Source organism: Indicator indicator, chromosome 5 (assembly GCF_027791375.1).
Source record: "Indicator indicator isolate 239-I01 chromosome 5, UM_Iind_1.1, whole genome shotgun sequence".
NCBI lineage: Eukaryota > Metazoa > Chordata > Aves > Piciformes > Indicatoridae > Indicator > Indicator indicator.
The window spans coordinates 33,027,691-33,098,317 of record NC_072014.1 but is presented as its reverse complement, the minus strand read 5'-3'; the positions used below and the strand labels follow the sequence as shown (position 1 = coordinate 33,098,317).

The following is a 70,627-nucleotide window of genomic DNA, read 5'->3' as shown; positions in this document are numbered from 1 at the left end:
CCAAGCTGTGAATCTCCACTGTGAAATTCCTGACCTGCTTTTCCACAGTCATGGAGCTTCACCAGCTCCCCCAGTAGCATGAACTGGAGGAGATGACACAGTGCTATGAATGTTCAGACCTGAGCTGCACCAAGACATCAATCATCACACAATGGGTGTAGCTGGAAAATGTGCAAGGAAATTCCTTGTGCTGTCTCCTGGTGTGTAGGTGGCCCAGGAGCTTTGCCTGGCTCAAAAGAAACTCTCAGTGCCCTGCTCTGCACTGGCATGAACAGAAGTCACTCTGCCTACTGCAGGGCCTGATCCTAACTCACAGGGGATTCAATGCAGCTCCTGCTTGTTTTGCCTGAGGGAGAGTCAGAGCCCAAGACCCATCACACAGATACAGCCAGGTCAATAACATGGAAATGGGGAGATCCTAAGGAAAAATTCAGCCTCATCTGGAGAACAACAAAAAAATACATTGATAATTTTTCCAATCCAATTGGAGGTCCTCAAATGTGGCAAGATCTATTCTTGTTTCTAACCAGAAGGCTGCCTCCTGGGGCCAGCTCTTAGGGCTATTTACAAGTACTCAAGTCTCATGCTCTGACCTTGGCTTGCAATTCCATGTCTTGGGAACAGCTTCCATGGCTGTCCCTGATTGAAAACCCCAGGGCTCTTATGGGTAGCACTATCATCTGATGGATGGAAAGCTGGAGTCAGGAGGCTTCAAAACTCTTTTCCTGCATGTTCTTCTAGGGAACCAAGAGCAACCCTCACATGAAGCCTCTCTTTTCCAGGCAAAGCACTGACTGTTGTCTCCCAGGGGCTGATGAGCAGCATGTGTTTGTCCCCAACCTGGCCTAATGGGAGAAACCTTCTCAGCTGGGGTTCAGTTTCTGCTGTGGTAACCCCACAGGAGAGCACTGCAGTATTCAGACTCGAACATAGAAAATTTCACCTCAACATGAGGAGAAACTTCTTTACAGTGAGGGTGACGGAGCACTGGAACAGGCTCCCCAGGGGGGTTGTGGAGTCTCCTTCTCTGGAGACTTTCCAAACCCACCTGGATGCATTCCTGTGTGGACTACCCTAAGTGATCCTGTGCTGGCAGGGGGGTTGGACTTGATGATCTCTTGAGGTCCCTTCCAACCTCTGATATACTGTGATACTATGATATTCAAGGTGCAACGCTTACACAGGCAGCATTTTAGGCAGCTGAAGCTGCCAAAAGAAAGGGCCACACTGACAGCCCTCTGTACCAAAAGTGTTGCTGGACTCAGTGGCCACTTCCTGAAGCCAAAGTGTATACACTATTTTTTTGTTTAAAAAAGGCTGTACCAAGGCATCAGGAAAACACCAAGCCCCATTAAAAAGCCAATTACTATTTTGTTTGGTATCCGAAAATCTAGTGCTGTCTCCAGTCTTGTCTTTTAGCAGCTAGCCTCCTTCACTATGGATTCATCTCCTTAAGAAGCTTAAATACTTGTACTTTTTCAAAAAAAGATCTTGCAAAGTACGTTCAAGGGTAGCTTATTTTAACATTCATCACGTTTAACAAGACTTTTACCAGAGCAGAGAGAACGCGTAACTAATTGTTGGGAGATCTGGTCAAGTTTATTGTAACGGGTAACTGTCGGGCAATTATGATTTATTTATTTATTCAGAGGGAGATAAGGCACACATTGTTCTCTGGAAGGGGTAGGGGGGTGTGGAAAGAAAAAAAAAAAAACCAGGACTGGTCTTAAAGTTATTATTTTCCATGCCTTCCTCAGCCTTTTCATAACTGAGGGGACCCACCAGAGAACAATTCTCATTGGCACCCTTTACTTCAAATTTTTGGGTTTAACCTTAACCTCTGCCCATCCTGAGTCCTAGGTCTGGCAAGGCCATGCAGGTGTGTATCCTCCTCCAGCTCTTTCTTAAGAGCTCTGTTGTCATGAGGGGACACCAGAGAGCACCAGTGCCCCGCAGGGTCCTTGAGCCCCACTCCTTGCCGGGGGAGGGCCTTGCGGCCGCTCGGGGCTGACAGGCAGGGTAAGAAGAGGGGTGACTTTTGAAACTGGTAATCAAAGAAAGAGAGAAGGAGAGATAAAAGTACCCCCGTTACTGCCGCCGTTTGCCGTTCCGTGCAGTGCTTTCTCCGGAAGCAGAGTCCCTTCGCAAATAGATGGGGCCAGGAACGGATGGGAAGCACGTCCGTCAGCACCGGGTGCGAAGGGAGGCTCGGCATGGCCCGGCACGACCCCATTGAGAGCATAGCCCTTTCCCACCATCGCACCCGCGCAAACAGATCCTGGGCTGGGCAGCCGCTGCACTACGGGTGGGAGGTGGCCGTGTCCTACCGATGACAAGGGGTGTCCAAAGCTTGTCATCTCTGGGGTGCCTTCTGCCCCCTTCTTCGTCCGTCCCTGTCCATCCCGCCCTCTTGCCAGGTGCTGTTCCCGAGTGCCCTCTACCAGGCGGGTCTGCCTGAACCTTGGGTCTGGGGCTTTGCTGGGAAGCGGCAAGGGCTCTCCCCGTCGAGCAGGGGGTTGCTCGGATGCAGGCGCCAAGAGGCAGCAGCCTCCGTGTTACCCCAGCGTCGGGATTGCCTTTACTTTTGGCGTGACCCCCCTGTTCCCTGAGCCCAGCAGCCCCGAGCAGCCCATCCGAGAATCGGAAAGGGAAGAAAACAAAACAAAACCCTACACGATCAGATGTTCCCCAGCCCGCCGATGCCTGTGCCCCCTCATCCCCCTGACGCGGCAGCTCCCGCCCGTGCCCCAGAAGAGCCTTGCGGCAGCATCTTGGGGTAGAGTGAGGCTGCGCCCAGTGTCCCCACCACGGAGCTCCCCACGACCGCACAGCCGGCACCGTCATCGCCTCGGTCACCGGCCTTGGCAGGCTCGGTTTGGAACCCCGGTGCCCCTTAACCTCCCCCTCCCGCTGACGGCTCTGCTCCCGTCGCAGCTCGAGAAGTTTTTATTCGCATCCTCCTTATCTCCAAACTAAGTGACTAAGAACGAACAAACAAACTCTTCTTAGTGTAAGGGTTGCTCACCTGGTGCAGTAACGATCAGACCTCAGAGCAAAGGGCTTCTACTTCCACCAAAGTCTGGATCCCCGACTTACTCAACCGGAAGAAGGAGCTCCATTAGCTGTTTTACATACACTCTTTTAAATCTCTTTCAAAGGCATTTGATGTAAAGCATAAAGATGCACCTTGCGCGCTGCTGTCAACAGCCAGCCCCAGGCTGCGGCTCAGGCGCTAAGTGTCCCCAACAGAGGGAAACTTAAGGATTTCTTTATTGTTTAAAAAAAGTTTAAATTCGTAACCCCTTTCCTCCAAATTCCAGCCTTTCTCCATTCAGCAAAGCTTTTTCCAAACAGTTTTAGATTTAAACGGAAACCGTTTGGGCTGTGTTTGGATTCAACCACCGCTCTACGTTTATTTGTTGTGGGACAAAATAAAAGTTAAATCGAGCCGGTTTTACCGACAAGAAGTCGGAGTCGGTTAGGGGTGCTCAGTGCCGTGCCCTCGTTGCTGGGACCCTCCCGGGGCGCGGCGGCAAGGAGTGAGCTCGCAACCGGGACCGCCCCTCCCCGCCATCTCCCCCCTCCCGGGACTCCACCGGTGGCTTCGGGGGTGGGGAAGGCGGCCCGTCCAAGGCTGGTCCCTACAGCCCTTCCAGCCGTGATCTGCTCCGGGCAGCGCCTCTTTGGCGAGCAGAGCTCCCACCTCCGCTTAGTCATTTGTTAGTGCTGGCTCGGACCTTACCCGATGGGGAGGGAGAGGTGCGGTGCTTGGTACTATTCACTGTGAACCACCGGGACAATCATTCGCTTAATTCCGCCGTGGCCTCGAGAACCGCTATGGGGGTACGGAAGGAGCCCGGGACCGGGCCCTCTAACCCTTCCCCACCGGTGCAGCCATCCGACTGCCAGTACCCTTCAGGAGGCGGACGCCGGTGCTCGGTGCCCGGGGGCAGCATACCTCCCTTCTGCCGGAGACGGGGAGAGAGCCCCCCGCATCCAAGGCCCTCCAAGTAGAGGGGAGGGAAGCGGAACCCTCTTGTGTAAAGCTCCCGGCTGTCGGAGCTCGCAAGATAAACATCATTAGAAATCATTGTAATTGGGATTGTGAAATATGACCTCTGACCCGCCGGGCTACGTGTCACAACCGTGTCTGCTTTGATTCCTCGAAAAGCGGCACAAAGGAACAAGCTCCGTGACAGGAGGCAGAGGGATCCGCGCCCCGGCCCGAGGGGACCGACAGGGGAGACCACGCGTGGCCTTCCCCTCCCCCTCCTCCCCCCCGGTCTCATTTGCATATGCAAAGTAGCAGGCCGCCGGGCCGCCCCCGGACAGGGGCTGGTCTTCAGGCTGGGGCCGAGGTCCTGGAAGCGGATGTGCCGGGCTCTTAGGGTGCTTTGTGAGCAGAAATGAGAGTCGGTGCGTCCTTCCACCAGTGCAGGGGAGAGAGGGGCGGGAGGACTCTGGTGTTGGCTGAGATTCACACCCCACAAACGCACTGCTACCTCCCGAAGGTCGGGGTGTGAGAGAGCCAAACCCCATTGAAGGGAGGGAGGGGGAGATACCGCTTTTCCTCCAGGCATTTACTGCCTGGTCTTGTGAATGCCCACTCCCGGGGCTTGGGCTCCCCGGTTCGTCTGCCCCGTTCAGCTCCCAGGTCCCCAGCCGGGGGCCCCGATGTCCTTCACCTCCTCCAGCTGCTTCGCTCACATCTGTTCCGTCTCCGACGGGGAGGATGTCACTGCTCCTGTTCTTACCTCTCCGCTCCTCGCAGCCCACCCGCGGGACTGGTGCTGAACCCCGGGAGGAGCCTCCCCCCTCGATTGCCGGCTGGAGACCACCGCCAGCGGGACTGGCACCCACGGTGGAGCCATGGAGGGCAGACCTGGCCCACATTGGCCAGTGCCAGTCTCCTCATATGCCCCTCTGCTCTCGCCGAGAAATCCTAAAAACATAATTACATTTAAAAGCCTGACTTGTTTAAATAATCCTCTTTAGGTTCCCCTTAATCTGCCCTCTGTTTTTTCCATCGTCTTTATTCCTGACTTGTTCAACTCATCTGAGCTTGGCCGGACACCCCGCTGCTGAGGAAACCCTTTCTTCAACCTCCTCCTCCGGGTGACCCCTTCTCTCAGGAGCCTGCCCCCGGCTGCAGGCAGACAGCGATTCCGGAGCTCTGTCGGCGTGGCGTGGGGTGACGAGCGTGGTCCTTGACAGCCCCGCTCGGCCCAGCTCAGGAAGACAGCCTTAGCATCACCCGTGTCCCGCGGGCGGGGAAATCAAAGCGAGTGTGTGCCCTGTGTCCTTGGCGGGTCAGTGCCGGAATCGGAGAGGAACGCTCTGGGGGAGGGTCATTACCCGATTTTTAAGAAGAAATTATATTTTTGCCTCTACAGCTATAGGGCGTTCCAAGACAGCAGGTATACGAGAAAGGTAGAGGACTGAACTGAGATTAGAGTGGAAGAATAAACCCCCTGCTAACCGCGGACAGCAGCAAGGAAAGGGGGACTGGGAGGAGTGTGTCTGAACGTGCCCCCTGAACCCTGCAAGTTGCCCCCATTGGGCTCTCAGCCACCGCTTTGAAGAACTGTTTATCTTCCTCGGTGCGGCAGATTTAGACTTCAGTCCCATCGTAAAGAGGGAAGGGAGAACTTTAGATGGCGCTGTACAACGTTTATTGAAGCCCTCCAAGCTCGTAGGCCTGCTGACAGGAGCAGAGCCTTCGGCGGGCAGAGAACTGCTGGGCTGAGCGAGGATGGGGTGGGATGGAGTAAAGGAGGGGGTCCTGGCTGGCCGGCAGTGGGTGCGGAGGACTGGGGCCTCTCGCCGAGCTGGGAAGCCCCGGCCTGTGCCTTCACTCCCGGTCAGTGATAGATAACTGCAGCGCAAAGCAGAAATAGTTAAAAAGCAAACAAAAAAAAAATCCTAATGGCAGAGGACCTTCAGCTGCCCTTTTGCTCCCCTTCTCCTCGAATAGACGAAATCTCCCTAATGTCTCCGACAAGGCGTGGGGGGAGGGTGGAGCAAGGGGCTACAGACTTGATAGGAGCTGCAGGCTGAGCTGGCCGGGTGCACTGCTGCTCGGTCACCTCCGCGCCCCAGCCCCTCAGGCGTCCGCGGGGGATGCAGGAGAGGCGCTCGGGTCTCACCCCGGCTCTAGCTCTGCTCGCCTCTCCCCTCCGCCGGCTGTGAGCCTCAGAGACGGATTCAGAGGAGCAGAGAGAAAGGAGAGGAAAAGCCGGCAGACAGCCTTGTCGGGGCACCCAGAGGCTCTCCACCCGCGCCCTAAGCTCGGTTTCTGCAGAGGCCTTGAATATGCCCACGGCTCCGCGGGGCCCCACGTAAGGCCTGCGTGGACTTCAGGCCCGGGCACATCGGGCCTCGACGGCCGTCAGACAAAGCCATGAGCACGGTCCGCTCCGGCTCGCCGGTGTTCCCGGTGAAGAGAGCCATCCTCGGGACAGGGCGCAGCCCGATTTAACCAGAATGGGTGATAAAACAGAGCGATGTCCACATATGGGAGTCCATCCACCACCCCACGCTTTCCATACACACGGGCAAACATGATCCCGAGCCCTGCGAGGGGGAGCAGAGAGCGGTGGCAGGGAGTGGGGAGCGCCGCCAGGAAGCGGCGGTGCAGCGCCTGGTGCCGAGCTGTGATCGCCCCGATGCTCTCCTCGCCGCGCTTCTGCCCTGCCTTGGCAGCTCTCGCTCCGCGCTGGAAACTCGGGGTGGGAGCAGACCCACTGGGAGGGAAGCAAGCAGCTGTCAAGCAAATCCCCTTTCAACACATCCCGGAGCTCTAAACGTCCAGACGTTTTCAGGCATTTTTCCTGCAGGAGCTAGCGATATATTATTACCATTATTACTTGGTGGTTTTATTTCTTGTTAAAAAGGGAGGTATGGAAGGTGAGGCACAACCATAACAGCTAAAGAGAATTTTTTTTTAAGAGGATAGAAAAATAAGAATTAAAAAATCAAAGGTCTCAGACAAGGTTTTAAACAAGGTATGAGCTGTTTAAAAATTGCTGCACTGATCCATTGAAAACAAAACCTAAATACACCAGCAAAATGGCACTATATACACAGCATATTGTGTATGTATATATATATTTATTTCTTATATTTATGTATATATATATATATATATATACAATCATCCATACACTAAAATAAATAATTACAGCCAGCCTGGGTCCTGAACACAGTCTACACTTTATTTCAGACTACAGATTTCTGAACATAATAAAATCTTTGGCTTGTAGCGGCGGGTTCAGCCTCGCAGTCTGTGGATCAGAATTATTTTTTTTTTCCTCGGGAAAAAAATAAAAGAGACACAACACACAGAAAAATTAAAGATTAAACAAAAGATCGGAAATATCAGACATTTACTGTAAAACAAGAGCAACGAACATCGAGAAAATTAGAAATTAAAAAAAAGCAAACAAAAACAAACGGACAAAAGATAGGGGAAGAGAGAAGAGGAGAAACTGTCCAGCAAATAGAGAGCGCTACACATATTTCTTACCTGAAATTAAATATATACAAGGTCATATGCTGTTTGGCTATATATAGATTTTTTTTTAAGTGTTCATATTTTTTTTTTCTTAATCGGAGTCCTTATACTATGGATAGACAATAGATCTGCTTTTAAATAGCACCTGTCCACTCCCCGGCCAGTGCCGCGGTGCAGAGCCAGGGTCCTCACCGCCTCACTCGCTCTCCTCTTTGTCCTGCACGGTGGTGGTGGAGTGGTTGTAGAGTCCCTGGGCCATGAGGTGCAGCGCCAGCCCGTTCTTGATGCCCGTCGCCTTCTTGATTTTGGCTCGTTTATTCTGGAACCAGATCTTGATCTGGGACTCGTTGAGACTGAGCTCCTGGGCCAGGCTCTGCCGCCGCTGCTCTGTGATGTACCGGTTCGCCTGGAACTCCGCCTTCAGCCGCTGCAGCTGCTCGGCCGTGAACGCCGTCCGTGGCCGCTTGTCCTCCTTCTCTGTTTTCTTCTTCTTCAGCTTCCTGGTGCGGGGGCCTGCGGGCAGGGCACACACACGCCGCTGGGCAGGGCCGCGCCGCCGACCGACGGACAGACCGACCGACAGTCCGACTGCCGCCCCCGCCCTTAGTCCCCGGAAAAATGGCCGACAGGACAATTTGTGCCTGACCCCTGTCGTCCCCCGACCTCCTTCTACCCCACAACTCTGCCACCGCCACCCCAGCACAGCGGAGGGAAAGATCGGAGAGGCCGTGGCCGGGTGTGCCGTGCCGCCCGAGCATTCCCCGCCACCTCGCCACGGCCCCAGCTCCGCCGAGGGGAGCGGAGCCACGCTCTCTCCCGCGACACACGTCGGGGCTCTTCGCGTGCCCGCTAGGATGAGCTGTGCACCCTTTACTCAGCCCGGGAGCAGGGCCCGCCGGCCGGGCAGCGGCTCCGCCGGGCAGTCCGCGGGGTCGAGGATGCCCGCGGCCCGTCACTGCGAGCCGCAGCCTCTCCCGGGGTTGCCCTGGTTTCTTTTAGGGGGGCAACAGCCCCATCCACAAAGCTGACCATTCCCATGGGGCCTTTCTTCACCACCACCCCGGAGCTCCACGGCCGCCCGGGTCCTCCGGGCTTTCTGGCGGCCGATCCTAGCCGGGAATCCCCAGCCCTGTCTCTAGCTCCCTCCAGGAACGCCAGCAGAAAGCAGTGCCCACCCTCCACCACTCCATTCCCAGACCTGGGTGAAGTGCCACAGAGCTCGCCGGGGAAGCAGCCCGGCCTTTGGGCACATCCCTGCTGCAGGACCTAGCCAGGAGGCTACCCCCGGGTCCTGTTCACGCCAGTCTGGCCCGGCTCTGGGGGGAGCGGAAAGGGGTGAGAGCATTGGAGAAAGTGATCTGTGAAAATCCCGCCGACAGCTGCCAGGCTCGGCGGGCGGCCTCGGACCCTCAGACCCCCATCAACAGCAGCCACAGCCGAAGCCGGCGAGGCCTCCCCGTCTCCGAGTAGGCCGAAAGCTCTTCTCCCGGTAAAGCCTTTCCGCCGAGCGGGGGCTCTCCCCACGGCTCGGCGGCGTCTGCCAGCGGGGAGAGGGCCAGGGCCAGGCAAGATGCTCCCGGGCTTGGTCGGTGGAGGGGCGGAGGGCGCGGGCAGTGAATGGCTTTGCCCCGGCACCTTGCAGCAGGATGCCGGCGCCTCCGAATGCCGCAGCCCGTTCGTCCCTCCCCAGAGCCGGTAGAAGCGGCCGAGGCGCGTGGGCAGCTTCAAGCAAAACAAAGAAGGCGGCCGTGCCGAACCAGCTTCCCATCACCCTTTTCCTCTCCGGGCTGGGGCGAGCAGCGAGCTGCAGGGAGGACATGCAGAAATAATCCTCTTCCCGAAGAAAGGGGGGAAAGGAAATAAAGGCGCAAGTGCAAAACGCCTGGCACACGGCGGCCCTGGGAATTGGTAGCAAAACACTCGTGGCCGGGCTGGCCGGGAGTAGGGGCCGCGCCGTCTGACAGCTCTATCACTCCATCAATCACTCGAGTCAATCAAAGTGGCTTTTCTGAGTTTCAAGTCGCTGGACGTGTCAATAACGCGGGGATGGAGATGGCTTAGCCGATATTGACCGCCAGCAGGGAGCAGCCAGGCCTGAGAACGCGGAGCGGGGCCGGGTAGCACCGCCTTCTCCGAGTCACGGAGCGGTCCCCGGGCAGCCGGCCCTGAGACCCCTGGTTCCCAACAGGGGAGCCCGCCCCGGCCCCGGCCCGCTCTGCCAGATCCCTGGCTGCTGGGGATCACAGGAGAGCCCCAGCTCGTCGGCCCCCGCTTCGTTTACAAAAAAAAAAGAAAAAAAAAGGAAACTAACGGTGATAAAGTAAGGGGCTGCCAGGGGCACCGGGGTAGTGTAAAGAGCAAAGAAAGCGACAGCAGAAGGGGCATGTGAGTCGGGAAGGCCAAGCACGCAGCTCCCACCGGGGCGGCCCGGGCAGAGACACGTCTCCTCGCCGAGAGCCGGGCCCCAAACCAGGGCTGGGAGCACCGGTTCCCGCGACAATGCGCGGCCTAAGGGCCTGCCTGTCTCTGCCTTGCTGCAGAAGCCCCCACAAGCAACCCCATCCGCCGGCTTCCTAAAAAAAACCCTTTCCTTCGCCTTCCGAGAAAGCATCTCCCCAGTAGGCACCTCCATACAGCAGCCGCTCAGTATGTAGCTCAGGTTCCCCACCTCCGACACCCCCGAAAGGCCACCAGCACACCGGGAGAAAAAAAAATAAAATAAGAGAAAAAGCCCCAGACGAAGGTTGCAGCGGAGCCCTCTGCCTTCCTTCGCAACGCTCCCAGCCCAGGCAGCCGCTCTGCGAAACATCCAGGGCTGCGGCAAGCCGGGGCGGGCAGGAGGCACGAGAAGGGGGTCGCTCGCCGCCGTCTCTCAGCATCGAAAGGCGGCCGAATCGGGGCCCTGCGTCCCATTCAAATTTGGGAGATTCGGAGGAAGAAGGGGGGATCAGGGTGGGGGGGACGCATTTCCTCTCGCCCCGGGTAACCCAGGACACCCCCCACCCCCCGCGCTTCCCCACGCGAGGTCCTCAGCAGGCCGGGAGCCAAAGCAAAGGAGGGAAGAGGGGAAAGGAAAGGGCGGGGGGGGGGAGGGGAAGGGGGGGAGAACCTTGTCACGATTTTAACAGCTCCCAGATGCGCCGCGGTTCCTTACCCGAGGACGGTCTGTCTGAATACCTAGTGCAGTAGACCCAGGCAGGCCACACCAGCGGCTGTTGCGAGTCGGGCTTTATAACAGGTCCTCCATTATTAGAGCCCATGAGGAGGATGGCGGGGCTGCCGTGCTCCCCATACTTCGCCGGGTGAGTCTCGCCCCCGTCGCCGGGGGACTTGGCCGCCCCCGACGCCGCCGCTACAGCCGCGGCGGGGCTGCCTTTGGCGGCGGCGGCGACGGGCGGCGGCGGCGGCGCGGAGCCGTCGGGACGGCAGTTCGAGTCCGGGCAGAGTAGGGAGGGCGGATTGGGCGGCCGGGCCAGCAGCGGGTTGACGTTTTCTCTACCTGAGCTCTGCCCCCGGTCTCCGTCCCGCTCCCGGCTGCCTCCTCCTCCGCCGCCGGCCGGCGCGGGTGGCTCCTTCTTGCAGCCGAAGTCCGGCCTCAGGATGTTGTCGATGAAAAAGTTGGTGGTGCGGTGGGGTGGCGGCGGCGGGGGCGGCGGCGGGGGCGGCGGGTGGCGGCGGCGGGGCAAGGGCAGGGGGCAGGGCGCAGCGGGGGAGGCGGGCGCGGGGCTGGGGGACACGGGGACGCTCTCGCCATCGCTGCCGCTGCCGCTGCTCGCCGGGCCAGGCGCCGCGTCTCGGTGGCTGTGCCCCTCCGGCGGCTCTTCCATGCTCAGCCCCCGCCACGGAGATCGCTGCCGCTTTTTCCCCCCACCCACCCACTTTACGTCCACCCCACTTTGCCGGTGGGTGGCGGGGTGGAAAAGGGGGGAGGAAAAATTAAAAAAAAAAAAAAAAAAAAGAAAAGGAAAAAAAAGACTTAAAGACTCCTAAAAAGATAAAAAATAATAAAATCCACTTGTTGGGCTAGAGCTGAGATTTTTTTTTTCTCCCCCTCGCATAGATGGATCCGAAACCGGGGAGACACTCTAGGGCTCCTTTGCCTCTTCTCCCGTTCAGCTTATATTTCCACCACAAAAAAAAAAAAAAAAAAAAAAAAAAAAAACGGAAAAAAAAAAAAAGAAAATCCAAACCCAAAAAGGTGTGCGGCAGCACTGCGGTCCCCCCCCCAAAAATCCCGCCCCCCCGAAAACACGTCAAAATCTGCCCATCTCCCGCTGCTGCCACCGCCGCCGCCGCCGCGGCGGCTCCGCGTTGCCCCGCTGTCACGCTGCGCTCTGCCCACGCCGCGGGCTGACGGAGCCCGTCCCCGCCAGCCTGGTGCTGTACGCCGGCCGGGCCCCTTTAGTATGATTATTTTTTTAATTCTTTTTTTTTCCTCCTTTTTTTTTTTTTGTCTCTTTTTTTTTTTCCTTAAAAAAAAATCAACACCAAACCCCAAAAAAAAAAAGGCCAAATCGGTGACAGCTCCGGTCCGTGCAACAAACTCTCCCTAAAAAATCCCTCAGCCACACTTTTTTCACTCGCACCGGAAGCACGTGAGGCGGCCCCGCGCCTGGGGGCGGCCAATGGCGCGCCGCCGCCGCCGCTGACGCCCCACGCCGCGTCCAATGGGCGCCCGCCGGGCCGCCGCCATAAATACCGCGTGGGGACGGGACGGCACCGGACGGGACGGGGAGGGCGGCGGCGGGAGTACCGTGACGGGGCGGGGGCACCGGCCTCTCCCGCACGGACACTCGTGTGCCAGGCCCTCCCACCTTTACCCCCTTCCTCCCCACCCCCTCCCCTTGACCAGCCCCGTAAACAACTTCTTGCAGCCGCTCCGCGTTCTGCATGGCTCGCCGTGGGTGATGGGGATCTGATCAGCGGCCGCTTTCCTAATGCCCTCCCACCAATAATAAATCCCCTCTCTGTAAAATACATGGGTGCTCTTCTTCCCTCCCTTCCCCCCCTCTTTTTTTTTTTTCTTTTTCCGTCTCTTTCCGATAGGCAGCGACGGGAGGTTGGCAAGCAGGATACAGGCTGCCCAAAATCGAAACTTTTTTTTTCTTTTAAGAAATTTAAAAATGAAAATAACATTAATAACAATAATAAATAATATTACAGGCAGGAGCCACCGCCGGGGAAAACTGGTTGCAGCCTTCTAGCTTGTTTGGTTCCTTTATTTCATTCCTTTATTGAGGAATTTTGTCGTGATACGAAGCAAATCAGCCGCCAGTTCACAGCTGAAGTAGTATCGTGTTTTCTCGTCTGCTTTTTGATATTTGTTTGGTTTGAGTTCAGTTTGTTGCTTGGTTTTCTCCTGGGTTTTGTTGGTTTGTTTTATTTGTTTGTTTGTTTGGGTGTTTTTCCGGCAAAGACCGAGCACTTCCAGTCGTGTGTGGAGGCAGGAGGAAAATTTAAGGTTAGGGAGAAAAAGGCACTTTTTCAGGACTGATGCATCTTTCTAGAAATTAATTTACAGGGAAATATATTTTAAAAAATAAAATAATTTTAAAAAAGCCTGACCCCAGTTTTGGGGTTGTTTGACTTCAAGGGCTGCAGCCCAGCTCCAGGGAAGGTTGGCTCTGCCTCCTCCAGTGTCTTCTCCTCGCGGCCACGAGTTGCTGCCCAGAGCGGAGGCCGAGCGCTCCGGGGAAGTGTCAGTGCTCACACCAAGGAACATAGGGAGCTGGGTGTCCCACGACACCTCACGTTTCGCAAGACAGTGCGGTCCGGGGGACTGGGTACCCGGAGCCGCGGCCACTCCCTGGCCGGCCGCAAGCACCTGCTCCGGGCTGTGGCCGTTCCCCGGGTCTGCGGGAAGAGCGATTCCCGTCTTTTTCTCTTCCAGACGCAACATAACCCAAGTTGCTTCCCCCAAAACGATGACTGAATGAGTGTCGGTGAGCCCGGGGAGGCCGTGGAGCCCCACGCATTTCTCCGAGGCTGGGCCGCGTCACGTGTCGCAGCCTATATATCCTATACATGCATGGCTGCGTGCTCAAAGTACACCTATGGGTATGTCTGAGTCTGTATCTCGCCGTTTCCGTGCGGGCTGAGCAGCGGGGCCGGCAACGGCGGGGCTCCCCTTTCTTCCTGGTGCTAGGTGCCTTTCCCTCCGAGGGAGCGAGCCGGGGGAAGCGGCCCGGGCTCTGCTGTCGGAGGCGACTGGCACCGGGAATTGTAGGAAAGAGGTCTGGGTGTCCGGCAAGTAGATCACCGGGTTCCCGGGCGGCGTGTGTGTGCTCACACCTCCCAAGCACACTCGGTTATTTTCCGTAACGGGAAACATTACCAAATTGTTACCTCCAGCCACACAATAATCCCCTAAAATAATAGCTGACAGAACACAATCAGCCCTGGAATCAAGAGCTTCACCCGCAATTAAATGAATGTTAACACACACACCCCACCCCACACCCCCCCCCCGCATTCACAATATCATATCATTTACTCGCACCGAAATTGGGTTTATTTATATTTAAGTTGGCAAAATTGAAATCTTTATCCCAAAAGCGAGCGTGGGTACTTAATTAAATTCTAATTAGGACACTATCAATATCCCATTTAGCCACGTAGCCTTTGTGAGCCGCAGTCCCTTTCAGAGCTGTAAATGGGGGCTCGCTGCCTTATCTCTCCTGCAAGAGACGCCTTGAGAAGGGCTGCAAAAGATAATTTATAGGTTTTAATTACTCTTCATTCCGCCTGATCAGCTTGGCGTTCATCACAGGACGGCGAATAAAACCTGGTCAAAAGCACTGTCACTATTCCCTGGCAAGACGCTTAATCAAAGTAAGCAGGGCCATATTACACGCTGCGAGCTTCTTCACGTAATTTCCCAGCTGCTGATAAAGCTAGTTGAATAATGCTGCAGTCCTTCGGAGACACCATTTACAGAAATGACTTTATTGACGGCTTAACGTCGGTAATTCATTTTACCTTTCATGTATTGGGAGCCCGGATTTGTTACAGTAATAGGATGATAAATGTCCTGGCGGTCCTATAGCTTTTATTATTGAATACAATACACACACCCATCCTTAAATGTTCCAAAATTGGGTAACAAAAGGGAGAGAGAGAGAAATCGAAGCCTTTAACTATTTAATTTGCCTTCCCGAGCGCGAAGGGGGGTGGAGGAAGTTGGGGGAGGGAGGCGAAGTCTGTGTATGTGCGTGCGTGTGTATGTGCGTGTGGGTGCATGTACGTATGTGTGTAGGGGGTGTGTGTGTGGGGGGGATTATTTCATCTGTAGTCCTCCCTTCTTCTAGAAACTGTTCTGGGGTTTAAAGGCTTCTCTATAAATTGAGTAGGTTTGTGTACGGAAGGGGTGGGGGATCGGCTGGATGAATGAGGAGGGGTTAAAGGAAAAGACGATGTATATTTCCAGGTTTGATATTTTTTCCTCTGCGACCCTTCCTATCTAAATAGATAAATATTACTCTCCAGCTAGCAGATAGTTACAGTAATCGAGGTAATATGTCTACACCGTGTCCTAAGGAAGGAAGATTTAAAAAAAAAAATCAATAATCACTTCTTAGGAAAAAAATCCCTCTGTAACTTGTGGGTGCCGCTGGATTTCGGGGAGCCCGTCGAGGTGGGGTGTCAGTTTTGCTGAGTCCCACGCCCGCTGCCGTCGGGGAATCCAGTTCCACGGAGCCTCCAATGCGTCCAGAGGGGCCGGGGCTCCCAACACTCCCTCGAAACGGCTCCGGTGACCGGGGCCGGACCGCATCTCTTCCTGCTCCTTGGAAGTGCCCCGGTGCGGTCTGAGTCTTTTGCAGGGTGATGTCCTCACCGGCACTGGAGCATGGGTCATCCATCCTGACGTGGGAAGGGAGAAAGTCAAATCTGGGAGTAGAGAGTAGCCGAGGGGTGGCGGAACTGGAGCACCAGGCTGGGACCCTGGGTGCCAACCGTCGAGCTGCGGGACATCGCTCCCGCCGCACGCATCAGCCTGCAGCTCCCGCAGTCTCCTCGGAAACCGGGAGAGGCAATTTTTTCCAATTCGTTGTGTTTCTTTTTCTTGTTTTGTTTTCTTTCCTTTTTTTTTTCCCCCTCCCCTACTCTTTTTGCTTCTTTTTGAGGAAGGATACCAAAGAGAGGGGCGTTTAATATTGAAAATTTAAAATAAAATTAAAATCGGACCAGAAATCTTTTTTTTTTTTTTTTTTTTTTCCCCTCAGCGGCCTTATAGGAAGGAGGAAGTATAGGAACGTGGTTAATATACGCTGTGGTAATCCTATTTCTAGGTCTAGATCAGATCTCTTTGGGGCCTTTGCTGAAGGACATAAATGAGTTGTTCTAATACAATAGATTTCATCCTTCCTACAGGGACTGGCTGACCAGAGGTTTTGTTAAAAGTGAATGCGAATAGATTTCTGCTACAAGTGCAGCATTATTATTATGAGCTGTAAGGTCAGACTATACATTCCGGGTCCCCAAAGCCTATAGACCCTGGGAAATGCGCGGGATATACCACGTCATTGTACCTGACAGTCTCTTCAATAGACTAATTCAATTATCGCTAGGGGATTCAGTCTTCATTGAAAGCAATAATAGCGGTGTAATTCGTTGGTAAATAGGTATTTAGAAGCAGCTCCGCTCGAAACTTTTTTCGGGGCACAGGTTTGTATCTCCGGGGTTCAGAATTTCTCCTGGTACAAGCGCGGGGAGCAGGGAGAGAGGAGGGAGAGTTTTTTACCGAAGAGGAGGGCCGGACTGGGAGAAACCCCGGAGGTGCCGGCCGGAGCAGCAGTCCGGCATCCCGGCCTCGCAGGCAGAGGGGCCGCCCGCTCCCGCGAGGAGCTCCCGGGGTGCCGGGGATTTTGAGCCGCGTTGTCTTTGTGCACGGTTATGAATCAATTACCTAGGGCCGCCTCCACCCAGCAATGTAGCCCGGCTTTCGAGTCACAGGGAGATGCATGGAAAAGGAAAGATTTAATTTTATTTTTGTCATCCTCTGTCCTTGCTTCTCAAGGGGAACGGAAACGAAAACATCCCACAGAAGTTTCTAGGAAGAAAATTTTCTTTCTTATTCTTAGAGGTATTGTTGTTTTGTTTCTTTTCCTGCAGGAAAAACTATATATAAATGAGAAAGAGAGAGAGAGAGAAAGAAAAAGTAAGGTAAAGAGAAAATGAAAAATAAAAAGGAAAAAGGAAAGGGAAAAGAAAAAAAAAAGGAAAGAAAAAGAAACCGGATGAAACGCAACAGGGAGAAAAAAGGAAAAGAAAGAGGGGGAAAAAAGAGAGGAGGCCTTTTAAAATTGATTTATTTTGAAAGAGAAAGATAAAAAGGGAAAGGACAGAAACCCAGAAAAGAAAGAAAAAGCGAGAAGCAGCATAGAAAACGGGAAAACAAAAATGAGAAAGAAGAAAAGAGAACCAGGAGAGGAAAGGGGATAGAAGGGAAGAAAAGTGAAGAAGGAAAAGAATAAAAGGAAGGAAAAGGGAAAGAAAATAAAAGGAAAGGAAAGAAAAGGGGGGAAGGAAAAAGAAAAGAAAAGAAAAGAAAAGAAAAGAAAAGAAAAGAAAAGAAAAGAAAAGAAAAGAAAAGAAAAGAAAAGAAAAGAAAAGAAAAGAAAAGAAAAGAAAAGAAAAAGAAAAGAAAAGAAAAGAAAGAAAAGAAAAGAAAAGAAAAGAAAAGAAAAGAAAAGAAAAGAAAAGAAAAGAAAAGAAAAGAAAAGAAAAGAAAAAAGAAAAGAGACGAGCTCGCTGCTTTGCAGTGGCCTGGCTGCAAACCCCTTTCTATCTGCATCCCGAGTCCACTCACACCTCCCACCCACATCTGCAGCCCTCCCTACCTCGCTGCGAGCAGCATAAGTCACCCGAATCGGCTGCCTTAAAACGCCCCAGCTCCCGGGATGGCTCTCGCTCGCTGGCCGGGGCAGGAGCACGTCCGAGGAGGGCAGCGGCATCTTCTCGGCAGGCGAGCAGTCCGAGCGGCTTCCTTCAGCCCCTCTGTCTGCCTGCAATCTGGTTTCAGTTACGGTGGATCTTCCTGAGAGCTGCTTTACCCCACTTCGGGGCAGATGCTCCTGTCCCCTTGCTCAATACGTTACGATCAGGGGCTGAAAGTTTTGTGTCAGGGTTTGGTTCCGCACCCGTTTCTGCTCCGCCGGGCTGGTCCCGGCGTGCGCCTCCTTTCCCCCCTCACTCGGGGTCGGGCTGGCTCCAACCCATTTACATTTTTAAATATGGTTTCAATTTCCTCCGTCTTTCCCTACCTATGTCTCGCCTTGCTTCTGTCTCTGCTAGGGCAGCCCAAGGAAGGGTCGGGGATACTCTCGCCGCCCGGCCCCACGGGGTGTCGGCAGGGCAGGGAACGGGAACGAGGCCGCTCCGTGGAGCTCTGGCGGGCGGGAAAGGCGGGGGGGGGGGGGGGGGGAGGGGGGGGGTTGTCACTGCTCGGGCAGGATTCCTGGGCTCTGCGTTGGGAATGGCCTCCCAAGGACTTTTTCCACCTCGAGTGGAATCAGGGTTCTCCGTGGCAGCAAAGCCTTGCCTTTCCCCGGTTTCTGGATTTTTGGGTGACAAAGGGGTGCACTAGACTGAGTGTAGGTGTAGGGGAGGTGCGTGCCCAGCCCCACACAGACCCGCCGCGTCTCACAACCCACTCGTGAGACGCTTCTGTACTCTCTGCGGGGTTATTTGTGTGCACTTCTGCGCCTGAACTTGGGTGCAGCGACGTGTAGGGGAATATACACGAGTGTGCAAATAGATGTAGCTGTCAGAGGGTGCACAATGACATGACCCCCCCCCCCCCTCCCTCCGTCTCCAGGTTACCCATCAGCCCGAGTAGCGCCCCGAGGGGCTCCTTCGGCAAACCCCACGCCTGTACCCCGTCTGTGAACAGTCGCCGTGGGAAGTTTTCTCAACTCTTATCATGGAAGGATGCTCCCCGGGGTGCTCTGCCCGGCTGTCAGGTGCACGCCTTTCACAGCCCGAAGAAAGTGCCTTACGGGATGGCTGGTGCTCTTCGGCAACGACTTCTGCAGGTCCAAACTCAAAATTTTTACCCCGAGGTTCAACCAGCAGCACCGGTGCCGGGGGACATGGATGCCGTCATTTCTCCCCTTCCAGTCTGCAGGCAGCTCAAGGCTTTGTCCCTACCAGTGGTTTGGAGGAGAGCTGATCTCCGTGTCCCTCACCACAGCGAGTCCCTTCTGTCATTTCAGACACCCCCATCACTAGGCTGTGGCTCCGGGACGAGCCATGGGTCCGGGAGGTGATGTCGGGGCGTGGACGGGGGTCCTGGCCTACACTGAGCCAGGGCTCAGGCACCGGGGAAGTTTGAGATGGAAAGGAGTGCGGAGGGGGAAGAGAAATCCTTTGTGTTTCTGTCTTCCTTTGTTCTGGAATTAACTTGACCAGTGGGGCAGGAACGCAACACGATTTGGATTTGAAAAAGCAGGGGAGAAGGGGACTCTTTTGATACAGTTCGGGGAAAAGGATGCTCAGAGGGGTAGCTGGAGGAGCTGGCAGCGGCGCTGGGGTCTCTCTGCCACGGCTCCCAGGAAAACTTCGTTGAAGGCAGTTTCTGCCTTGTCTCAGAACTTTCGGCGTTAATTAGCCGTGTTGCTCCTACGAGCCGGGCTTGCTTCTCTCTGCTCATCCGTTCCCACGGAGAGAAAACTGTGTGTGTAGGGCTAAAGCGCAGCAAGACAAAATAATCAGCTTTAAAAATACGTGTTGACTTCGGGGAGGGGGGGCAAAGGGGATGGAAGGAGGGGGAAGGGAAAGGGGCAGAGAGTAAAGCAAAATAAGCCTATTGCCTGGAGAAATGATGCAATGTTACTGCTGCCCAGTGGCAGTAACCGGAATTGGGTCATTTTAGGTACAAACGCCGGCAAAATTCAAGTCACGTCCACTTTTGATATAAGGATGTGTTCTCTTTAAAAATTGTTATGCAAAAGACTCTCGTACGTGATTTTCTTGTGATACAAGCAGAAAGCCAAATATTGGAGCCCCAGTCAATAATGTATGAACAGATTAAGCAACCTTTCTCCCAGGCAATTATTTCAGCAATTGAAAACCTCTCTCGCTCCAAAATTTCGAAAATAATAATATCAATAATAGCAAAAGTAAATAAAGCCCAGCGCAAGTGCTTTGGTCTCTTGCTCTTTGCCCCTTGCTCTGGAAGCGTTGGGAGAGTTTTGGTTTTATTTTCAGGCCGGGGAAAGTACCTGAGAAGGTGTTTAACACAGCAACAGCTTGAAAATCAACAATTCATAATAATCTATGGATCGCAGGAGTAAACAGGCATGTCGCGGGGACACCGGCCTGCCTGTATTTATTTGTCTTTAAAGCTCCGGGTAAATTAAGTTTCCGGCTGTGTAATTCTAACAAAAGGTGATAGAAAATGCACTGGGGGAGTAATAGATGATGGCACCAGGGATCAGAGGGGGGAATAGATTTGATGCTGATTTATGTGCCGAAGGCTGGGGCACGCTGCCTCCGCGGGAGTAACACAAGCGGATCCGCGAGTGCAGATTCTCCGAGGGAGTTCCGCGGGAGGGGTGGGGGGCATGGCCCGGAGCAGCCAGTTGTAGAGGAGCCGCTTCCGGGAGGTGGTTTGTCCCTGCACTCCATGGCAGGGAGTTCCCCACGTTCCTTCCCGGTTGAGACCATGTGGACATCACCGGGCAAAACGATACTAACTACAGGAGCGTGGGCAGGGGTCTGGCGGCAGGGATCTGGGTGCCTTTGACTTGCCAGCAAGGAGCAGGAGGCAGAGAGCTGGGATGGCATTCTGTGAGCCATCCTTGTGCCTGAAGTTGCTGAAAAGCTTTGAGAAAGAAAACCCTTTATCAGTCACTGCAGGATGCTGTTTCTCCTCCCATGTTCACTTTGTGCCCCTTGTCCTGATCTTGCTCTTGAATTTGGTTGAAGGTGCTGTGATAATAATCAGCCCTTCATTTCTGTTACAAAAACGGAGAGCAGATCCATAGGAAAAACCTCAGCTTTCTGGAGACATGATGGCAGGTCTACACCCTCCAGGAGAAACTGTGACCAGCTTTGAAGCAAGGGATGGAATTTTGGACCCATTTTGTGGCTATGTGAGAGGAAAATGAAAAATTATTTGTGAACAATTCCTCCTGATACATAAAATTGAGGAGGTCTTAAAAGAGCATAGAGATGTAGGAGCATCCAGCCCCACTGACCTGCTAGAGATGAGAGCCTTTTCCAAATCATGCCAGAGTACAATAGAATACTCACTAGCATGGCACTTCACCTGCACACCCAGCCCTGAAGCCAAATCCCACATCCCTCTCCAGACAGCAGCCTTACATTCCTGAGCTAGACAAATGATGAAAAAGTTCCAGTTACTGTCTAATGAAAGGCCTCCATCTCCCTTCCCCCAGAGGTTTCCGATGCACATATAATTAGCTCTCAATATTTCATGAATATGGGGTTTTACTAATTCCTTTTCACTCAAGAGATTTCACATTCACTGTTTTACCCTCTCTGTCATTTTGCACAATGCTGTGGCTCTGGGAAGGATGGTTATGAGTTGGGGTGGGTTCTTCTAGCTGGATGCACAACATCCCTCAGCCGCCTGAGGCCTCAGACCAGACATCTTGAGAGACACAGATCCCAAATGAAGGACCATAGCTATTATTTCATGCAGAAAATTAAATGTGCTGTGAGATTTTCATCCTTTGGGGCAAGCATTTCTTCGGATGGGTAGCAATTTAGGAAGTGGTCTGCTTATGAGTTACAGCACATGTGAAGGGAGATTGGTACTTTCAGACCAAAAAGAGTACTCATCTCAGACAAATAGGAAGGTAAAAATCAAGCCAAATGTTGTCAAGAAATGTCCCACTAAAATTTGGTGAACAGCTCCAAATTGTCTGATTACTACACAATTGTATTAGTAAGACTACTCAAGCTCCCCATCTGTGTCACAAAAGGAAGGGAATAGCTGCCCTGGAATTACTCTCATTCCTTTTTCCTTCCTTTTTTTTTTTTTTCTTTTTTATTTTTTTTTCCCACTTAATTCACTTGAAAGCAGTGAGGTAAAAGCTTCAGTGTTCATATTCTGCACGTAAAAAACATTAGGGAGTCTTACCTTCCATCCCCACCAACTGATCTGCAGCTGCTGGGAAGCTCAAGATGCAGATTCTGAGGATGCCCTTATTGTGCAGGCCTGGAGTATAGGCAGTTAGATCTGACATAGAGCCACCCTTTCCATTGTGATTACTTTGATAGAGCTGCTTGTGTGTTGCAGAGAGTCACCCACATGTCACTATGGCATCCAGCATCCTCTTGCCTCAGTCTGCAAAGAGTTGCAGTAGACAGAAATCTGCTGGGGGAAATCTGGGGGGAAAAAGTCTTTAAACTTGTACTTAAGAGGCCGAGAAGGACCTTTAGCTGATGTAGAGCAGCCTTTGCTGGGCTGGTTCTGCACCAATAGCCATCCTCCCTCTAATCATGCTATAAATATTGACTACATTTTTTTTTTTTTAAATCTTGTCCTTCTCCATCTGGTATGTGCCTCAAGTAGTGATGTAATGATACAATGACAGCTGAGTCCTGGTGGAATTTTCCTAAACACACTGCAAGAACAAAATTTGGCCCTTCACTTCAAGCATTTAGACTAATGGGCTTTTCACCACATTGCCTTAGTGCTAAACATTGTCATTTGGAAAGTGGTACATGAGTTTCTGTGAAGGCAACCCCCCAGATAGAAACAACTTGTTAAAAATCCCATTATGCTCGTAACTTGCTTATTATTTTTTTTTTTTTTAATGACAGTCTTATGATTCATATGACAGAACACAAATCCTAAAACAAACGCTACTTGGAATCACTGAACTTGGTGGGCAATGGATTTTGTTTGCCACACATTTTTAGTTGGATGTTGAAGAGATTTTACAGTAACTGCTGCTCTCTATGTGGTCCGTTGAAGGACAGCTTTGTTTTCTCCCAGTAAACTTCATGAGTCTCTAGTTACTGTGCTTTGCCTATTTCTTAATAACAACATTACACTAATACGGACTTTTCCCTCCCTACAATTCTCTAGTTGTTTACTAGGAAGCCAAGAGAAGCTGGTGAAAAGGAGTTCCTCAGTGATTGACAGATGCAGGATCAGGACCTGCAGGTATTCTTCTGATCTCTGAGTTACATTCCCTGTGTCAGGGATGAATAGTTTCTGTACTCATCAGTTTCCAGTAGTGAAACCCCACAGAAGCTGGCATGTTTGGAGATTATAAACCCAGGCCTGTGCTGCCTACAAGGAATATCTCAGAAGCTAAAAACCTCTCCTTTAGGTCTCTCGGAAGTGACCGGCAGCAGAAGCAGGACTCTAAGAAAGAAAGGGATTATCCTTCAAAGCTCTGTCTGAGACAGCCAGCACAGACCCCGACCAGCTGCAGGCACTGCTACACTGTGCCCTGCAGTGTCCACAGAATCCAAGGGATTTGAAGCACTGCAGACACTGCTCTGGTATGCAGGGAACATGTGGCAGAAGGGCTCCCAGAGTGAGGACTGTTCCTGTTTTTACTGTTTCCTGCTTCACTGTGAATATTCTTTAATCTGGTTTTTAATGTGCGCTCTTTGCTGTTTGTCCTGCAACTTCAGAAGTCAATATAGTTTTTAATACAATAGTGATTTACTGATGTGCAGTTCTTATCTGCTCAGTGAGGAAAAGCCACGAGTGCAACCTCATGGGCCAAATTCTCACCTGGAGTAAATGGTGGTGGAGAGGGAGCTTCAGCGGGAGCGGCTGTCCCAACTCCGGGTTGCACCAAGCACAGACTCACCGGAGAGCACATCTCCGTGGCTCTGTGCTCACTGCAGATGGAAACTGCTCGGCCCCTTTCCCGGGGTTATTTATGACTATTTTTTTGTCCAAATGCTGGTTTCCAGAGACATCTTGTGGCTCTCGCGAGGTATCACAGCTGAGCCGCTCCACATCCCAGCAGACTGTTTCTCCCGCAATGCTGGGTAGCCAAGCTGGTCACAAGCTGCTTGCTGTCTGCTTCCTGACGGATTTAGTTATTTATTTAAAAACAAAACAAACAAACCAACCCACAAAAAACCAAACCAAACCAAACCAAAACAAACCAAACCAAACCAAACCAAACCAAACCAAAACAAAACAAAACAAACCCCAACAACAAACCCTCCCCCCTTGATGTGTATTTTCAGCTTTGTAGGACTCTCCTCAGGCATTGGTCTTGCAGGAGAGAAGACCTCTGTAGAAGTGTCCCTTTGTGTGAGTACTCTTCCAGGATGGTGTCACCACAGTGACATCCGATGCAGAACTCGGTGCTGCTGCCCCAGCAGCTAATGCAGCACAGCGGTTTTTGCCTAGCTCGTTTGATGCTACTGTTACAAAGGTGAGGGGAGATTAAAGCAAAAGTACTTTTGCGAGAAGCAGAGGAAGGGCAGTGTTGGCACATGGACAGAAACTGCAGGCTGACCATACATCCCTGCTTGCTACAAACAGGAGGGTCATCTCCCGGCCTTTCAGCAAAGACTTCCAGAAGCAATTCACAGAAGGAGTGTGAGAGATGAACCCCACTGGTATGTGAAAGGTGATCGCTTTTTGGAAAGGGCATGGTAGGAAGCAAATAGTGGAGATAGGACCCCATGACCATGAACTTCCCATCCATCCATCCCCATGCTGGCTGCACAGGTGGTGGTGCAAAAGCAAAGTGCTGCCAGTCTGCAAAGAACAAGATACTGTTGGGCTTTTAGATCTTTTCAGAAGTAATAAATTAGCAGCAGTTATTCAGTAGATAAAGAAGGGACATTCAAACCACTCAATATCAACACATCTCTTCTTGTAAACCTCTTGTTTAGACAGCAAGCCCATCATTTCATCTGCCACTGTGGCTTGTACCAGCAAGCAGGGAGAGTCCTGCACCTTCTAGCACAAACAGTGCTGCCAGCAACTCCTTGCACGTAGCCACATGGCACAGGAGGGAGCTGCCGGGTTCAGGCAGGGAAAGGAAACCTTTTCCTCAAGACTTAGGCACCCCAAGAATCACCACAGGGCCATGCTGCACAGGATCTGTCTGTCCAACATCCAGTTAATCCTCCTAACTTTGGATGGCTATGGTGTCTGAGCCAGCAGATTGCTTGTCTCCAGCCAGCCAGGGATTCCCTTCCAATTGCACAAAGGAAGCTTCATAGATGAGGGGTGATTTTTAAAGTGTATCCCATAGCTGCACAGACTCTTGCTGGGTTCAAGCCATCTATGCAATCTACACTTTCCCACTGGTGTACAATTTTCTTGGCACTTTCCATGCAACAGGTGGGCTGCACTGTGAGGAAACGTAATGTGACTGCTTTACTCTTGACTAAAAGAGAGATTTACTGCAGAAGAGACACACTGCTTACAGTTTTATGGATATTTCTTATCTAAAGCCATGTAACACCCTATGGCGGGGGTCCACAACCTCCAGAAAGTCTCAGGACATCCAAACAAATGTTTTCAAGTAGGAAAGGAGCCAAGTTACCACAACATCAGGAAGCTGGGCTGGGAACTGTAGCTGAGATCACATTGCACTATAACCCCTTTTGGCCTGTCTGGGGTCCAAGGAACCTTACGTAATTCATCCAGCCCTGGAGGAGAGAAGATATCATGGATAAAAAATTACTTTCCAGGTGCCCTGGACAATGCACTGGCTGCACTGGCTCAAATAGCTTTCTGTGCTCTGTCCTGGAGATAATTGGTGTCTTCATTCAAGAGGTGGCCAACCCCATAACGTGGCGTTGGTAAAGGAACCAACAGACCTGATCACAGTGGTGGGTGAAGAGATCTGTCTCCTAGCCTCTTATGGATGTGAGGCACCACACAAAGGATAAGCATCCCAATAGAGACACAGATGGCCTGGTGTTCCTGTGTTATTAACTGAGGTGGTTTTCCTGCGAGGGGTTGTAGTTCGGTACAACGTCTGCAGTGAGAACTGACTCCTCATGACAGGCACTGATGCAACAGCAGCGCTGCAAAACAACAAGCACATTGTGAGTTACGACCACTAAACAGCAAGGCAACAATAATAAATCTTAATCTGAAGGCTGATAAACTGTAAAACACAACATAAAATATGATGCATGGGTTGGTGTTGAGACTGTGAGTCTCTGATCTGTTCCCACGGGGAAAAATTCTGGCTGATTTTTACTGACAGAGCTCAAAGTGGGCCAGCTGCAGTCACCCAGGCTAAAGCTGGCCTCATGGCTCTTATCTAAATAATTTCTAGTTATTAATAACTTTTATGGTTGATACGTGGGACTGAATGGTGTGTGCTTTTTCAGTGAGGATAAACCATTCAATCACGTAAAGCCTTGCCTAAGAGATGTTGCTAGATGAATCATTTAGGTCGATTGAGGGCTGTGTAAGTGATATATTAAAGATGTGCCAAGCAACATTCCTTGATGGGGAAAATTATGTGTTTTCTGGCAGATTCATAAGCTAAGGAATTCATCTGTGGGTTGTTAAGGAGATTATTGTCTGGTATGTGTGTATGTACATGGGAATGGGAATACCAGTCAGTCCAGTTTAATGGATATCCAAAATAATCTGGTTTTGCTGAATGAAACTGTCAGCCTGAGCTGATGATGGGTAAACCTTTGACTCATCAGATCAAACTGATTTTTTCTGTAACTCCTGTGCCAAGGAAGAATTTGGTCCTTGGGCTTCAGAGGCAGAAGCACAGTGGGGCATGACTAGTGGAGTTGACTCTGTGAACATAGTTCCCCTTTATGTTAAGAATAGTGCATGCTAGGACCACAGCTAGGTATTTCCACAACTATAGATAAGTTTAGGATCAAGTGAAAAGCACAAGAGTTATTCCTCTTTTTTTGAAATCCATACATTAAAATTTACCAACAACTCTCTTTCATTTAAGGTGTTTCAAACTGGGGATTGAAGTCAACCAATTCCAAGGAGGACAAAATTAGTTTTAACACCACAAGAAACTTCTGTTGCCTGTGATGCCATTCCAGGTCAAGAGCAAATGCCTCCAGCTTTTCCACCACTGTTGCAGGAAACTGTACATCCAGACTAGCAGGCTGAGGACAGCGTCCAGCTGGTGGTGATGTCTAACTTCACAGTGCCAACAAAACAGCAGCTTTCCAAAGGAAGCACAAGACACCTGAAGTGGTGGCAGTTTGGCATCCACCAATGCTCACATCTAGGTCAGCTAAAAGGACAAAAAGCATGATTAGAGAGTATATTTTGCAACATATATTTTTAAACACATAGAGAGTTGATTTATTGTATTGTGATCTGTTCTGTATAATTTCATAGTTTATTGTTCTTATTTTTCCATGTCTTCATATCATACAGTAATTTTATCATCCTCCAGTGAGGGATTTGTGTGATTTCTATCCTGTGTCCTCTATCCAAGGACACAGGGCACTCATGTGCAAGCCTCTTCTTGCCAGTTGCAGAGGGAGGGGAAACTTCATCTTGGCATGTTTCTCCCTAATATTTCATCTCCTTGTTTTACTCTGCTTCTACCCACTGTGCCCAGGCTGCAGCCAATGACCAGCAGAGTTCTCCTCTACTCTTGCTCAGAGACCACTGTTCTCTTTGGAGATGAGAGAGGTAATAATTAGTATTATTAACCGTGTCTCATGGACAAGTCCAGCTTAGGAAGAGCCTGGAGAATTTCCTCACATATGAGGAGCTTATGGTCACATCAATCAGCTGAGATTGAAGCAAATGAGAGAAGCAGGCTCTTATGCCCATTTACTCAGTGGCTCAGTACTCTCCAGTACTCAAGTAGTTTGACCATCTCTCTGTGTGTTTTAGAAGGTTATTGTGGCCGTTATACATCTCACATTCACACTACCCATTATGGCTTTGGGAGATGTTTAAAGTGAACTTCAAAGAAAGCTTAGAGTTGCTTAATGCTGTAGAGAATTTCATCCTCAGAGAAGCAGACTGTGTTTGGGTGCGACTCCCAGACCAGGCTGCAGACCCCTAGCCTTATGCTGCAGGGATTGGCATGGTTTAATATTTCACCAACAGGAAAACAAATCCTGGTATGGATGCAGCCGTGGCCACTGAAGGGGTATTTTTCTGACCATGAAGAGGACGCAAGGTGCAGATGACAAGGTTAGATCTGTCTGCACAGAGGGCTCTGTCAGAGGTGGACAAGCCTTGTGTGATAGCTGTTCCTTCATGGTGATAGAAGTATAAACATACTGATTAAAGCCTTTATGTTTGAAAGGTTGTAGCTAACTGAGTGGCCTCCCAAACAATACTCGGTGTTTTTCCAGCACCACAAGGGTGATGATGTTGAGAATCTCTCCCCACATCTTTTTTTTTCCCCAGTAGAACATAGCCCAAAGGACAATCCAACTCAATTAAACATATCAAGCAGCCCAGCATTTTCCTGGGCATAGAAACTGTTGCATGCTTTCAGCCAGTCTCCAAAAAGCTTCCGCTGATCTGAAGAGGCTGAAGTCCTCAGCTGGTGAACCAAGTAATATCTTTCAGCTACTTGTTGGGAGCACACATTCCTTGGGAAAGCTATGATAAACCTGGCACTTAACAAGGCTCGCAAACCAACTAAACAGCTGTGGGAGACATTTGGTGTGTTTGACAGTAAAGAGAGGAATGCTTTGAAGACTGAGCTTGTAAGGCAGAGCTCTGTCAACTAGCTCCGGAGCAACCCAGTGAGCGTCTGAGGCGTATGGAGCAAGCTCAGCCTTTATGACTCCACAGCCCTGTGAGTCCCCTCCAGGCCGGCGTGCCCATGATTTATCCACTCCACATCCTGGGCTGCTTTGCTGTTCTTGCTCTTGCGTTTTCCAAGGCTCTGTTTCGCATTAACTCATCAGCAGGTTGCAAAGTCGGCATGCCCAAGGAGAAGCTTTTTAAGAAAGACCCTGTAGATCATCGTCTCTGCCACAGACGGAAGCGGGAGGGAGGAGGTCATCTCCTGATCTGTCTAGCCAACGGCTTCTCCATTAAGGGGATCTGCATTAAGTGAAAGAAACATAAGAGGGCTAGTCAAAGTCACTGGTGGCTTTATGTTTATATAAATCCTTTCAGTTACTTGAAGAGTGCTGATGAGAACTGGAGAAAATGCAGCCCTGCAGTACCAGGCATCTCCCTGGATTTGTTATAGTCAGTATGTGCAGAAATACACTATTTCTATTTTTTTTTTCCACAAGATGCAATATTTTGACACCTTCCCCAGAAGAACAAGGACTGAAACTGTTTCATCTTAACCTAAGGCAGCAAGATGCAGGGTTCCCACCCACATTTCCACCTTGCCATGTTTCCCTCTCTGCTGCCGGGAGGTGCTGAGCATTCTCCTATGCCCATAGTCACAGGGCATGTGCTGGGGAGTGCATAGCATTTGACCTGGGAGAGAAGAGGCCAGGCTTAAGTCATCCTCCTGCTGATGCTCTCAGAGACTGAAGAACAGTCAAGTCTTTGAAAAAATATCTTTACTCTGAATTGTTCCTTCTAAAAGGAGATCTTACACTGTCACCTCATTACAGATAATGGATTATTTCACTGACCCCACTGGTAATCAGTGGGCTTCAGAAAGACTTGTTTTTTCAGAAGCCCAGTGTCTCCTCACAGCATGAACTGAGGAATCACAAATAACTATTTCTTTTTTCTTACAAAATACACCTTCAGTATAGTTCCCAGATGACCTCTGAGACTTTTCCATGCAAAAGCAACAAAGGAGAAGTTATGCAACACCTTTGAGAAATCTCTAGTGATATTTTGAATTTTTATGTTGCATATTTAGGTATCAGAACCACAAGCTTCATCTTTCCAGAATGAAAGATTTAAGCAACATTATATAAAATAATAAAAAAACAACAAAGCTTCCTTCACATATCCAGGACTTTTCCCATACCATTTTAGGGCTTGTCTAGAAGAGACACAGCATATGCTTGTATTTGTGTTTGCAATGAATGTCTAGTCCGGGCTTGAAGTGGGCTCACACTGAAGCCTGGTGGCCAGGTGTCCTCCAGTCCTCAGGGAGCGCAGAGGGGACACGGAGCTGGCAGCTCCAGGCGCTCCAGCGCCGCACCACAAGGTGGAGATGCTACAATGCTGAACGGCAGGGCAGTGTGGAGCTAATTCATCTCTGCATTCATCTCTGTGTGATAGAAGATTCTAATAGCAAAATCCAAACCATCACGTTGTCATTTATCCCTGTGTACCTTGCTCCATGCTGCAGAAACTTATTCCCCATTGCAGCTCCTGCATCATCACAGGATTAAAGGCTTTAGGAAACGCTGGTGCAAGTGCAATTTGGTCCTGGGGGTTCCAGAGCTTTATCTACCATTTGGAAAGCCAGCACTGAGGCTGCTTCTGGGGCCGGGCTAAGCTGGCAAGACACAGACATGCTCAAGGAAGACAAGGGTGATCAGATGTACCTCTTTTTCTTTTTTTTTTTTTCTTTTTTTTTTTTCTTTTTCATGCAAGAGCAAGGTGACACCACTGTCATAGAAGGGTGATGGATTTCAAGCAATTAGGCGAGCCTCTTCCTCTAGAAGCTCAACTGGGCTGGAAAACTCAGCTCTTTGTGCTCCTGCACAGTTTCACTTGGTTTCCAAGGAGGCAGATGCCACAGTGAGAGCTCCTTAAAAACTGTAAGACAAGTTGCTGAGCTCTGCCTTGCAGGGCAGTATGAAGGCAGCATGGGACATGCAGGTATTTCCCTTATGTGTATTTGACCATCACTGTCTGTTTCAAAACACCTGCTGCTGGGAGGTAACAGAAGTGCAGCAAGTTCAGGGCTGTGCCTGTGATTTCCCCTAGCAGTGATGGGCATATTCCTCTGCCTCTGCCCTCCTCCAGGCACTGTGGGCTCCCACACATTTTGGGCTGGGTGAGTGTGATACTTCCCATCAGCTGGGAATGGGATATCTGACATAATGAATATGAGCAAACAATAGCTGTGATATTTGTTAAATCTTGGATTTAACAAAGTATTTGACAGCAGGAGCAGGCTTGGAGTTTGTGTTAAGGTTTCTCTGTATGGACCTTCTTTTTGTTGGTCTAGGAGTGCACAGGGGAAAGCACTGAGTCTTGATCTTGTCTTAGTGAGGCCAGTGGGACTTTGCTGTTGCTCTGAATGATCACAGGGTGGGGCATGGCCTTTCCTAAGCCTCAAATCAAGAGTGGCCTTGGCCATCCCAGTAAAGGTGTGTGGCTGAACATGATCCCATAGCTCTGTTTTTCAGCCCAGTATTAAAGCAGGGTCAGAAACACTGAAAATAGTCCCTAAAGTAGGGATTCCTTAAATCCCTAAATGATTGCTCTCACTGTGACATGAAATGCAAATATTCCCTAAGTCCCACATTAGCTGCTTTATGGAGCAGCTGGGCACCCCAGGATCATGGGGAGAACATCATCCAGGGCCAGCTGGGCTGGCATTGTTTGACCAAAGGAGTTAGATGGCAAATGCTGGCACAATTCAAACAGCCTGAATTAATTTGAAAGAGAAATACATCAAAAAAGAAGCAAATACCTGGCAGTAACAACCAGCCAGATCAAGAAATCCCTGAGCTGAGAATGACTGGAGGCTTAGAAGATGGTTTGGAAACATCATAAATATATATCCCTTTCTCCCACTCTTACTCCTTACTCCACTTTTGGCAACCCTCGGGCAGGGTGATGGGCTACATAAAGCTTCAGTCCATTTGAGGGAAGGTGTCCACTCATATCCTTCTCTCAAGACTGGGGCTGAGAAGAGCTGGATAGGGCTCAGCAAATTACAGGATTTATTCCCCTAAGTGAGTAGGTTCTTGTTCTACAGGGCCCAGTGGCAAGTGAACATTTCAGCCTTCTGACAACACATTATCTTTGCTTAGTTGCCTTTTAGAGACTCTAGAACACTGTCCACAGATTCCCAGGATGAGGCCTGAAAGAAAAGACAGTGTATGGACTCTGCAATAAATTACTACTCTCTCTGCCCAATTCTAATCCAGATGAAGAACTGTCAGCTGATATTTGACAGAGGCAGCTCAGAAGAGGAAGGCAGTGCTCAGCCAAGGGGAAGTGAGCCTGGTCACAAGAAGCACGAGTGAATCAGGTGGGGACGATGAATTGAGCTTGAAGCACAAGAAATAACATGGAGAATGTAGCAGATATGTCATGAAGAGTTTCAAGCTGATAAAATGTCGATATTTTGGGGGGTTGTTTTTGGGATGTAACAGAAAAGTTGCATTCAAACAGCAAGGAAACATCATGTACAGCAGTTTATTCTTTATCTCTCTATTTTTTCTCTCACTCGTGGTATGAAACACTAACATCCTGGCTGGAATCGTGATATGAAACACTATCACCATGGCCATTGGCAGGAGCTGGAATTTCTTTGCCATACTGCAATAAAGCTATCCCAGAAAATTTATGTAGATCAGCAAATTAAAGGTACTTTTTCAACAGAGGCATCTGCTAAGGAAAGGATCCTGTGAGCTCATGTAAAGGAAGAGGACCTCTCATCCCTGCTTCTGTTCAGGTTGGGGAGCACTGGCACACCTATCTCCATCTGCCTGAGAGGATCCTTATCCCTTGAAAGTCCTGTTCCACCCAAAGCCAGGCATTGCCACAAGGGACCATAGGGCTGCAGCTTACCACCTGCAGAAACCTGGGCCTTGTGTAGACCCCAAATAGCATATTTTCCCCCAGCCTTGGGGTTATCCCACTGTGAGAAAATCTCTGAGTAAATCTGATAAGAGAGGTAGGACTTTTATTCTGGCTCCTCTTAGCCAGCTGAGAGAAAAGGATGGTGAGGGCAGAAGGAACTTGTCTGTGCAGTGCCTGTTGCATGGGTCTTCTCCTTATTATAAAATTATTGCTTCCTTGTTTAGAGTTTCCATGGGGATGTTTTGTTGTTAAATGCACAGGAAATCAGTAATGGAAATATGCCAGCACTGTCCACCCGCACAAAGCAGAACATCACTTGCTGTGACTTCCTTACAGCTGGGCTGGCCAAGAAACCAGAAACAACACAGTGGGTTTGCTGAGCTTCCTCACACTGGCTGGCCATGGCCAGGCAGCACAAGAGGGTGGCTGTGCATAACCACCGCTGTGGCAGAAGCAAAGCTCAGGAAGTCATTTTCACTGTCAAACATGGCTTGGTCCGCTATGGTTTTGTGGCTCCATATGGGGAAAATCCAAGCCCACAGAAAACTGCTGGGACATTTCCAGCCTCTGTGTTGCAGTCTCCTACACAGGGCTGCATATGCATTAAGAGAAACCCACATCTTCAAGCCGTAAACCCGGGGCAAATCACAGCGTGGCAGCTGCATGTACATGAGCAGGCTGCGCATTTGACAGAGAGATAAGCAGCTGCTGAAAAACAAGTTCAGTCCTCCTTCATCTCAGGCTAAGTTTGCCACTGTGGGACAAGATAAATCACAGTTAGAGACTGTGCTGTGTCCAGTGCTTTGAAAAGTGTCTGCATGTAACACATGCTTACACCTGAGTTTGACTTAAAGGATATAAAATGGTGAGTCTGAAGACTTCATTACCAGGGTGAAAATTTGCAAATGAGCCCATCAGCTCTGGCTGAAAGTTAGTGGTGGTATTTAGAATGTCATTTGTAGAGAGGATTTTTGCTATGGAGTCACATTTTTTGATTGTTTTGTTTATGGTTACAGAATGGTAGAAGTTGGAAGGCACCTCTGGAGATCTTCTAGTCTAACTCCCCTGCTAGACTGTAAGCAAAGCCCTAGAGCAGGTTGCCCAGGACTGAATCTAGGCAGTTTTTCAGTATCTTCAGAGAAGGAGACTGCACAACCTCTCTGGCCAGTCTGTTCCAGAGTTCCGTCATCCTAAAAGTAAAGACATTTTTCCTTATGTTCAGATGGAAGTAAGAAAACCTCAAGAAGACAAAAATTAATTCTTCAACAGTCCTATCAATTTATTTTCAATTCTTATCATCGTAGCACTGCAAATTTCTGATAAGAAGCTCACCATGCACCTGCAGGTTTTGAAACCTCTATGATGGACCTTCTGTGGGAAACAACACATCAGGGCATCTGCTGCACTGGTGGAAGCCTGGCAGAGGTCTCCTGTGCTCCCAGCTCATGCCTTAGGCACTCACTGAAACTTCATAAAACATCCATCTCTGGCACTAGTGGATGTGAAGGAGCACAGAAGGAAGTCAAAACCTAATTGCTCCAAACAAGCAAAGTGTTGCAGAGCATCTTGAAGGAGCCTCTTACCTGGAGGCAACACAACCAGGTGCCACTTCCATTCTATGTCCTGAACAGAGAACTGCCACTGGGAAAGAAAATGTTTTATCTTTTTTTTTCCTGACTTCTCACTTTCTCTTTTGTTTTCTGACAAAACCAAACCAAACCGAAACAAAAAGGACCAACCAACTGAAAAAAAAATCAAAACCCAAACCAACCAAACCACCAAGACTTTATCAAGTGCCTCACTAACAACTCATCTGAGCTCTTTTTCTTTCTATTGCAGGTGCACTCAGGACAGTGATCACAGAAGATTTCTTCCTCTATCAAAACTCTCAGCAGATGAACAAGAAGAGATAGGCAAAATGGAAATTTTACTTATTTCTTTGCATCCTAAATCCTTACCCTTTCTGAGGCTCCTTTTGTCCTGTTGCCTTAGTGACTATCCCTGGAGGATCGAGGGATACACAAACCTGAGCCACTCTCAGCCAGTCAGCATCAGACTCTTGCTGTCCAGTGATGGACAGGAGTGACTCTCTTTTTCTTTGCTGAAAATTGGATTATAAACTATATTCCGTCATAGCCAGATTTTTCAAGGTGTGCTTGTAAAGGTGCATCTTCACCCATTAGCCTCTTTCTGCCCCTAACTAAAATGTATTTCAAGGAGGTTTTCTAGTCTCAAGTTATTTTAAAGCAAGAAGGGTCTTGGTGGGGCAGGCAGCATAAAAAAATAATAGTGTATTAATGATGAGTGGGAGGGAAGGTCATTTGCCTGTTATTTGTAGCACAATACCTGATAAGAGGTCATTAGTTATTCAAAGCCACTGAATGACTTTAATTAAAATTTGGGCTTTGAGAGGTGGGTACAGTCTGCTGAACAGACTTTCAGGGCAAAAAGAGAAAGAGAGAGAGGGAAGAAAAGTGAGAGATGACCAAAATGACAATGAGCTTAATTAAAGCCAGGAGGAACACTGGCAAACCCTCATTGTGGCCCCATGGCCAAGGTGGCCAATGGTATTTTGGGGTGCATTAAGAAGATGTGGCTAGCAGGTCCAGAGACATTCTTCTCCCATTCTGCTCTGCCTTAGTGAGGCCACACCTGGAGTATTGTGTTCAGTTCTGGACTCCCCAGTTCAAGAGGGATAGGGAGCTGCTGGAGAGAGTCCATCAGAACGCTACAAAGATGAGAAGGGGACTGGAGCATCTCTCTCATGAGGACAGGCTGAGAGACCTGGGGCCTGGAAAAGAGAAGACCAAGAAGGGATCTTAGCAATGTTTATCAATATCTAGAAGGGGGGAAGTCAATAGGATGGGGCTGGACTATTTTCAGTGGTGCCCAACGATAGGACAAGGAGCAAAGGACACACACTAGAACACAGGAGGTTTCACCTGAACTTAAAGGAAAAAAATCTTTACTTTGAAGGTGCTGGAGCACTGAAACAGGCTGTCTAGAGATGTTGTGGAGTCTCTTCTGGAGACATTGAAAACCAGCCTGGATGTGTTCCTGCGCCACCTGATCTAGGTGTACTTGTATTAGCAGGGGTGTTGGGCAAGATGATGTCCAAAGGTCCCTTCCAACCCCTACCATCCTGTGATCCTGTGATTCTTTGTTTCTGTGATTTCTAGACCTCTTTGCTGGGTTTTTACTCTGGTTCTCCAGAGTTGCATCTTTCTTGGGTCCACCTGGCACAGTGATCATGGCTCTGGGTACCCAGGCTTTGGGGGGACATGCTTGGGCTCTTCCCCATGGGACTGTGCAATTTATCAGTCTGTGCAAAACATGGATTTTTTTTTGCAGAATATTCCATATTTTTTAAAGTAATTGTATTTTTAAAAATAATTTGGCATTTGGCGATTTCCCACTCTGTGCCCAGGCCAGGCCAGAACTGGGAGGTATAATTGAGCCTTTCACTAGGGGAAATTAAGACAGAAGTGTGTGCATGAGATGCTCAAGGTCAGACGTCCCAGAGCTGTTGAAGTTTCATGGCAGTTTCCTGTGGCAACACAGCAATCAGTCCTCCCTGCACTGGGTCCAGGACAGTGACAGGGAAGAACTGGTATGGAGGCAAAAGGGCAGTCAGTGCTGTAAGGGGAAAAACCTTGCAAAGAACTGTAACCAAATTTGCATTCAAAGAGAAGGAAATCAACTTGTGAGGGGAAGAAGACAGTTCTGCACTGTTAAAGAGTAAAATTAGGACTTCCCTGTCACAGCTTCTCTCTCCAGGGTTGCATCTCCAGCACCTCTGCACTTGCACTGGGATGTTGAGATGAGTTGATATATGTGCCCTGAACAGCTGCAAAGCAGACGCAGCCTGTGTCTCACACTGTGAGAATAAAGGAGGAGGTTTGTCCCCTGCTATTTGGTATATGCAACAGATCATAATTAAGTAATGTGAGCTTGCTGCCAGTCTGGGGCACCACCACAGGACTGGGATGTGTTTATTTCCTAGGACAGGAGATATTCCTAACTTTTTAAAAAAATATTTCTCCAATTATTTTATTGTATTTTTAAAATTTTCTTTATGTGTGTGTGTGTTACAAATGAACCTCACACACACTTATGAATGTGTTAAAAACCTGAATTTTGGGTGTAGGCTACACAATGTACCCACTGTGAGCTGCCCTTCCCATGTTGGGTCATTGGTGTGCTGGAGACCTTTCTAGGGATATTATTTGTGTACCACAAGCATTACGACTTTTCCTTTCTGAGGGCTTTGGTTATGCCAAATCAGACAGCGGACTCCACCTCTTGCCCCACTGCCCCTGTTGGTACCAGGAGACAGTGTTGAGAACTAGGTACAGGGTGGGTCCACCCTCCTCCTGCCACCAGCTGCTTAGGCTCATGTCCAGCTAGGGGCTGCATGCAGACCACCAAGGAAGAGGTTGTTGGCATGTCCTCTCCTCATAAGGCCATGACACTGGGGACATCACATGAGACTTTTGCATGTACCAGTTCAGGATTTTTCTTGCCAGCAGAGCTATATCATCTTTACCAAAACTGTTGCAGGCTTAGATAAAACACTATCTGAAACAAAAGTTTTCTTGGCTCAGCTTTTCATCAGGAGGTGTGATGGTTTTTTGCTCTCCAGCCAACATATCTCCACAAGAAACACATTGCAATATATACCAAGCCCTACTGCTTGTGCAAAAGGCAGCTGACTTAGACCAGTGCCTAACTTTCCATCTGCTTGTCATTAGTCTGGATCTTCACACTTTCAAGCTGGAGAATGAAATCTATGACCTTGATCCACTTTCTTTTCATTTTGCTTTGGGATTTTGCTCTTCTTCTTGTTGGTCTGGGGAAAAGTTTTGGGACAAATTCTCCAAAACCAGAGCTCCAGGTTGTCTATGTAGGGAAAGCAGGGAATAGTTAAAGAAAACTGGATACCCAAGTCTCTGTGCAGATTTGAGAGCCTCCCTGCATCTTATTCATCATATATCTGGCCCTTGACTGGTTGAGGGAATGAACTATGAAGGTTAGATGCCATTCAACTTTAGCTCATTTCTGCTTTGATCATTTTTTTCTTTATTGATGTGAGCTACCAGTGTCCCTCTCCATAAAACACCTTTCTTTAGCTTGTGCCTATGGACTAACATATGATGCATTTATTTCTGGTACACACATTTATTGGCATGTTGACATCTTTTTAAATATTATTTCCACCTCAGGCTACTCCATCAATCCACAGTCCTTAAGAAGAGACTTTTTAATGCATCGCAAAAGAGAAATTGGGTTAATGCTTTTTCATTACCTAAAGCAGGGCTGTTTCCCAGGTTTCCTCAGATGTATACAAAGGTTCATGCCAAGCCAATTTGAATTCTCTTTCAAAACTCAAACTGTGTTTAATGGGAAAGGTATGATTTCATAAGCAGATCTGTGCAAGACTGATGTTGTGCAGACAAATCCTATAATGATTAACATGTGGCACCTTGGTACAGCTCTCTTTGCACTTGCATTGTAGTGAAAGCTGCTTACCAGCTGGTCACTTGGTGTGACTTAATTAAAGTAATTAGGGTAGCCAGAAACCCACTGCAATTGTCACACACTTTATTGTAAGTGGGATCTCTAATTTTTTCATGTATTTCTAGTATTTTTGGCAAGGAGAGAGTCTCAAAACCTCATCCCAAGGTCTCTACAAATCCCTTTCAGATGTGGTTGGGAGGGAATCAGGAGCCAGGCAGCTTGGTTTGGCTTTCCACCAGCTGGGCTGACCTTCCTTTATCAACCTTCACCCAGCCTAGTGCTGGCAAATACGCTGAGCCCCCCACATGCACCAGGCCCCTTGATTTCAGCACTGAGATACGGGTGCAGGTTCAGCCAGAGCTTCTGCCAGAGCCTCACCGAGAAGAAAGGGGTATCTGAGGCACCTGTCGTGTCCTTTGGTGGCCCAAATGCTGTTGAGAAGGTGTCTTCGAGGAGCACCCAGGAGGGCTTTGGGGATCATCACAGCTCCAGGGGTCACCTGGTCAGCATCCTCCAGCCGTGGTGCCCCACCACCTGCAATGGTAGGCACAAAATGCTCCACTTTCACAGTAACCGCAGCTCCTTTTGTGCCTTGCCCCAGTCCCTTCTGACTAGAAGCCTGCTGATGTGTCCCAAAAGCTGCAGTTTGACACCAAGACCTTTTCAGTGAAGCCCTAAATCTGCTCATGTCTTGGGAAAGTTAAATAACCTACTGGGTGAACTTTTTCACCAGCTCAGCTCATTTGAACACAACGACGAATGTAAATCAGTGGCTTCCATGTAGAATTTCTCAATGCCGTCAAGAGTGCTGTATTGAATTAAAGATATCCAGCTCATTAATAAAGGCAAATAATGACAAGCTGGTCTTACTATTTTATTGGGCTGGAGTTAAATATTTGACCAATAATGAAAACCTATTTCCAGCTGATTTCTCCCTTTCCTCCTCAGTGTGTTTTTAAAGCACATACTTTGTTTTAAAGTACATACTTTGTTTTAAAGTACATACACGTGTGATTTCAGTGTTTGTTTTTGCTTAAATCCTGCCTTCTGCCAGGTTTCCTGGTGGCTAAAAGAGAAGGAATTTATTAAGACCCCTCCTTCTTTCATTTCAGTAATTCCTATCTATTGAACGAGCCTTCAATGGCACTTAGCTATACTTTGCTCTACCACTACAACCACCAACACTGTTGTATGAACTTGTCTTCCTAGACAACATGTGGAGGACACTCAGAGGCCTTGGTATCCAAAGCCCTTCTGAACAGGCTTCTGTCAAATGTCTGCTCAAACACTCATAGGTGTGTGAGACAAACTTTACTCCCGAATGAACAGTGTCGAATGCTCGAGCTGCTCAGCCCAAGCCTTTTGGGTCTTCTGTGCAAATGTGAACATCCTAGAACCCCTCTGATTCCATTTGCTTTTGAAAAACAAAAGAAAAGACAAGCAAACCACTAAACCAACCAACCAAACCCCAAAAAACAGTTTAATGGGAAAGGTTGGAATTAGGCAAGGGGCAGGGCTATGGGGCAAATTCTGGTTTTATTCATCAAAGTGTTCCTGCTTTGTCTGATCTGTCATTGCTGGTATAGCAGGAGGAAGGGAATTCCCAGGTAGTTCCCACAAGAAGCTGTGTGCTGATTATGGAAAGAGGCACAAAAACCTGCAGGTCAGCACAGATTTTTTTCCCTAGAAAGATTTCCCCACACCTCAGGCAAGATAGTCACAGGCAATGTCTGAGTACTGTGTAAATTCTCCACGCAATTGAACACTTGCACTCAGCTTCTTAGAAAGAAATAATGCATCTGAAAGCAACCAAAGGAAAAGTCATTTGCTTTGCTCTTTTGATATCAGCATTAGTCCATTTTGCAAAATGCTCAGAGGAAAAAATCAAACCAGGGCTCTCATCTTGTTTCTGAATGGGAAAGAAGAACAGTAGCAAATATTAACTATGAGGAGCACCAGTCTGCAGCTGGCAGGTAAGAAGGCAAGTCCAAATTTTTCACAAACACTTCAAACACAACACACATGGTGCAAACAGCCCCAGACACTTAGATCTGTTCTCAGCATTGCAGGAATGATATGCTAAGTGAGAAGCACCCACTGCACCTACTCTTCTTCCATCCCCTTGCTGCTTTGATAACGGTCTCTTCTCCACCCCAACAGATGCATAGACTCACTCTTGCCATCCCTCACCAGATTCCTGTTCCCTGTCTCCAGGGTAATGGGTTGCATCTAAAGAAGTGTGGTTATCAGATTGAAGGAGGTGATTCTGTCCCTCTGCTCTTCCCTGCTGAGACCCCACATGGAGCACTGTATTCAGCTCTGGAATCTTCAGCACAAGAAAGACATGGACCTGTAGGAGCAGGTCTGCTGGGGGTACAAAACTGATCAGAGGGCTGGAACATCTTCCCTATGAAGAAAGGCTGGGAGAGTTGGGGTTGTTCAGCCTGGAGAAAAGAAGGCTTTGGGGAGACCTTATTGCAGCCTTTCAGTACTTGATGTAGGCTAATAACAAAGATGGAGATAGTCTTCTAAGCAGGGCCTGTTGTGACAGGACAAGGTTTAATGGCTATACAATAAGAAGGTAGATTCAGAAAAATTATAAGGAGGAATAAGGGTGGTGAGGCACTGGCACAGGTTGCCCAGAGAAGTGATAGATGGGATGCCTGAAACCCTTCAAGGTGAGGCTGGATGAGGCACTGAGCAACCTGCTCTATCTGAAGATGTCCATGGTTGCTGCAGGGGGGTTGGACTAGATGACCTGTAAAGGTCCCTTCTAACCCAAAATATTCAATGATATTTCCTGAGGCAAACACCTTCCTGCTGAGAAATAGTGGAGAGTTAGAATCATAGAATCATAGAATCATACAATCAGGCTTGGAAGGGACCACAAGGATCATCTAGTTCCAACCTCACCGTGCCATGGGCAGGGATACCGCACACTAGATCAGGCTGGCTAGAGCTCATCCAGCCTAGCCTTAAACACCTCCCTGGGCAACCCATTCCAGGCTCTCACCACTCTCATGGTGAAGACCTTCTTCCTCATGTCCAGTTTGAATCTCCCCACTTCCAGCTTTGTCCCATTCTCCCTAGTCCTATCACTACCTGATATCCTAAAAAGTCCCTCCCCAGCTTTCCTGTAGGCCCCCTTCAGATACTGGAAGGCCACAATAAGGTCTCCTTGGAGCCTTCTCTTTTCCAGATTCAACAGTCCCAACTCTCTCAGTCTGTCCTCATCCTGGTGGCCCTCTCTGGACACGTTCCAGCATGTCCATATCCCTCTTGTAATAGGGGCTCCAGAACTGGATGCAGTGCTCCAGGTGGGGTCTCACCAGAGCAGAGTAGAGGGGGAGAATCACCTCCCTCGACCATGAACCTGTTATTGCCAAAGATCACAATGGAGAAGTAGCAATCAGCTGTTGTCCCTAATTAAGGCAAAACAACTAATACTGATGTAAAGGTGAGACCTGTGGGTAGCAGTGCACTGATTGCAACTGGCTGTGATTTCTTGTAGATTCCTTAGAAGATGGCAATAAAGCTCCCAGTGAAGGTGCCTTTTCCTTTCTGTCACTTTTTCTCCCTTGTGTAAGACGCTTAGAGTTTCACACTCGAGCTTATCATTTCCTAGCAGGAGATTGAGCAAGCTCAGCCCTGCGTGGCTGTCACTGGCAGGCAGGAAAGTCACCAAAAGGGAATGAAGGTTTTTTTGCAGATCTGCGCCAAGCAGACGGGAGCAGCACGCTCGTGTCAGCACCCAGAGCTGCACAGTAGGACAGCAAAGGGATGTGAGAAAAGAGGGCAAGTGATGAAGGAAGGAAATTCAAGGGGAAGAGCCATGACTTGGCGTCTCTGAAACACCATGTGTCACCACAGCAATTATGGGAGATGATCTGAGCTGCAGGGCTGGTTGTTGCTCTCTAGGGACAGCAGCAAACTGAGAAGCAGGGGAGTCTGGAACGGTTTTGGGGGCTGAGCATTAATGCCTAGCACTGCACACATGTTTTACAGGACAGTTGCTTTGAGTTAATTCTGTATGGACTGCTGTCAGTGAGGGTTTCAAGTCTGTGTATATAGCTGCTCACACACATGTTTGCTCTCTGCATTCATTGAATAAGGGGCACGGGTTGGTTACAGGTTAATGGATTTTCAAGCTGAAGTGTTTGCCAGTAGCATTCAGGACATGGAAATTTGGGCCAGAAACCTTATCAGAGGCAAACCATTCCGTGGTGTACTTCAGTGGAAGCCTAAGTATTAACTCCTTAATTTGTTTACCCTGAGATAAATCCAGAGTAATGCATTGATGTGCAGGCAATTAATTGGGATATGCCCCATTGCAAGGACAATACTCAATAATAAACCTCTGTAGAAATGTCCTTCTGAACAATCTGCTGACTACCTGTCTATCTTAATAGCTAAAACTAAAGTGACCCTGAACCTCACATAATCCCAGAGGTTTTCCTGGAAAAAAACCTGAGGGTGGGTTGAAACTCCTTGCCTGGCTGAGCTGGTTGTGGGGCACACACATGGGCGGAGGGGAGTACAGCAGCACTTGCAGCATTATGGGATGTGGCTGTTAGCTGTGTTGCAAATCTGGAATTACCCTGGGATTTTAAAAGTCCAAAGGATGGAGGAAAGTAGGAATGTGGCTACACAGTGAGATGTTTTTAGAGAAGTCTTTTTCGGCCTTGTTGAAAGCGTGGGGTGAACAAAAGGATCCCAGGGAAGAGGAGTGTTAGGAACCAGCTGATCTCTTTTCTACTTCACTGGGCTGCTACGTGCAGAATGAGCTCAGGGAGATGCTTCATTTCAGCTCCAGTTGTGCTGTTTATATTAACAGATCTAACTCATTCTTTGTGTGGCTGGTTTTTCCACATCTCATCATCCTCCCTGCTTGTAAGCACCTCCAGTCTCTCAACAGGAGAGATTGCTCATACCTGAACAGGACACAACTGTCTGTAGGTGAGGAGCAAGACACTGCATGGGAACCTTGCAAACAGAATTGCCCATCAGGAGCAGCTGCCTTGCAGAACATGTTTTTTTCAGCTTTGAGGGTGGCCTGCTTAGCCAAGCAATGCTGCAGAGGCTGCCCTGGTATTAATTCACCTCAAAGAGCAGGTTGAAGTCATTAAAATCTTTTGCAGGTGGTTCCTTGAATTCATGGTGCAGCTGGATCCAGCCTAAAGGGGGGAAAAAAAAGAAAAGGAGAAGAGGCAAGTTCTGATGAAACACAAATTAACATAACTCATAGAAGGGAAAGAAAATCTGGTTTTAATCTCTACAACAAAGCCAAGCAACACATCAAGCTAGAAAGGAGAAATGTCAGCCAGACAGTGCTGGATTTTATTGCTTTAGCACAAGTTGTGCTCTATGGTCCCAGGGTATCCAGGTGCTACTGCAGCAGCTGGACCCCTAAGCATGACTCCAGGCATGCAGGGACACGGGGGGCTTCACAACAAGACCCATGTTCTCATATGGATCCAAGCTTAAACTTAAGCTTTGCTTTAATGCCCTGGTGCAAATCACCATTGTGTGTTGGTCTCAATCTCTCTTCTGCATGGAAAGAGATCTAGAGCCTCTGTGAGCTGCCAGTGGGCAGATCACCCATTACTTGCTCTAGGATCCCCTAATCCAGCAGTGCCTTCCAATGCTCATGGACATCAAAATCCTTGGTCCTTCCTTGGGGAGAACAAATAATTTTAACAAACACCATCATACTGGAAACCTATGCTGGGTCTGACTGGGATGGAGGTAAAGTTCTCTCCAGCAGCCCCACACAATAGGGTGTTGTGCTTGGGATTTGTGGCTTGAATGTGTTGATTACACACTGATTGCTTGGCTATTGATCAGCAGTGCTTGTACAGCATCACAGCTGGGAGTAGCCTGGGGGTGGGCAAGAGGCTGTGAGGGTTCACAGCAAGGGCAGCTGACCCAAGCAGACCACAAGGATAGACCACCCCTTACAACATCGAGCTTGGCAATAAAAACTCAGGGAAAGAAGAAAGAAGAGGTATTTGTGGTTAGTGCCTTTGTCAGCCCAAATAACAATCGTGAGTGCTGAGGCCCTACTTCCCAGGAAATGGTCGCCTGATCATGGGAAGTAGAGAATCAATTCCTCTTTCTGCTTTGCTTACAAGTGCAACTTTTGCTTTCCCTATTAAACTGCCATTATATCGACCCATGAGTCTTCTCACCTCCCTTCTCTTTTCTGCTCATTTTGTGGGAAAGAGAGCTGAGTGAGCAGGTGGGTTGTGGGTGGTTGGCTGATGCCCAGGGTCAATCCATCATAAAAGATGACTGGTATGTCAAAATTCACCAATCTTGTTCGTTCTAAAAAAAGAGAATAGACAGAAAAATTATGTAAAGTGGGAAAAGAAACCAAACCACCCCAAGCTAGTTCTCAGACAAATCTACCACAGCAGAGACAATTGAACAGCTCTGGTCACTGGTGGCTTTGCAGGGTGCACCTGTGGGCTGTGCCAAGGTCAAACCAGAAACCTACTTTGTTTCTGTGGGAGAGTGGTGTGGTCTGTGGGTGGAATTGGGGTTTGGGATTTTGAAGCCCTTCTGCAGAAACATGAGTGCAGATGTTTGCATAAGGGGTAGAGATCTAGATCAAGCATCATCTCCTCTGAGCTAGGATAGCTTCTTACTTGGGAAAAAAAAATTTAGAAATCACAAATTCAGTTCTTTCAGGGTGAATGCTTATTCTGAGGAGGCTAACATCTATCGAGGCTCCCTGAGTGTATCATTGCTGGGAACCACTGTGTTTAGCTAGTGCCAGGTCAGCGTTCTGTCTTAGATGTCTTTGATCTGACATGAACTCTTAGTGGTGCCATATGCCTGCAGATGACAACAATGGTGAAAAGAGATGAGAAAGGTGGCAGAGATGGCCAGGGACCAAACATTTTCATTTCCCTCCACCAGCAGTTACTCTGAGGCCCAGGACTTTGAGTTGAGTGTGATCTGTTTATAAAAATTGGTTCAGATGTGGTGCACCATTGTAATGAGAGCATGAGGAGCACCTGCTGCCTGACACAAGCTACTGAAGTCAGAGCATAGGAAGGGAACACTTGAGCCACAGGAATTTGGGCTTGTCCCTAAGATGTTGGCAGAGCATTTCATGGGCGGTAGGATGAGCAGCAGGAGGGAGAGGGACCAGGACTTCCCAACAGAGAGTGTGGAGGGTGAGGCTGATGGCCCAGCAGACATGCCCCATAATGTACTGGAAACTGCTATTCTATTAATAATCCCATTGTTTCAGCAAACCTTCAACCTCAGGAGACTGCACTGAATCAGCAGTTTCTTTTCTTTTTTTCTTTTCTGATTTAGTAACCCTGATTGCACAATCAGAGTCAATTCATTGCCGTAGACAGTGATGGTGCAGTGAGAAATGAAAGCAGGGTGGGAGCGGCAGCAGTGAACACACACAAAAGTGGAGTGAGCATGTTGGTGCATGATCTCTGACACCCATGCACGTGGCCAAGACCCCTGGCACCACCAGCACAGGAAAATCTGTCACCTGTTTGCAGAGACCGGCATACAGGTGGAAACACACCACCATGCTCCCAGACAACCAGATGCTCACCTGACGGATGCGAATGTGGCAGCACACAGAGCTGCATGGGGCTACAAATTAGGGGAGAATTAAGTTTGAGCAGCTGGGTAGGCAACTGTAGCAAAGCTGGGTGGGATCATGACTTTGCTATCAACCTGCCCAAAATAGTTAAGTGAACAGCTGGATTTTGAACCCTGAAGCAGTGCAGATCAGGACTATCAAAATCAAGGGTTTCTACCACTGCTTTTGCACCCGTGTCACTTGGGCCATTGAAAATGGCACAGCCACAGCATGTTCATTAGAGGTGGGAAAACATACCTCTGAACTTCTTTCTCAGGGAAGAAGGGCACAAAGATCTCATTGGATTTTTTTCCCTTTGGAAGGCCTCTTGAAAACTACAGCTGCCAGCTTCTCTTCAATTGTCTTGAAGTAAAATGGATTTGCCTAGAAATGTTGTTAAAAGCCTCTCTGTTGTAAATCTGTACTCTGAGTTCTCCTGAATCACATCCATCCCTGTAAAAGTCCTATTGGTAACACAAACACAGTCATGTCCAGCTCATCACCTGGCCCAGCAGGAACAGATGGCTTCAGGATTGAGCAGAACAGTCACCTGAACCACACAAACCATCAAAAATAGATTGGATATGAGGCTTTACCCCAGTAAGGAGACAATTCCACAAAGAAGAAGGGATGCACAGATATTTACTATGGCTCAGCTGATGGGTGGGAACCTTTCAAATCACCATAATTCAGGGGGGTGTCTGAGCCCTTCACAACAAAGCAAATGATCAATTCCTAACCGGTTTGTAGCAGCATATATGATAACATGGGATTCCTCTTCCTGATGATGCCAAACCAGGTCACAGCTGCACAAGCATGTTTGAAAGGAGAACACAGAAGTGCATTTTAAAATCCCCATCTATTTTTGGTTAAGCCTTTAAGAGATCTGTACATCAGGTGCAGAGCAGAGGGCTTCATTCTGCAGTGGGCTGTCAGGGTGTGGATTTCCAGCTCATGTCTACCTGAAGCTTACACTGCATTTTCTTCCATGGCCATGAAAAATGGGGAGGCCCCAGCAGTGCTGCAAATGAGCACAGACTCACAGTCCAGGAGAAGACTGTCTGATGGGGACTGCTCTGCACCTCAAAGAGTGCAGCATGAGGCGGCAGCAACGTGGGTGCAAAGGGCTTTGCCCAACACCTACCAATGGCTCTTGCCCTTGGGCTTGGGTGAGTCACTTCACTATGCAAAATCAAAATCAACCCCCGCGCAAATGGAGATGCCAAAGTGCTTAATGCCATGGTGATGTGTGCAAGCATGATGTGAGCAAAGAAGTGTTGAGGTGGTAGGAACTGTGTCCACGTGTGTGGAAAATAGAGAGGAAGCAAGGGCTTGGAGACACCCTTAGCAAAGAGGATGCAAGTATCTCTTCTCCATTACACTCCAAATCCATTTGTACTTCTTCATCCCCTAACCCACCATCATTTGCTCATCTTTACAGTTCCTCCTGATCCTTTCCTTTCTTGTACTTCAGTCATGCACCTTCACTAAATTGTCATCTTGGTGCGAGTTAATGTTTTTCACTACCATGCAGTGCTTCACCTCCCCTCACAGGAGATAGATCTGCAAGGTGATGCTGAACCTAGGATCTCTTGACTACATGAGGAGGTTTGCTTGTGTTAGGAGCAAAATGGCCACCTCATGACCAAACTCACTGAAGTGGAGAGGTTAAGCCTCCTGCAGGATCCTTCCTGAGGCTCCGTGGACATGGTGTCCCCAAGAGAACACACAAGAGAAGCTGAACATCTTAGCTGTGGGATTTTTTGAGGAACTGTTCAAATTACCACATCAGAGTTCTCACAAGTCTATAAAAACTGAGCAGATAGGGAAAACATATCAGAATGCATATCAAATCAGAAGGCAGTTAGGAAGTCCCTTCAGTTTGTTATTGTCCATAATCTGACAAGACTTTAGATTAGCCACAAGAAATTTGTCATGAAAATCAAAGACAGATACGGGGAAGATGGAAATTTGAGTGATATGAACTCTTGCAATATTTCAGACAAGATTGGGCTTTCCTCAGCTGCTACCACAACCTTTCAGATAAGTGGTAAGATTTCTTTTTATTAAATAGATTGATAGGGATTTTATCTGGTCTATGAAGAAAGCAGCATGTAAAAATGAAATACTGTATTTATATTGCATATTAATTGCTTTTTTATAGTGATTTTGCTAGTAAATTAACTGTCATTAAAAAAAAAAAAAAGTATGTAAAAATGTCCTTTCCAGCCAAAAGCTGATGTTGAACATTAGGAAAAAAAAATATTCTTTTCCTCTTTTAGAAAATGTTTAATTTCACTGAATGAAACTTTCATGTCTTAGTAGTTAAGATACTGAAGTCACCAGATTCAATTAAAAAAAAAAAAAAGAAGTATGTTTATGAATTTTTAGCTGAATATAAGTATTTCATTGCTGACTAGACCATTCTATTGTAAAGCTAATTAGATCATTGTACCCTTCTAAAACCAAGGCTTTAAACTCCTGATCACATTACTTGTAAAAAAAGAAAGTCAATTAAGAGTAACTTACTGAATGTCTGAAATAGTTATTAACGTTTCTGAAATTATTTTTTTTCTCCCTAAAGGCTAAAATTTGGCAAAGCAGTTAATTTATTTTACACTTAGTGATGACGATCTGTTTTAAATGCTATGACTTGTTTCCATTTGTTCAGCAGTTCAGTTTATTACTGAGTTTTCATTCCTTTTGATGCATACATGCATCCTTGTGGAACCACATGTATGCAGAGCTCTGGATGGGGAGGACATGTGCTTTGAGCAACCCTCAGGGGAGTGGCAGCCTGGGACAGCTAAAAGGGATGGAAACAGGGAGTTTATTGATTCAGAGAGTGGGGAATTACTACATTCATACTGTTATAGGCTGGAATAAGTCTTGATGGAAGTAATTTGGTTTAAGTGGCTAAGGAGAAAATTGCCAAGTGAGCTGCAATGCAAAGCCTGGGTGAGAGGAAGGCAGCCTGCATTGCTTGCAGGATCTGCCCATATTGCAGAGGGACCTTGCTGCTCCTCATTGCTGGAGACCACTGCTGATGTGTTATGGCCAAGACTGAAATGGCTGGAAGCAAGTAGAGCTTGCAGCAGGAGAGTTATGAGAGGATGCCTACCCTACTTCTGTTTGTTTTCAGAGCCTCGAAGCCAAAGCAAGCCATCCGCACGCTGTCCTCTGGCAGCCCTTGGAGTCTACCTGCTGCTGCTGACGGCTGCCCAGGGGCTGCTGATGTATAAAGGTAATGCTGCAACCTTACTGCAGGCTTGACATCAAAAGGCAGCTTTGCTGGGTGCTCTTGAGGGGCACAGATGAGCAGGGATGAGCACACAGATAAGAAACCTCTGAGGAGCACAGACCTCCTCTGCAAGTCAAAGCAGCTGCTGCAGGAAACCATTCCCTGACCCCATATATGTGCTTTGCATTTCCAGAAGCACTCTCAGCTGCAGTCCTGGCTGCAGCAAGGACTAGCCCATGAAAACCACCTCCTCAGAGCACATACTGATGGTATTCAACCCTGGGCATCCCTTGTGGGTGCTGAGTTAATGCTCTAAACAACAGGCATTTCCCAGCTGCGTTGGGCAGGGAATATTGACTGCATGGGCCTTTTGCTTCCTCAGTGATCAAAATGCAGAGAGAGATATTGAAACTTCAAGAGCAAAACACCACCTATAGAGAGGAGATTCTGCAGCGTTCCTTTGCCAGCAAACTGAGCATGGGTCATGAAGAAAACTGGCGGAAAAGCTTAGAAGAGGAAATCACCATTATTAAAAGCAGTAATGCAAATCTGATGATGATGATGAACAACATCACCTTGGTTGCAGGTATGACTCCATTTCTCCATGCTGGCTGTACAGTGGAGAGAGCTGCTTCCTCTGCACCACTGGCAATGTTCAGATGAACAAATAACTAGGGAAAGATTTGGTCTTCCTGTCAGTTAGTGATGCTCCAGCGCCCAGGGTTGAACACTGGCTCCAGATGCCCTGGCTGGGGAGCTGGACACACCTGGAGAAACTGAATCACATCCCTGTGCACCTCCACCCTGGATCCTGCTGCAGCTTCACATGCAGCTCCAGGCTGCTCTACCCTTCCCTAACTTTGTAGACTTTGGCTTTGGATACCCACTAAAAGGGTGATGTCTTCAGCATAGACCTGTCAAGTCTGTTCTGCTTTGTTCCTTACTGAGTGCTGACTGCTGAAAAATATCCATTAAATATTTGTTTCAGGGCCTCCTGGACACAAAGGAGAACCTGGCCCACGAGGTATGTTGGTAAATGAGCAGTAAGCTTATTTCCTTTTTGTATTTTTTTCCCTGTAAGAGGCCTTGCCGTGGTCATGAGGAGACGTGCTGTACCTTTTGATCCCTCTAGAGCTTCGGCTTGTCCAAGTGCTCCCACAGAGGTCAGTGATCTCACTGCTCTCCCACCAGAAAAGCTCAGCAGTGACAGAGAAACTGTACCTGGTTATTACCTGCAATAACAATTCCAAATCCCCATGTGAGACAAGAGAGGGCATGCATCTCACAACCAGTGGATAGCTGGGCTTTTTGCCCAGACATAGCAAGTCCTGCTGTCTGAATTATTTTGAGGCAACTCAAGGACACCTCCCCAGTCCTTATTCTGTAGAGTCCTATCTGAACTGTGTGTGTAACAAACAGTGACAGACTTGGGACCTTACCCACCCTGTCCTTGGTGAAATGATGACCCGGACTCAGGAATGAGCTAGGTGCAAGTTCTTCCCTCCTCAACCATGCACAAGCTGCTGCACAGAGTGTTTGGGAGTTTTGTCCAGAAGTACACCTGCCGCAGGAGATAAATGTCTCCAGACTGTGAGGATCTAGTGCTGATCTAATGCTGGCTTCACTTTGAGGAGAGGTTGGACTAGGCGATGTGCAGAGAAATCAGAACTTCTGTGATCCTATGATGATGATCTAATTTGCAGCCCTTGCTAGGTCAGGTCTGTATTTCATCCATTCCTAGTTCTTGGCTGAACTTTTCTGAAGAAAAAAAAATGTTTTTTAAAAATCATGGTTTCATATCTTCCTGGCTACATTTACAACACTGAAACAGCACCTCCTGCCAAGCACCATTATTATACATCAGAGTCTAACAGGTCGGTGTATTTTCAGGAAAGATCTCCCCAAAGATCCCCATGAGCTGGACTTGGCTGAAGGACAGCTGGCCCCTTCCCAGCCACACACTCAGCTTAGCTCCACAGACTTTATTCAAATGGTTGTGCTCATCCCTGCCAGCTGAAGATTTGCCTCAGTGGTGACCAAAGGTGCATGCACAAAGGATAAGTTATATGCACAAGCATCTGAATGTTAGTCCTCACTTTAGTAAAATCTGTTTCTGAGAACCTAACATCTTATACCAAGCCTGATCTTTGTATGCCTTAAGCAGAAGAGTTGTGCACCGTGTTTCTCCCATGTGAAATGCATTAGTAGGTACCTCCTGGAGAGCTGTTATCTGGTGATCCCACACAAACTGCAGCTAGAGGGAAAAGGCTGAAACCAGGACATCAAAAGAAAGCAAATTTGTGTGGTGCAGACCAAGGAGGAAGTTGGACAGGTTGATTAGAACTTCCTCAGATCTTCCATGAGTTCCCCATGCTCCAGTGTGCTCATAAAGACAAGTTGCTCCAGAGGAGAAAAGTGATAGTAGAAGGAATAACAAAAGGTGACGAATTTGGGATAATTCTGGAGCAGAAAGATGAGCTCAATGATCTCCAGAAGTCCCTTCCAACCCTTACTATTCTATGTCTTCAAAGGAGGCACTTTCAGATAACTCAGCTCTTTTGGAGCATGCTGGTCAGCTCTTCAGAGAAGAGAAGGCTAAGGGAAGATGTGGCAGTTTCCTGTAAGCAAAGGAGTAGAATACACTGACACCTCCACTGTGGCTAGGAGAATGGAAGGGTTCAGCCTTTATTTAAGTAAAGAACACATTCTAGTGGTAGAGTGACTGGGGAGGTGTCATGGCAGTACTGCAAGCCTATAAAAGCAGGTAAAACATCTGGCCAGACCAGCTGGCAGAGTCAGAGGTGGTTCAGACAGGCTTTTGAGATGCCATCCAGCCATGTTCTCCTATAGCTTTATGGAAATGCATCTGTTTAGTGAATGCAGGTGTGAGGCCAAATTCTACTACTACTGCAGCTAGATAGAGGTGCTCCACTGGCTGCAGAGACAACAAATGTAGTTTTTTGAGTTTATACATATGTGCTGTGTTGTTTGGTAGGTATCCAAGGACAGAAAGGTGAAATGGGCAAGAAGGGAGACCCTGGGCCCCGCGGACTCATGGGTCCTCAGGGACAACAAGGAGTCCCTGGACTGCCAGGTTTCAATGGTAAGTGCAGAGGTCGCAGTGCAACCCACCACCAGCATGTGCATGCCATGAGGGAGGGCAGTTTTGGCTGAAGAGTTTGGCTAAGGCTTCTTAGCACTGATGATAGGATGTTTGTTACAGGTAGCGTGGGGGAGCCTGGACGTCCTGGACAGAAAGGAGAAGCAGGTAAGAAGTACCAAAGGTGCAGTTTCTCCTAGAGATATGAGACCAAGCTCTTTTAGATGGTGCTTCATGACCAAGAGCAGCCAGGCTAGATACAAGTATGGGTAAGAGAGGATGATGAAAAGAAGAGGAACTCATATCAACATGTCAACAAACCTGTCCCACAACCTCGGCTCTCTCATCTGGACCCCTTCTGCATGCGAGGGAAAGAAGGGTCCTGGTACCATGGAGGACCATGTCCTCCTTTCTGATGTGTGCACATGCAAGGGCAAAAATTGGCTGCTCTTTTAGGAAAGCACTACTGTCTTTCAAGGCTGACAGTCTGAGGACATGGGTCCACACTCCAGACCACCACTCACTGCACTGCTAAGATTAGTTCTGCCAGGAGGCGACTTCAATTTGGAGCAACCCAGCATTTGTTTTGCCTTTATAAGGCCAACTCAATCTGCACAGTTCAGGGGCTGGTGACTGAGCTATCTTTTATTTTTCTCCTTCACATGTTGTGTTACATTTCACATGTGCTATGTTTGCTCAACCTCAAGGTGAAACTGGACAACGTGGACCTGCAGGAATTCCTGGCCCTGAAGGCAGAGATGGTCAGAAAGGGGAAAAGGGGGACCAGGGGCCTATTGGTAGTCCAGGTACAGCACTGTTCAAACCCATAACTCACTGACCTCCTACTCTGGCCTTGCTTTGTGTGACAGATTCACCTTTTTTTTTTTTTTTTTATAAATTTTAGGAGTGCCAGGCACTGCAGGACTCAGAGGTGAAAAGGGAGACAGAGGAGTAACAGGTAAAGGAGAATAAAATAGTCTGGGGTCAACAACATGCATCATGCAGAGAATGGAACGAGATCTGCAACAGCAGATTTGTTGAGTTCTGTTCTTGGAGCCCTGGTGCATCCCAGGATGTCATGGTGGGCCTGGACCTCTACCAGGCTGCTGTGGGGGTACCTATTCACTGAGGGGGTTATTTCAACCACCTGCAGCATGCAGGAGGGGTTGATGTTGTCTGCATTTTGGTAAAAACAGAAAAAAACAAACAAACAGTGTGGCAGCTTAGGATGAGTGAAAGAACAAAATGGGGCTAAAGACAAATTTTGCTGGCTGTAAATCTGATGGGGAAGGATATTCACTAGCAAGCATCTGTCCTTACCTCTGTAGCATTGCAGGGAAAGACATCTTCAGAGGACAACCTAGAGCACATAACCTAGGCCTTTTCTTTGACCTCCCTTCTGAGGAAGGTCACCTCTCTATGCCAAGCACCCAAACAATAAGGAAACATTCTCCAGTGCAAGCCTATTCTGGTGTATTTCTCTTAAATCGATGTTTTTAACCCTGAGTTTATATAGTGCATGCAACCTCTCATCCCCATCAGTAAGTGACCAAGGTCCAAGTGCTGCACCCTTCTGTATTCTTAGATTACCTGAATGCTAGGGACAAGAGTCACCTGGCTTAAGATTATGTGCTTGCATATGTCTTAGGCACCTATCTAGGCTCTCTATTCAGACAGTGAAGATCCGTCTGGATCCTATTATCAGAGTTTAGGATATGAAATAAATGATCAGAAGTTGAATTGCTTCAGGAGAAGACAATCCTCCACTGCCTGTATTATTTTTCTGGTGAGGTCTGCACTGAATATAACAGGAAGTAAGACACTCACTAGACAAGTGGCATCATAGATATTAGTTTGCATAAGCTTTTATAAATATTTATCTTACGTGTTTGTTTGTTTTTATTATCTTAGGTCCTCCAGGGCAAAAGGGAACAAAGGGAGACTCAGGTCTACCAGGTAAACCTTTGACAGCATGACTTACTTCTGATGACACAAAGCACTTTAAATGCCACCATCCACTTCTCTCCATCAATGTGAACCACTCATCACCTTTTTCCCTTGGGAACTAATGAAGGCAATGACTTTCTTGTTTTCCACCCAGGAATCCCAGGCCCAACTGGTGAAAAAGGAAGCAAGGGTGATTATGGCATTCAGGGACCAAAAGGAGAACCTGGAGCAAAAGGAGCCAAGGGAGACCATGGGTCCTCTGGTAAGGGCGTTTGCCATGGGGTCTGTGGAGCTGATGGTGCATTTGAGTTTGGGACTGTAGATCACAGACAGGCACAAGCTGCTCTGCCACATGTTTACAGAGATCATTTGGAGGAACTCAACAGACAGATCAGTCTTCTCAGAAGATAAATGTGCAGTGTGTCACATTTACACCTCAGGAGGTGTGCTAAAAGACATTCAAGTAAACAGATGCACTAGATTTTCTCAAATCCCTTATCTCACAGAAAACTGGAACAATCCATGTTCCTCTTTGCTTTGTACAGGGATGTCCTGCATCATACTACACTGCTGGGGTAAATCTCACATCAATGTGGTAGTCAGGCACACAGGGCTATTTAACTACATCTTTCCATTTGTAGAGCACAAAAATAGTTCAAAAGGGACAACACTGCAGCTACTCCCCATCCTTACTCTCCTCCCTTCCAGTTACAGGATGCTTCCAAAACCCGTAAGACCTACTCTTAAAAAAAAAAAAAAATCAAAAGAGTAGTTACAACAGGTCATGGGAAGCAACCAGTGCTCCAGATGGTTTTTCTTTTAATTGCTCACCCAGAACAGTATGAGATTCCTAGGAAATCAAATAAACTAGATCGCATGTGGTGCTCCTCCATGCACTCTTCTTATGGAGCTTTGCCTCTGGAGGAAGGGAAAAGTGTAACAGGTGACCCCAGGTTGGGGACTGCCCTCCAGGTGGGTCCCATCTCTTGGTCCCCAGAAGGAGACAGCAATGTGTGCTTTGTGGAGGTAGCTTCTGGAGGAAGAGCTCACTGTTTTGTTTTTTTCCAAATACTCCTACACCCTAAAGACCAGAGTGCCACACAGAAATATGGAGAACTGTTGGAAGTGCCTTTTTGTTTTTTTCTGTGGCAGCACCTGGAGAGTAAACCCCACAATACAGATCTTCCTGCCAAGTACTTTGGGAGATACCATGCCCACTTCTGTAAGGCCCAAAGGCTATCAGAAGTGTCATTTAACAGGTAGGAGTGGGAATAAGATATACTTCCTGCAAGTGAGTGGTTGGGATTTTGTAAGTGGCTCTTTGGGTTTTGTTTTGGGTTTTTTGGGTCATGTTAGGGACACTTTGTTATATGTTATCCTACTTTTCTTGTCACTTTTCATTTACTTATCCTTAGTCACTTTAGTGGATCCATGCCACAATGGGATGGAGCCCTCATATCTCTGACTCACCCAGATATTCAGAAAAAGTCAATAACTAAATTTTCTCCCAAGCAGCTGTCAATTATTTGCCTTCTGTTTTGTTTTTTCTTTGTTTTGTTTTTTTGTTTTTTTTTTTTTTTTTTAATTTGGAACAGGTTCCCCAGGAGCAAAAGGGAGCAAAGGTGAAAAGGGAGAAGGTATTGGATTTTTATTTATTCTTCTCTCACTTATCTTCTGGCATTGAAGCTGTCTGAGATCAGGGCCAACATTCACCCCTGCACATATTGGTTAACCAGTAGCACAGCTAACAGCACCAAACGGTCTATAACCTAAGATGGAGTCTGGCATCTCCAAACCTAGGAGAGGGCCTTGAATTGTTTGGATTTGAGCTACTAGTAACTTCTGGTCCCACCCTGGCTACAGCCATAGAGATGGGAACATTTCATAGAATCAGGATTGTTTCAGTTGTAAAAGTCCTCTAAGATCATCGAGTCCAAATACCAACTTACTGCCACCATGGCCATTAAACCATGTCCCAAAGTGCCATGTCTACACATTTTTTGCACACCTCCAGGGACAGTGATTCCACTGCCTCCTTGGGCAGCCTATTCCGATGCCCAACCACTCTTTCAGTAAAGAATATTTTCCTAATATTCAATCTAAACCTCTTCTGGCACAATTTGAGGCCATTTCCTCTTGTTCCATCATTTGATATTAGGATGAAGAGATTGACTTCCACTTCACTACAGGCTCCTTTTAGGCAGTTGTAGAGAGCAATGAGGTCTCCCCTCAGCCTCCTCTTCTCCAGACTAAACAATCCCAGTCCCATCAGCTGCTCCTCATAAGAGTTGTTCTCTGGGCCCTTCACCAGCTTCATTGCCCTTCGTTTGCCCAGTCTGAGTGATCACTGCTTCTGTCTTTCCATGTGTTTTTCTTTCCTCATGCCTGCATAACTAGTAGAGTTGTTATTTCTTCTCCTCTGAAGCATCACACAGCTTCAGTGGTTTCATACGAATCGCGGGAGGGGGCAGGAGGGGCCGCGTGGAAATCTTTCACCAAGGGTCCTGGGGAACAATATGTGATGATGGTTGGAGCATCCAAGATGCCAACGTGGTCTGCCGAATGCTGGGATACAGCTATGCCACCTCTGCCTTCACAGCTGCAGGAGGTGAGTCTGCAACAGCCTTCCCTCTCCCCATGCCTGGGAGGTTATATACACCCAGAAAGCACACAGGAGGAGAGAAAAGAGGATCTCCTCAAAGGGCCAGCTCATCCCAAGAGGGATGAAGGAGCTGCACATCAAGTGCTGTTTGAACTGTGGCCAAAGGCTTGATTTCCAAAGAGCTAATTGTACAGCCCAACACATGCCTGCTATCCACTTAGGTCTCTTTAAAAAAAAAAAAAAATCACATTCTTCTTTCTTTTGTCTGACAGATTTTTGTTTCTTTCTGTTTAATTCCTCTTCCTAAGGCACTGGAAAAATTTGGCTTGATGATGTGAACTGCAGTGGGAATGAATATTCCATTATTGAGTGTCCAAAGCCTGACTGGGGTGTGAACAACTGCTCCCACAATGAAGATGCTGGGGTGGAGTGCAATTGATGGGACACAAAGGCTGCCCTTGGAGCTGCTGCCTGCTTCTGCTATCTATGGTGCTCTTCTTCATAATGCAAACCCAATTTCATAAGGCTGTGCTTATAATCTTATCACCAGGTCATAAAAATATTGACAAAAAAAGTTGGATTTCCCATAAATATGTAAAAGTTGCAAGACCCACAGTCAACTTGAAACCTCCAGCTGTTGTGAAACAGCTGGAGCTCAGGCAAATGAGCCAGTTCACAGGTTTTCCAGGTACCTGGCATCAGCTCATTTTCTGTAGCTCACACATGTGCGACCTCTAAGTCTACAGAGGAGGGGAGATAGTCTGCTTCAGCTCAGTGCAGTAAAAGAAAACAGGATCAGCATGCAGAAATGGGCAGTTACTACAGCTAAGCTGGCTAGTTCATCTTCATCACAGTATGGTTGTGAATCTGAGCCTAAAACCTCCAAGTGAACTGCCTACACCCAAGAGAGCAGATGCTCAGAAATCATCAGATGGTCTCTCCGGCATACAATTATAAATGTTCTTCAGAGAGGATGCTGCTCAGAGATTAAAGTGCAAAAATAAGTGCCTGAAATCTAGATGGCATATTATGCTAGTTTAGCACAGACCTTATTTTGACCTTGGTCAAGTCCCCTGCCTTCTCTGTCAGTGTTTCTTAACCTGTCCTCAGCAGAAACACCCCTTACCTTATCTGGCATATAAAGCGAAGCGTTTCATACCTGTAGAAATTAGATGCCTCAATAAAGAAAAGGAAAAATGAATAAAAGCAATAATGGAAAAATATCAGCCAGTTAAAATTCCAGACCCTAAACCTAAGGCTTCTACCTTAACTGAACATCTTATACATGTGTGAGGTAATAACTGAAAGGCTTCTCTTCCATGAGGTGTAAGTCTTTGGCAGGACGTTTGGCAGATGGCAGCAGCCCTTGTACACGTAGCTGGGCATGTCACAGAAACTTGTTTGCAGCCATTTGGTTTAAAATGTCAGAAATATGTGTCAGTGACCCCACATCTTTGCCTTAATGTTAGTAATAATTACATTCATCTACACAGCTTTGAAACTCGTTTTTTAGTGCTTAGAAATCCAGATATAAGTTGGGGGGGGGGGGGGGGGGAAGCAGCGCTGTTAAGAGCAGCAAACAAAGGGGCATCTGGGGCTGATGTGAGTGAGAAGATCCAGCACTGTGCAGGGTGCAACAGTTTGTAGCAAAGCTCATCACTGTTTTGAAAAAGAGGAAATGTTTGTTATGGGGTCTCAGGCCCCAGGAAATAAGTCTGGAAAATCCCCAAAGTTTTCCAGTATCCATTATGATGCTTTTGACAGCAGGAAATGAAAAGAGATGTTTATAATTCCTGGCTCCGGTTTAGAGGAGGCAAGGAGCACCTGCCACAAACCATGGGTAAAACCTCATGAATGACAACTATTTCAAAGCTGATGGAAGAGCAGAGTGTCTCATCTGCATGAGAAGAGGTAAAAGCTTTGTGTTCTGGCAAGGAGCCCTAGCAGAATGCTGAGTGTGGGCATTTGGGCTTACACAGCTTTCCACAGGTCTCCCATGAACCTTTGCAGATTTTCTTCACCTTTTTTTTAGTGTGGCAGCGTGCAAAGAAAGCATTTCCACAGCATTGAAGCTATATCCTTGTGTTGATATATCAGTATGTGGTGCTTACATTCCCATTTTCCCACTTTCCATGTTAATAGGCACATTCCTCACCATTTTTCATGCTGAGACATTTGATTTTTCCATTGGACAAAAATGTCACCAAAGGGAAAGTCATTTTGTCCCCAGCGATGAACTTTTGTCTGGATCTAAATTCCCATAAATCTCCTTTTTGGAGAACTGACATCCAGAAAATAGCAGTTATGCCACAATTTAGGTCAAGATACCAAGGCTTAGATCTGTATGTCCAGGACAAAGGACACAATAGTCCATTCCATGTGCTTCTAAGTCCAGAAGGAACTGGTTGAACCTAAGCTACTGTCCAACACTGTAGCCAGAAACCACAGCATGATATGCTTAACCTACTCCCCTGCCAGTTATAGAATCATAGAATGATTTGGGTTGAAAGGGATTGTCCCCATCTATTTTATAGGTCCCTAACAAGTACTGAAAGACTTCAATAAGGTCTCCCCAGAGCTTTCTCTTCTCCAGGCTGAACAATCCAAAATCTCTCAGCCTGTCCTCATAGCAGAGATGTTCCAGCCCTCTGCTCAATTTTGTGGCCTCCTCCAGACCCGCTCCAGCATGTTCATAGGAGCTGCGGAGGCTGTGAGGCTGCAGGCTTGCTTCCTGCGGGAGCCAGATTATAAAACTCTGAAGTCCAGTTTTAGCAAATTCGAAAGTTCACACTAAACTCACACAAAATTCAAATGACAGATACCTGTGGCAGCTCCTCACCTGATACAACCTGCCATACTCATTGCTGTGCTGGCTTTTGGTAGAGTAAGAAAAGCCCTCAAGTCATTCCGAAAAGGAAAAGGGAGAGGGGAACAGGAGAGGGAAAAGGGAAAGGGTGAGGGAAAGGAAAAGGAAAAGGAAAAGGAAAAGGAAAAGGAAAAGGAAAAGGAAAAGGAAAAGGAAAAGGAAAAGGAAAAGGAAAAGGAAAAGGAAAAGGAAAAGGAAAAGGAAAAGGAAAAGGAAAAGGAAAAGGAAAAGGAAAAGGAAAAGGAAAAGGAAAAGGAAAAGGAAAAGGAAAAGGAAAAGGAAAAGGAAAAGGGGGGGAAAGGAAAAGAAAAAAAGAAAAGGGGGGGAAAGGAAAAGAAAAAAAAAGAAAAGAAAAAAAAAGGAAAAGAAAAAAAAAGGAAAAGGAAAAAAAAAGGAAACGTCAGATTTTTTTTTTTTTTCTCAGAACCACTAGATGAAACTATCACGAGTGCAGCCGGGCCCCAGTGCCGTGATGTCAACGCTTGTGTCAAATAAAGGTTTCCCAGCGAGGGCAAGGGCCGGACTTATCCTGTCGGAGCTGCCACCGGCACGACGGGACGAACCCCGGGTACTTCCCCAGGGACCCAGCGGCGCTGAGCCGCCGGGACACGGCACAGAGAGTTTCACGGGCCACCTATGCTTGTTAAAAATGCTCCTTGCCGACACTAAGGGGAGCTCAAGGGCCGCCACCCGCTCACCAGCCGCCGGCTCGGCTCGACTCGGTCTGACTCGACCCGGCTCAGGGGCTGCCCCGGCCCCGCCGCACCGGGAAAGCTGCACTTCCAACAGCGCTTCCCTCCTTCCGGATGTTCTCTGACACGGGGAACCGTGGATCCCGCGCATCCCGGGAGCGGGAGGTGCGGCGGCAGCCGCAAGGTCCCGTTAGTGCCGCCGAAGCGTCTCTTTGGTGCCTCGGGGGTGCCACGGGGAAAGGACGCGGGCGTAGTTCATTCTGATGCGTGGATTTAGGGCTCACGCCAACTGACACCCCAGAGCAGGGCACTCGGTCTGAGGGGTGAGACAGGCGGCGATGGTTTCCCGGTCTTGGGTAACTGCAGCTGTGGCCAAGTAGCTCTCCCAGAAAGGCATCTTGAAAAACAGGAGTGGAAAATACCTTCGTGATTCAGCCTCTTGCGCCTGCTAGTTTATGGGAGACTGCCAAGCAGGTGGGACAATTTTAAACGTTTTTCTCTCCACCCTTAATAACTAGAAACACACTTTTTAAAGCAATTCCCCAATTTTTGGCAGCATGTCAGAAGTGTCCCCTCTGGGGGGGGGAACAGAGGAGGGACAGCTGCACAATCCACCCCCAGCCTCACTGCTTTCAGGGCTGGACACAAGGTGTACAAGTGGGTACTGGGAGGCTGAAACCCAGCATGGGGACCCCTGGGCAGAAGGTTTTGAGGGCATTGGTGCCCCACGTGTCCCCTTCCCTGATTTAAGGAAAGGTTCTCTGAGGCAGGAAGAGTGCCACAAGTCACCACCAGATACCCTGTGAGCAACAATAAAGCTTCTTGTATCTACAAAAATGGGTAACCATGAGATGTAGAGGTATGAGCCCATACCACCCCCCTCCCCAAATACCCATCTTGGTGCTATTCAAGCCCAGCTTTTAAGGCTCCCAACTCCCTGTCCTGCACTGCCCTACAACAGCTAGCTATAATAGCTCTGAAGGAATTGTACAACTTCGCTTATCATTCACTCCCAGCACCAATTAAAAAGATTTAGTTAAGCAAAATGCAATTACTCTGTCATGGATAAAAGGGAAACAATTAATGGAAAGGAATACTTTCCCTTAAGAATGGTGTTATTTCCAGATGCTCCCATTCCTGTTCCTGACCGCTTCTTGTGATCTAAAGAAATTTGGTGGTGGGAGAAAAGGGGGCGAGGGTGGGGGAGGTTGACTACTTTGTCTCCCCATCATGCTGACTCGCATATATTTCTGAGCTAAGTTAGCAAGACCCTTGAGGACACAGACCTTCTCCAGAGCCCTAAAACGTCATTTCCAATGTATCTGACACTGTTCTCCTTGCTTTTCCAAGGAGATGGACATTTTACGGAGGCTATGTGCCACAAAGCTGGGACTTCTTTCCTTCCAGGGGAGAAAATTGAGGTTTCTATCAACAGTGAAGGAACAGGGAGCCACTAGAGAGAGGGGATAGGTGCTGCAGCTGGAAGGGTTTATCAAAATCTGCAGGGAAGCAGTTGAAGTGCAATTTCCAATCTGGTGTCCCTTGGGAAGGGAGGAAAAGCATGCCACCCCTCCCAGCCCATTGCAGGCATTTATGCTGCTGGCTTCCCAGCCCCATGATGTGGAGACATTTGTTCCCAGCCAACACCTCTTCCACAACACCTGGGCTCAGAAAGCACAGTTCTGCATCAAGGTGCAGATTTTCCAGCATGCTTTAGATCATGCTTTCCATGCTTTAGATCATGGAAGATCCTGTTGAGAATGTATGTTAATAAATAGAGAGTATTTATCTAATCTTTGCCATGTCTCAATATTGACATTACTGTCAAACCACACAAAAATGTCATGGAGGAGGAGGCTGCAGGTTGCCAGCAGAGTTTGATGAGATGTTGAAAGCAATTTTCATAGCCTCAACAAAGGACACACGCAATTCAAAGCATCACTGAGGTACACAAAGATGCTGAAATGTTTGCTACAAGCCAGTTCTCCAGGTTTCCAAAGCCTGAAGTTTATGCTGAATGCATTCATAATGCACCTCACTGTAGCAAAATAATTGAAGATTCCACTTGCAAATGTGAAAAAGGTGATTTCATTTGGCTCACAGCTAAGTTTTTCTGTCTGAGGGTTGTTCCTTAAAGCTAAAGTGAACACATTGTCAACTGTAATAAGGGAATGACTTCTATCCTCATATTACAAACAGGGAAAAGATTGAATACACGTGTTGGCTAACCATTAAACTCATCATATACCATGTGGGTCACTAACTGTGTTTTCACCCCTGTCTTCTGAAGTCTTCTATTTTCAGAGTGCAGTCATGTCACCACAAATTTGCCAATACATCTTAGCTTTTTCTGCTAAACATCATGGTGGAAGGCAGCATCTGTCCTCAAAGCTCTCAGATATTTTTTTTCTCTTTCACTTAGTTTCAGAACTGGTCATGCTTTGCTTGGTTAACTCTCTTCCCAATGGCACAGTCCAGTAAAGGCCCAATCAACCATCCAGTGCAGCACACAGGCCTGAGCTACAAGTGTTTCTGATCCAAGCAAAGGGGCCAGTTTTGCTTTCCCTGGCACCAGTACAAAGCTGGAGCATGCATCAATGCAGGCAGCTGCTCTGCCGTGATGCAGAGATGAATTTAACCCAAAGTATTTAAACAAACCATTGGTGGTAGCTCCAAATGATTATCCATTTATTTCAGTATTTGTCTTTTTCAAGTGTGACCTAAAATCTATAAGTAATTAGTTATTGTACTGGCTACAGTATTGCCAAATGCTTCCCTTCATTTTTTATTCAGACTCTGAGCTATAACTCCAAAATCATTCTAGTCACAGCAGCCTTCAAAGGTCTAAATGGAGAGGAAGGGGGGGCTAATGCCTTAATATCTTTGAGATTTGCAAGAATATTTGAGGATTTTCTGGGGATTCAGTGTGAGATGAAAAAAAAAAAAAAAGAGTTTTGCAGGCAGATGGAGGAACTTGTGCCTCAGTTCAAAAGGAAAGACACATCCAAATGGAAAAAGATTTAAATGTTAAAGTGCTAAATAAATATTGCTATTCAGGAGCAGTCTTTGTCTTTTGAGTTCTAGGTTAAAACTACTTCACAGGGACTGTAAAAAGCTTGTTACTCTCCTTTGTGGGAACTAAATGAGTTTTAACAGTACAGGTTCCAGAGTGAAGAAGAATTGCCACCTAAGACTCCTCCCAACTTATCTAGGTGCCACATCAGGGGAAGGAGGTGACTTTGGGAGTTGTTAAATATGCAGTGTGAATAAGAAAGTAGTACACAAATTGCATTTGTGCTTGGTCCTCTTTTTTGGTGTTTTGTGTAAATCCAAACAAGCAAGTAGCATGGTGAAGATGATGGTTCCATGCCATTAGGGCATCAGCAGCATGACAGAGCACAGGTCTGCAACGGCCTTGTATCTCACTGCCTTAGGAAATCCCTCTGAAGTCAATGGATTCAGAGGGCTTTTGGGCTCAGACTATAAATCACTCAGGATATGACTTACTGCCTTATTAGAGCAGCTTCACAACTGTAATTCCAGATAAGTGCACAATTAGCTGATCTTTCCTGATAACATGCCAAAAAAAAAAAAAAAGAAAACACCCAACCAAACAACAAAAATCATCTCCTACTAAGCTGAATAGCTGTTCAAAGGAGCTGCAGCAAACTTCCACAGATGTTAAGACCAGCAGGACCATTACAATAATCTTGCCTGACCTTCTGCATGGTGCAAGGCAGAGGAACTCACCCCAGAGTTTCTGCATCATTCTGAAACTAAAGCTTGTCTTCTAGGAAAGTACCTCATCTTGGTTTAAAGTTTTCTGAAAGCAAAGAAAGCATCATGTTCCTGAAAAAACACCATGGTCTTACCTTGTTGGTTATCCTGACAGCTTTCTCCTAGTAACTCCACTCTTAACCTCTGCTGGGACACCAGGAGAGAGTTTAGGTCCTTGAGCCACCAAGTGTTGTTCCCTTACCTTTGTTCAGACAACATTCAAGAAAGAAAAGACCTTTTCCTTAGCACAGTTAGCTCCACTTGGCAGGTTCAAGCCCACAACTGTGTTTTGGAAGAGCTGCTGTACCAGGCAAGCAGCACACCTATAAAGGGATGCTAACATTCTTGCTGGAGTTAAAAGAAAAGAGGAATGTGCAGCGTGTGTGCCAAGATCAAACTGGAGGTGACCTTGATGGTTTTACTCCTGTTTGGCATCTGAAAGAGAATTTCTGGAAGGTCTTTGCCACAGTAGCTGGGACTCACACAAGCACTGGGACACTGCCACTGCTCTGATTGCACAGTCACACTGATTTTGAAGGAGGTGCTTTGACTTTACAGAAAGAAGCTGGGGTGGAAGGCTCTCAGCACATTTTTGAGGCTCTCAGAATCTTTTCTTAGTGGAAATGAGATCAAACTAAACTTCAGTGGCGTTGTTTGTATAAGTAACAGCTAATCCCAATTACCCAGGGCTGTGAGATGAGGATCCCAGGGCTAGAAGAACAAGGATGTTTTTTTCCAGACATGGGTAAAGACTGTTGACTCAACTTGCAAGGTTATGAAATTTCTCCAGTAACAAGCAGGGACAGACTCCTGCAGCAATGCTGGAGGGAAGGGAAATACCCTGTCTCTGAGAATCTAGTTATTTCAATCAGCTTGGAAGAGCTGAACAGCACTATAAACAGATCTGGCTGAGGTTGAGGGATAGATGGGTGGAGGAAGAATGCCCTTCGCTTCTCCTGTGTTTATACTCCAGAACTGTAAGATTAAGAGTGGGGAAGTCCCTTGCTCTCACTGTATTTCTTTAGAGGCCTTTTTGAGCCCCTCAGTGCAAGGTGACATGGAGAAGGCAGAAGATGGGAGAGCAGCATCTCTCTTTTCCAAGGACTACTGTGACCACGGCACTCTGGGGCACTCTAACTTTCCAACTCTTTGACTACAAAATGTGGGGGGAAAAGTCACTTTTTCAGCATTTTCCTTTTGTTGCTCGTGGATGCACAGTGCCATTTCCAATTACAGGCCAGCATGTCACTTGTGACCTGCTCCAACACGACACACTGCGACCCCTTGGGGCAGACACAGTGCACTGAGGAAGTGAGGACAAAATATACAGTCTGTGGTAAACGTGTGGGGCCATGCTTGGTGAGGGTGATGAAACTTCAGTGAAGGGCCTCCAAGCATCACCCAGCATGGGGGATAAAGCAGAGAGTTGTGACCTGGGTCATGTCTGCAGCTGGTAGAAATCAACATTGCTCTGTTTATATTTGGGGAGCTGCATGGATTTGTTCCTCCTAATAATTCAGCCTTGTTGTTGTTGTTGTTGTTGTTGAGGTTTGTTTTGGCTCAGCTTTCTCAAACACTGCTTAGCTCCTGTAAAAACTGTTATAATAATCTGCACTTAAGGGGTTAATATATTTTACAAGTCCAGTCTTCTTTCTCCACTATCTTCTTTTACACACTTTCAAAATCCATTTCTGTGGAGCAGGGATGTTTCTCCAGTGGTGATGTGATTCCTGTGTATGGATTCAGGTATAAGCTTACACTAGCAATGGCCATGCACACACTGACAGTGACTGAAAGGCTGATGCAATGAGCTGCTGGGGCTCACACAGGGCAGCAATGAGGAGAACATGGCTTTTCTTCTCCTGTTCTTCTGCAGGTCTCAAGTCTCTTAATAATCTCCCTTTTTCATCTCAGCATGCTTTTCTTCTGGCCAAGCAAACAGCAAGAAAAGCTGGTAAATATGAGTAGTGGGAAGGATGAGCCCTTTGCTTTTACAGCAAAGCTGTAGAAACTGCCATTCTGTATGAGACCCATGACAGATCTGACAAGCTGTTGTGTAGAGGAGAAGGCTCTAGAACATCCCTTAAAAGATTCACAAAGTTGCCTCATCTAGTGATGGGTGACACCAGAAAAGGAAGGGGTAAGGTGGATTTTAGCATCCTTCCATACTCACTAGATTAGGTGACCATGTCTTCAGGCAATGTTTGCTTTGTTCCAGAAAGTCTAGATGAAAACCCCTAGCAGGATGTGCCTTTCCAACTCTATGCATTTAACAGGAAAATAGCACAAAGGGTGGAGTTTTTTAGAAGAAAGTTCATCAAATTCATATCCATGCCCCTCATGGAGATACTTTTGTGATTGTTCTGCTAAAGGAGGCATATTCTGGATGGGATGAAAATGTGCAAACTGTTTCAATGTTGAATTTCACCTGGTCCTGGGTATCAAAGATGAATGGAAAAATTATAAATGACTGTGGGAAGGTCCTGTAAGCACCATATCTGTGCTGGTCTGCAAGTGTTTCATGAGAGCTAGATTAAAAAAAAATAAGGATTGCAGTCTTACTAAACCAGGCTGGATCTCTGCCAGATTCAAGACTGCTGTTCTTACAAACACAGACTTCAGAGCACCTTCTGCAAACTCTGATTCCCCTTCCAGGATCCCAAGCAGAAGCTCCAGCATGGCTCAAAAGCCTGGAGCAACCTTCCAAAGCTGAACCTGGGGTGTGCACTGCCCCTCACCTCCCTCAGCCCTGGAGAAAGAAGGGAAAAAATAAAATAAACCTTTAAAGAAACATTATCTTATGCAGTCTTTCTGCAGTGCACTTGGAATAAGCTCTGAAGCTGGCTCCCATTGAATGAGGGAGAGATTGGGCACCGTCTCTGCCAATATGAGGTGCACATTTTCTGCATGCTCCTGCAGAAGGCAGGTAATGGTGGTTTATCTTCTCAAGGAGCTCCTTTAGCACTTTTGGTTATACTGAACTGCCTAGTTTCTTCCCTGACATTTGCTTCACAACATTTGGAGCTTCTCTTAAAGCGTCTTTCTGGACTTAAGCCCACCAATGAGTCAGAGGCTAAGTGCCTCTTTGAGTCAGACTTTTCTATTCCTTTGAGTCCCTCTCAGCAATGATTTCACCCATAAAAGATATCCCATTCCAGTTCTTTACCTCTCCTCACAAACACAGGGACTGCTCAGGGGCATGAACCTCCCATTCACCACTCAGCACAGGTCCCATCAGCTATTAGCCCAGAAGCTGCAGCCAGAGCTGGACAGTTGCCCAGGGACCTTCTGGAGTCTGGGTGACATCCATAAATCCTTCACTACCTTCATGACTCTTTGTCAGGCATGTTTTCCCAGAGCAGGGCTCACAAAAAAGTCCACCCAGTCCTCATTTCCCCAACTGTTCCCCATGAGGCCCCATCTGAAAGCTATGAAGTCCCCAACTGACCCTAAATCCCGAGGGAGAAGATTCAGAGTGAGACAGCAGTGAATAAAGGTGCAAGAAACTATGTCATCAATCTGGAAAGCATGTGGTACTGCTGAGAGCAGAGACAACCTGGGACTGAGAAAGCTTCAAGCCAGATGGATTAACTAATGGGGCACAGGACGTTTCAGGAATCAGGACTCACAACCTTGGGCACATTTTTGCTGGTTGCCCAGACATTCGAGGAGGGACTCGCTGTTCCTGCTGTGAACAAACCTGGGAGTCAGGTCTCAGGCTGCTGGGCAGCACACATGACCCATTCACAAGCCTAGAAGTAAGCTCATCCACCAGCTTTCTAATGCAGAAAACAGTGAGGATTGTCCCAAAATGGTGATTTAAACGAGGCATTTTAAATTGAGCTGCATTGATTATTAGAAAGCATTGTAATTTTCAGTCTCATGGCACAAAGGTGTTATAAAACTGCCCTGAACAGCACTTCATCAATGCCTCTAGTTCCAGCTTTCTCCCACCTTGACAATTCTGCACTTTAACCATGATTATTGCTGTTTATCTGTTCACCCTGTTATGATGGATGCAGTCCCAAGTCGTCCTTCAGCTCTGTGCCTTCTGACTGTTAAGGATCCTGGTCCTTCACTTACCATCAATATTCTTAGTGATTAAATGGTTTCTGACCCAGAACATGGCAACAAAAATCTGCAGTCAGAAAGCTGCTTACATTTTGTTGAAGCACAAGCATAGAAGACAGTTGCACAGAGTTTCCATACATATTTCTTTTAAAAGACACATTTGAACAGAAGAAACTCTGGTGCAGAAGGGCTTATTCCCCAGCTACCATCAAGCACCACAGCTAAGCTTACCTAATAAAGTATTTGTGGATCCTTTCCCATATGTTTAGCGTTTTCCCCCTCCTATTCATCTCTGCATCTTCTGCTGTTTAGCTATAAACAGTTCCAAGATGTTCAGATGGTGAATTTATAAACCAGATGATAGCCACCATCTTCACTTTAAGGAGACAAAGTCATGTGCAGTTTCTAAGGCTTTAACTCTTAATCTTTGTTTTCAGAGCTGTATGTACTGCTCTATTGATATTTCTGACCTTTGGTTTCCAAATATTCAATCTCTTTTAAAGGAGGTCTTGGTAGTTGACAGTATCTGAAAACACTAATACTGCTAATCAGCAGAAATCTTGCTGAATCTAGAAATAAAACCACCTTGTCTGTCTTGCTTGACAAAAGGCTAAGTTAGCCCCAGCCAACGCATTAAGGTGTGGAGCAGAGACCAAGCCTTTCAAGTTGGTTAAGACAGAAAGCATTTTAATCACAGATGAGAAAGGAAACTATCAATGTCAGGTTGGCATGGGCTCGGGCAGGTCCTCACCTGATGTAAATAAACTCAGCTCCGTTGAGGTCAAGATGGTTTGCAGCCACAGTTGTGAACATGTATTGATAAATTTTCTGCAAACTCCAGTGGGTCAGCTCTCACTAAAATCAAGAGGAATTAGCAGTCTGAAAGAGGATCACCCAAGTTATTGCAGGCTATCTGTAGCTTTCAAGGCAAAAATGGTGGTAAGTCAAAGAACACAAATTCTTCCCTATTAAAAGCACAGATAAAGTTTATAGCTGAGAGGAACTCAAAACCTCTCCTTTCTTTATGTGCAGGACATTTGATGCAGCAGGCAAGTAAACAGCATTTCAAGTATACTGGGATAATTTAAGTATATTGCTGAAGCATCCCATCTGTCTCTTTGAGGGTAGATGAAAGAGTTACCTGTCAACGTGATATGAGAGAGAAAACACCTGGAGAGAAAAGTGAAGAAGTTCAGAGGTGAGGGCAACATCCAACTTTCAAAATGGACAGAGGAAAAGCAAATCCAAACTGACTCCATAGGGAAGAGTAGAAATAAAGAGAACCTCTAACAAACCATCAAAGTAGTCCATTAATATGAAACTAAAGGGACTTTTACAGGAAATCTGGGGTCAAAAATGGGACTCTGCATTTTGGAAGTACTTGTGCCATTTGCACCACATTTGTACCAAGTCAAATTTGAGAGGAAAAAACAAAAAAGAAAAAAGAAAGCTCACATCAAGTCTAAAAAATCTTGGCACTGCAGGTATGAGAACTGGAGCAGTAAGAGGTTCTTTTTTGTTCTATGGTAAGCTAAAAAAAAAAAAATCAAGAACCTGCAGGCTGAGCCAAAATGCAAATTTCTCTGTTTTCTTGCCAAAACTAGAAGCAGGAATATTTCTGTTCATAGGGAAAGTGGGTGTTAAAGATTTCATCAAGTTTGCATATCATTTAAGTCAATCCACAACAATTTAGAGTTGATGTTGACAATGAGGAAAGCAGCCTCGTGTCCCAGGTAAAAGTGGCCAAAAAGAAGAGTTCAGCCCACCTGGGCCAGTATTTGTCTGTGCCACATTAACACCACTTTAATCTTACTGTCCCTATACTCACATGCCCAGTAAGGACTTCTGAGCATCCCAACTACTTTCTAGCAACCTTGTTGATGGTGACCATCTGTCACTGGGAAAACACAAGAAGAGAGATTAGCAGCATAATGGCAGGAGATATTGGGAAACTGGCAATATATTTTCCTGAGGACAGATGTAAACACAATGAGGATATTGTTTTGAAATTAAGGGAAGAGCAGGACATTTCACAGGGCTCCCCTGAGATTGCTTTTTCCTTGCCACACCAGTGGCAAAAAAAAAAAAAAAAGCTGGCAAGTGAGAAGACTAATTATAAAGCATAAATCTTCCATTTTGGGGAATCTCCCCAAGGATCTGCTCCTCCTCTATTACTGCGCAGTTGTCACCATTGCTGCATGTGAGATGCATGTGTTCACTGCTCCTAAATGCCACAGATGCATCTCTATTATCCTTGGAAACATAATCTGCTTTTCTAACCATCAATTGCCCAACTCAGAAACAACTCTAACAAGCTCATTCTGCCTTATTTGTTGGAATTCAGTGTAATTTCTGCTGGGATCAAGATACAAAGGAAAGCACACAGAAAACACTTAGAAAATCTAAGTGGAGAACTTAATTACTTCAGTAATTTTGCTCCCTAAATTAAAGGGGAAAATGTTTCACAGATGAGTAGATTTTCAAAGTGTCTTAATCCTAATGGGAGATATTTCTGCCTAAAACAATGATGGTCAAAATATCTCCAAGGCCATGTTCATTGCAGAAGGGAAAAATATTCAGGGAACTGCCAAAAACGTCACCCAGGGAGGGAACCTCTCCCCAGATCTTGCCTGCACTAATAAGAGTTTGCTGGCACTTTTGAAAGCAGATTTTTCTGCTGGCAAAAGCCTTCCCCATTCCCTCACTGAGGGAAGACGGGGGTTTTGGCTTGTGTAAATCCTGCTAACATCAAGATGTCATTAAAAATCACAGCCTGGATACTGCGGCAGGAGAAGTCTCCAGCGTGGGGAAGGCTTTGGCTGGGACTGCCACTCGGGAAGAGTTCTGTGTCACTGCTGAGGTAGATGTAGGGACTAGTGAATCCCCCAGAGTGGAGGGAAAAGCATGAAGCCTCATTAACCAGCCAAATCTGCAATTAGTAGGACATTAGGCAAAGCCTATCATCCACAGAAGTAGTGACTGGCTGGGGCCGCTCCTGTTGCTCTCCACTCTCCTCTTTTTATCAGGTGTCCTGAAAATTAGCCTGAAGTTAACTGAAGTGATGGAAATACTT

General features: G+C 47.5%; 2 protein-coding genes across 2 annotated transcripts; one reads left to right on the top strand and one right to left on the bottom strand.

The window, feature by feature from the left end:
* Nucleotides 1-7,709: 7,709 nt before the first annotated feature.
* Nucleotides 7,710-11,340, bottom strand: EN1 (engrailed homeobox 1). The gene is made up of 2 exons (XM_054381344.1): nt 10,668-11,340; nt 7,710-8,026 (listed from the first exon to the last, which is right to left on the bottom strand). The coding sequence occupies exons 1-2, from the start codon at nt 11,338-11,340 to the stop codon at nt 7,710-7,712; spliced, it is 990 nt and encodes a 329-aa protein (XP_054237319.1).
* Nucleotides 11,341-17,412: 6,072 nt separating this feature from the next.
* MARCO (macrophage receptor with collagenous structure) lies at nt 17,413-59,983 on the top strand. The gene is made up of 18 exons (XM_054381258.1): nt 17,413-17,539; nt 17,807-17,903; nt 18,330-18,530; nt 46,348-46,427; nt 48,401-48,502; nt 48,882-49,085; nt 49,488-49,523; nt 51,495-51,602; nt 51,723-51,767; nt 52,307-52,405; nt 52,504-52,557; nt 53,511-53,555; nt 53,701-53,808; nt 55,142-55,183; nt 55,972-56,154; nt 56,457-56,577; nt 59,512-59,582; nt 59,685-59,983. Exons 1-18 carry the CDS (start codon nt 17,413-17,415, stop codon nt 59,981-59,983), a joined length of 2,022 nt encoding a protein of 673 aa, XP_054237233.1.
* Nucleotides 59,984-70,627: the final 10,644 nt, after the last annotated feature.

What these genes read in the sequence shown, in the direction of transcription:
- EN1 (XM_054381344.1), bottom strand. Translation starts at nt 11,340, where the DNA reads ATGGAAGAGCCGCCGGAGGGGCACAGCCACCGAGACGCGGCGCCTGGC. An exon ending in TTCAGACAGACCGTCCTCGG is followed by an intron (nt 8,027 to 10,667) that starts GTAAGGAACCGC and finishes CCCTGCCCGCAG; the next exon opens with GCCCCCGCACCAGGAAGCTG.
- MARCO (XM_054381258.1), top strand. Translation starts at nt 17,413, where the DNA reads ATGGCTCTCGCTCGCTGGCCGGGGCAGGAGCACGTCCGAGGAGGGCAG. An exon ending in TGGACTGCCAGGTTTCAATG is followed by an intron (nt 51,603 to 51,722) that starts GTAAGTGCAGAG and finishes TGTTTGTTACAG; the next exon opens with GTAGCGTGGGGGAGCCTGGA. An exon ending in GGGGCCTATTGGTAGTCCAG is followed by an intron (nt 52,406 to 52,503) that starts GTACAGCACTGT and finishes TATAAATTTTAG; the next exon opens with GAGTGCCAGGCACTGCAGGA.